Here is a 72,089-nt window from a genome sequence, read left to right as displayed (position 1 = left end):
TTTATGTGTAATCGGTTATACGTAGTTTCGTGGATACGCGTAACTAGTTTCGAAACTGCTTATTTTTCGTAACTAGTTATTTTTGTGTACAGCATCAGTTACTACGTTGTATTACTTTTGTTTGTATTATGGTTATGAAGTAATGAATGCCGTTACGTACGTTAATATTGATGGATAGTATAATCAAATTAACTTCCCTTCATACTTTATCCAGGCTTAGGACTGGCTGCAAAACATGTTATTAACATTACTTTTTTGATTTTTGTATAGACGTAATTCTCGATGCAGGCGTATTTAGAAGTTCATTTGATTTTATGTACAGTTTTTAATTATTTTTCGAGATCTAATATATACATATTTACACAAAATAATTTTATTTACATTATGAATCGGTTTGGATCCAGATTCACATTTAAATAAGTAAACTGAGCCACTTTATAAGACGGGACTTTTTAAGACGGGTGCGATGGTCATTAATTGTGAGGCCGATTTTATTTATTTTATTTATTTATTTATTACTTCTTGCATACATATAATCAAACACTTTTACGTAGTAAAAAAAAAGAATAAAAAAAAAAAACAATAGAACAGAAATAAAATTAAACAAAAGGTAGTTACAATGACAGCATGCAAAGGCGGTCTTATTGCTTTAAGCAATCTCTTCCAGACAACCCCAGGTAAAAGGAGATTATTAGTAACAAAGTGTGGGATTGTGCAAAAGTAGATAAATATAAATAGAATTATAAATACATTAAAAAAAAAATACATACATACACTTACAGAAGAATAAGATCATACAAAATCATGAGAATAAATAAATTTACGTAAACCATACGTAAAAATATAGGTACACATATTAAATACATACAACATACACAAAATACATACATCCATACATACACATATATAAATACATACACACACATACATACATACATACATAAATACATACATAAATACATACACATACAACATAAGTACACAAATGCATATCACAAAATAATAAAAAAAAAAAAAAAAAAACATTTAAAGCGATAGGTAATGTTTGTATAAGCGATTCTTAAAAATTGATAACGAATCAGAATGACGAACATTTCCAGGTAGGCTATTCCATAGTTTCGCAGCCTTAATCGTAAAAGAGTTTCTGTACACTTGCGATTGCGAAACAAACATCTTCAGCCGATTGTCTTTACGTGATCGAAGGTTTAGGTCAGAATTTGAGCCAAATTTTGATTTGAAAAATTGATTTTACTAAATATCCGCTCACAAGGAACGGAAGTAGCCACTATATTCCCGTATTTCTGTACCAAAACTGCTAGGTTGGGATAAATGTGACGATTTAAGCGCCACCATTCCAACGGAGAATTAAATTTCCCGTTTTCGTCAAAGACTGGGAGAGTTTCGTCTTTGGTGTACACGTCAACTTCTCTTATCGCTCGTGATAAGGGTGTGCCAGCCTGTTGTTGCTTGCCTACTATTGCGTCGAGGGTAGACCATGGTGAAAATTTGTCCTTGGTGATGGGAGCTACTGAGGGTTGGTGTGAGTAGAGGCGCTTGTTAATTATCGCAGCAACTAGTTCTTCAACAATTTTTTTGGTTCTGGTAGCTGCAATTGGGTCCGAAAATACTTTAATTTTGTAACGAGGGTCTAAGAATGTGCAAATACTAAAGGTGCCACTTTGCTCTAACCCTTCGAAGCGCGTTTCTAAACCGGAATGGATATTGCAAATAACTGATTTAGTGACGTTGCAAAAGGTTTCTCCCATAAGCTGGTCACAGGATCCTTTTAAGCACCTGGTCATTACTATAATTGTGCTAGCCGTAATATAATTTTCTCCTCTCATCGCTTTAGTGGCCTCATCAAACGGTTTTAACACTCTGCAAAGCTCTGCTAACACTGTCCACTCCTCATTTAATATAATGGGTAGGTCTCTATTTAAAACTGCGGTCGTGGCACGTATGTAGCTTTCGAGTTCTACAAATTTTTCCAGCATGTGAAAAGTTGAATTCCATCTTGTCGGAACATCTTGAATTATGCGCTTCGGTATTTGATCCGGTTTTTCCTGGGTTTGCACCTTCAATAACCTCTCTAAGGCACTGATGCTAGTTTTAAAATGACGAACGATATGTTTTACTTTTTCAAGTATATCTTGTACAATTCCTATGCTATCTTGTATTATTAAATTTAAAGTGTGACCGTAGCAGCCGTAATGTTTCCAGCCCAAGTCCTTTATGGCTTTTTTTACATTTAGTGCATTGTCACTTATTACAAAATTTACTTTGTTACAGATGTTCCACTCTTCGGTAGTTTCTTATAGCGCATTTTGTATATTTGTACTAATGTGTGCACCTTCGAATGCTGCACATTTTAATAAAATCAATTTCATCTCTAGCTGTTCTGTTATGTAATGGCCGGTTATGGCAATGTAAGCATCATTAACTCTGGACGTCCACAGATCCGTAGTTAAACATATGCTCTCTACATCCGTGATTTCTTTCTTATTTTTTTCTAAAATTTTCTCATATAGATTTGGTATTAAAACGCTGGATACTGTTTTTCTTGAGGGCAGTTCATATCCGGGTATCCAACGGGCGAACTTTTTAAAGGCACGTTCCTCAACTAACGAGAAAGGCTGGTAGCTGTCTATAAATAAATCTAAGAAATCACTGTCTATTTTTCTTTTAGTTTCTTGCGAAATTTTTTTCGCCGTGCCATACCTGTCAATCCGCTGCTGAGTATAATGGGTTTTCGACACAGTGACAGAAGGTCCAGGCATAAGGTTGTCGAAGTCGAAATACCTGGCAGTCCTTGCTCCTCAAGTACCTCTCTATTGAGTTGGGACGATTGAATGAAGGTATAATTTGAAATCAGCCCGGTCCCAGTTCATGAATTCAACTAAGTGGTTGAAACTCTTTCATAGGCATCGAGGTGCTTCCGTCTTAAGTGAGTTTTCAAGTTGGCTGTCGATGCTTTGTAACCATAAACATCTCCACACGTATTGCACTTAGCTTTTTTGTCCGTATTGTCTATTTTTTGGAAAAACTCCCACAAAACACTTGAATTAACGCGCGACATTTTCAATATAAATATTTACAGTTAAATATTTACAGTTTTAAAATAATATATAACACAGTTTATGCACACTTTAAAAATTATCAACCTAATAATCTATACCTACTTATATCCTAATAATTATTTACACAAAATGTTTATTTACAGTTCACTATTTATATTAACATACATATAATTAAAAATACAACAAAAGCCACACTTTTTAGTATATACTTCAACGCGAGACAATAACATTAATCGTTAATAATCACTCGTCAACTGTCTTAATAGTTAATACTAAATAGTAAATTCGAAAATATTTTTAAAAAGAAACACGACCGAAATAAAAATTTCTTTAAAAAAACTGTACGTATTAAAATAAACTTAAACTCATAGGAATTGATTACAAAGTCGCATGAGCATATTCGAAAACAAAGATGCACCTGTAGTACTTATAGCCATCTCTTTTTATCCTACGCGTAAGCGTATCTGCGTATTGTAATGATCAGTTATAGTAATCGGTTACGCTTACGACCGCTTACGTTATTATAATAGGTAAAACGCTTATGCGTCGGTCGTTGTGTCAAGTTTTTAATAAAACCGCGTACGTAAAATAATCGTTACATTCGTATCCAGCGTTGCAAAAGCTACCGATTTATCGGTAGATCTACCGATTTTGGCCCTTGTCTACCGATATACCGATTTAGCAGTGCTATCTACCGAATTTTTGAATTTTCAACTAATGTAAAATAATTTTCTAAAAAAAAGGTAAAATAATATTCTTAATATGGTAACACTAAAAGAAAGCGGTAACACAAAATCAATGCACGTTGACTTCCCGAAATTCTTCCCACGACGTCGAATATGACCGTTCAAATCCGCGGTGTGTTAAAACAAATTGTACTTACACGTCATATAGAGAGTTTATTATTGTCTGGTGAATATACAAGGGAAAATCCCTGAAAATAACTTTCTTCGGGTTTGTTTCTTGAATTAGGTATAGGACTAGTGATGGATTATTTTTGGATTATATCGATGGATTAGGATTAGTATTCGGATTCATTATTGACATGAGAAGATTCAATTCGCATTTAACAAATTAAATGTAGTTGCGAAATTTTGTGAAGTGTTAAGCGAATTCATCACTAATTTATACTTCTTTCACGGCAATGTGCTATTCTATTGCACCCACGGGAAGTCGGAAATACTAATAATCTGTTTCATTATTAGCAATTTAGCAGTTGCTGCGAAGAATGAAATTATGCAATTATTATCTTTGATTTGTTTGTAATTATGATGCTTGTATGGACTACTTCTATAATTAATGTTTCTTAGTGATGAAACGTATACGCTTTTGAGTACTTTCTTTTTCTGTAATGTAAAATAATTATAATTATAAACGTGTTGTGTATGCGCTTACCGCGCACTATAAGTATAAGGATCAGCTGTCAATAAATCAGTGTGCAACTAACTAGCTTGTTTGATTGACGTGTACCCGCTCTGTTTAAGTATCTAACATGTGGCGACGAACGAACTTACGTAGGCGTTGAAAATGGCCACTGGAGGAGTATTTGGTGTTCTTTCCACTTTCGATCACCTAACACAAGAGTGGAGAAGCTACAAATGCCGCATAAACCAATGGTTTATAGCGAACGAGATAAATAACGAAAATGACAAATTAACTATCAAGAGACGGGCCATTTTGTTAAGTGCGTTAAGTGAAGCGAGTTTTAACCTAGTTAGTGACCTGGCGCTACCTCGTAAGGTGGAAGAATTGCGTTACGATGAAATAATTACACTCCTCGACGAGCATTTTACACCGAAAAGGTTCGGGTTTGCGGAGAAATCCATTTTCTACTCCGCAACTCAGCGCACAGGTGAAAGCCACACTCAGTGGGCGGCCCGGTTAAGAGGGTTAGCCGCACACTGTGCTTTCAAGAATTTGGAAGAGGCCTTGCTAGATAGGTTTATCATGGGCATGGCAGCGGGACACGAGAGGGACAAGTTGTTTGCCCAGGATCAGCGGGAGCTGACCTTGGCGAAAGCCATAGATTTGGCAGAAAGCGTGTGCTGTGCGCGCCGGGCGTCGTCGTTGGCGGCGCCGAGTGCGTGTGGCAGCGCCGTGATGGTTCCGGATGGCGTGTTCAACATCTCCAAGAAGGAAAAGTGTAGTGTGTGCGGGTTTACTAATCATAAATCTAACCAGTGTCGCTATAAAAGTTACAAGTGTAAAAAGTGTAACAACAAAGGTCATTTGTATAAAATGTGTCCTAACGACGCGAAGGTGAAGTACGTCGGGGAAGGTACTGTGGATGACGGAGACGACGGTGAGTGCTTATACAATATTCGATGTGTGACGGGCAGGCCGATGACAGAAAGCGTTCGGATCGGTGGGCTGGTTTTAGAGTTTGAAATAGATAGTGGATCAGCTGTAAGCGTTATTTCCTACAAAACATATGTGTTGTATTTCAAACGATTACCGTTGTCAGTCACCAATAAAAAATTGTTTAACTATAACGGCGGAAACATTGAAACTGTGGGCGTGGTTTTGTTGCCAATATCGTATAAAGAGCGCACGCGAGTCTTGTCTGTGTTTGTCGTACGATATGACGGTCCATCGCTGCTTGGGCGCGATTTCATACGGGAATTCGACCTCGAGTTAGTGATGACGCACTCGAGCGCACCTGTGCACGCTGTTTACACGCATGCGCTTAAAGGAAGTGATTTTAATGTTGCGGAAGATTTATTTAAAATGTTTCCTAAGGTTTTTTCTGATAGTCTCGGGTCGTTTAATAAATATACAATTAAATTGCATTTGAAGCCAGATGTAAAGCCAATATTTCTTAAAGCTAGACCGGTGCCTTATGCATTAAAAGAAAAAATAGATAAAGAACTAGATCGACTATTAGGGTTAGGTATTTTAAAAACGGTGGAACACTCGGAGTACGCATCGCCTGTGGTACCGGTGTTGAAAAAAGACGGTAGTATCCGTTTATGCGCCGATTACTTGGTTACAATTAACAAACAGTTAATAATAGATCAGTACCCCTTGCCTACTGTAAATGACTTATTATCTAAGCTGTATGGGGGCATTAAGTTTAGTAAAATTGACTTGTCTATGGCATACAATCAGCTTAGGCTATGCGAGGAGTCGCAAAACCTCACATGCATTAATACACATCGCGGTCTTTTTAATTTCACTCGTTTGGTTTTTGGGCTGGCAAGCGCACCAGCCATTTTTCAAAGAGCAATGGAGTGCTTGCTCGCCGGAATAGACGGTATCATTTTCCTATTAGATGACATATTAATAACTGCCAATGATGACGACCAGCACAGACAGCGTTTAATCACCGTGCTTCAGCGATTGGATGACGCTGGGCTGACAGTTCAAAAAAGTAAATGTGATTTTTTTAAAGATGAAATTTCATATCTTGGCCACATAGTAGACAAAAACGGGATTAGGACATCACCTGAAAAAGTAAATGCTATATTACAAGCTACTAAGCCGGAGAGCGTGTCACAATTACAGTCGTTTTTGGGACTTACGAATTATTATAGGAATTTCATACCCGACGCATCATCTGTGTTGAGTCCATTGTATAATTTATTAAATAAAAACACGAAGTGGGAATGGACCACGGCTCACGATAACGCATTTATAAAAGTAAAAAATATTTTATCGTCTGATAGGACTTTGGCGCACTTTAACCCGAACGCTAGGATTATTTTGACCGTTGATGCGTCGCCGACGGGGCTAGGAGCTGTATTATCTCAAATCGATAAGGATATGATAGAAAGGCCGATATCTTACGCTTCTCGAACGCTTTCACCGGCGGAAAAGAATTACGCGCAGATCCAAAAGGAAGCGACAGCTATTATTTTTGGCGTAAGACGGTTCCACCAGTATTTATACGGTAGGTCGCAACCCTTCGTGTTAAGGACAGACCATAAACCCCTGCTGGCCATATTCGGACTTCACAAAGGGATCCCCGAAATATCCGCTAACCGTCTCCAACGATACGCTATGTTTTTGGCCGCTTATAATTATAGTATCGAGTATATAAGTAGCAAGCAGAACATAGCGGATTATTTATCTAGGGCTTGTGAGGTTACCAATACAAGTATGCCACCACGGGAAGGTATGTCAGACGAGCTCGTCAATTGTGACGAGAGGGCGGCTTATGTTAATTTTGTTATCGACGGTGATCTACCGGTGACGCTGAGCGACCTGAGGCGTGAAACCGCTACAGACGATTGCTTGTCGCGAGTCAAGAGTTATGTATTAAACGGGTGGCCACGGAAAATTAACGATGTTAATTTGAAACCTTACTTTAATTGCCGAAATCAACTATCATACGAAAACGGATGTCTGATGCGGGGACATAAGGTAGTTATTCCGATTACGTTGCGAGAGACAGTGTGTAAAGAAATGCACAGCTCACATTTCGGGGTCGTGAAAATGAAAGCGGAAGCTCGCAAGCGGCTGTGGTTCCCGGGTGTGGACAGAGCGCTGGAGCAGCTGGCGGCGGCGTGCAGCGTGTGCGCACAGCTACGCCCCGCACCGAAACATGCGCCGCTTGCACCCTGGCCACTGCCGCCGCTTCCATTTTATAGAATTCATTTAGATTTTCTGGGGCCGGTTAACAACTTTATGTTTTTAGTTATTGTAGACGCTTACAGTAAATGGGTCGAGTGTTACGATATGACTTCTTCTTACAATTCAAAAGCTTTGATTACTAAATTATACGATTTTATGTCGCGGTTCGGAATTCCACACACATTGGTGAGTGATAATGGTACGTCTTTTACCTCTCATGAATTTAAGCACTTTTGTCTGGTTAATGGTATAAAACATATGTTATCACCTGCATATCATCCCGCTAGCAATGGACAAGCTGAGAGCTTTGTGAAAATTATTAAACGGGGGCTCAAAAGTATAATTTTACAGGGTTGTAATAAAAAAAATATTGCAGAAAAGCTGGCTAAATTTCTATTCGACTATCGAAACTCTAAAAACAGTACCACCGAAAAGTCGCCCGCGGAATTAGTGTATGGACGTACGTTGCGTTCACGGCTGGACCTCTTAAACTCGGCAGCATTAGCTTCGTCATCGTCTCCCTCACCCACAGCACTCACTCGAACCGTCGAAGACAACCAGTCCTTACAGGCTAAACATTATAAAGGTACGAAAAGACAGAGCTTTAAAGAGAACGAAATGGTTTGGGTTACTAAAAATATAAGTAATAATAAAAAAAATTGGATTGAAGGAATAGTTAAGAGAAAAGTCGGACAAGTATTATACAAAATATATGTACCACATCTGGACTGTGTGATAACAAGACACATCGACCAAATCATATTACGATTGTGCGACTCGCAGTTAGATAACAGACGTTGGGACCCAGACGTGGTGCCAGACTTAATGCCAGCGGGCGTTTTATACTCCGAATCTATCGCTCATCCAGAATGTGGAGGAGAGCCTCCGGTGGAACCATTTCAAGAGTCGTCAGCATCGGAGGAAGCGACCAACGAGCCGGTAACACCTCTCTGTACCGCCCGTTCCAGGCGTCAGGCAATAAGTCCGGTCTTTTCAACACCGACTTAATAGTTTTAGTTAGATTTAAGTAAACAATATTTTTCTTTATATTATCCTAGCTATAAGAGGGAGAGATGTTGTGTATGCGCTTACCGCACACTATAAGTATAAGGATCAGCTGTCAATAAATCAGTGTGCAACTAACTAGCTTGTTTGATTGACGTGTACCCGCTCTGTTTAAGTATCTAACAAAATGGAATAATTATAATTATAATGGATTTGCACGCCGTTTAAGGTAGATTATATGAGACATTTTAACTAATAACACGTTACGTATTAACTATATTCATGCAAATAAAGAATTTGATTTAATTTAACGAAACAAATTTAAATAAATGAACGCATTATTGACTTAAAATACTTTTGTTTTACTCTGAGTAAAAATCTATCGATTTCTACCGATTATTCGGAGCCAAATATACCGATTTTTTATTTTTCACTTTTGCAACACTGTTCGTATCGGCGAAACTATGTACATGGTTATTAGCTTCGTAACTAGTTACTGAAATCGATTACGTTAAATCACGCCCAACGCTAGTGCGTCTTGTTATTTCCTTGTGTTTTCGATTTTCCGTGCTTTCCGACTGCTTCTGTTTATTGACTCTGAGATTCCACTCCCTGTGTGACTACTGCTTGCCAAAGGACACTGATCATCTGCCTTAACGAAGACTACTTGCTGTGTTTTATATGGACTACGATTCTTTGTGTTACCCACTTTGGATTTTGTTGTGCATCGATTTGTTGTTGTTTGCTATGGGTAGTCGTGTGAAGCCTACGCGCATCATGTGCGTTAATTGCCGCCTATGTGTCAATAAATTGCGTCGATACACTGCATTGGCACTTGACACGAGGGTCACTGCTATTATATGCAGCTGGGTTTATCCTCAAATTGTAAGTATATTTGAGAATTATACACACTTTGCTACAAAAAAAATGTTTTTCGAGGAAACCTGTCTACTTGCTTAAATACTGTGGTAAAATAGAAAATTGAAATGAATTTTTATATTCATCGCCTCTAGATAGATATGATATACAAGGTTATATTTAAAAACTCTATGTTTCATTGAAAAACCATTTTTTTAATGTTTACCTAATCTTAAATACTTATATTTAACAAATTGAAATTAAAAATTATACAATATTGTGTATTTATCATCTTAGATTACTAATTAGACAAGATTTGTGATTTGAATAATAAAAACGATTAACATAAGGAACATCTGATATTAGTTTGTCCCATCTTCTTAACCCTGTATTTATTTAAATTAAAGCTTCATTATGATAATTAATCATGACATTGACCCCTGGTAAAACTAGAGTTTATGTGACATCTTTATACCAATATTATGTCATTGTATTTGTATTCTGTTTTCTAAATAAATAAATAAACAATATTTTGTTAGATCTGACTTAGCCTTTAAGACCGTATATAATAAAGAATTTAAAAAAAAAATTGGTAGCCTATTAAATGTGATCAATCTATTTTTTTTTAGATTCTGGAAGATGACTATGTGTGTGAGCCTTGCAGAGATCTTGCAATAGCTGCAGTAAACAATAATTTACAAAATGAAGTTCCTGGTAATTTAGAAGCCGGCTCAAGTACTAGTAGAGGTCATAGAAATGTATGTCTTCTATGTGGTTGCTCAATTTTGCGAAGACAGAGCGATAAAATATTGAAAGAAAGCCCTAATGAAATGCAGCAAACTATAATTACTATTATAGCAAGCAAATTAGCACCTCGAGAGGTTTGTATAATCCATATCTTTACAATTCAAAATTTATTACTTATACTTGTAACTTATAACTTATTACTTATTTTTAGATAACTCCTTCAGATCGGGTATGCCATGCTTGCTGGCTACGTACAAAAAGAGAGGCGGTTCGAATGAATAATCAAGATGAGAACAGGCAGCCATTGATTGAAATTACTGACAATGAACAACAGAAACAAAGTCGGCCAGCTCCAGCTGAGATACCACAGTCTGAGTTAACATCGACGGTGGAAACACAAAGAATTGTGCTGCCAGATTACAGACGAGCAGCCAATTCTACACATACTTGTGTTTTTCCAAATTGCAGCAGTAACACATTGCATAATATATCAGACAAATTACGAGCCACTATATTGCATAACCATAAGTATTATTTGCCAAAGTTAGCTCGTGTTTGCAGTGAACATTTAAGTATTAATTTATGGCATACTTTATATGACTCTGAAAACAGTATTCAGACATTTACTGTTGACCAAATACAACATGTTTTTTCATTTGTTAATCAATTTAACCCTTCTCTTGATTTTGAAAGTTTACAAGATATGGATGAAAGATTATTCCAGTACTGGATTGGATTAACAAAAATAAAATTCAATAATTTGATTGAGGAAGTACCACATATTTAGCAGCCTAGCAGCCCCACTGATAAAGCTGAGAACAGGTGATTCCGATGAGAGGATCTCATCTTTGGTGCAAATACCACGTCGTACATTGGAGGGTCTAATGGATAATAATGTAAGGGAGATTTTGTGCCAAGACTTTGTATCCAGAAATCTGGGTATTAATGTATTGTCTCGGGCTGAATTATTAGAGCATAATTTAATAATTCCTAATGGTTTATTTGGCAGTGATAATAATGCCATTGTCATATGTGATGGCTCATATATTTATACAATGTGTCCGGTTTCCGATGTCCGATACTTTAAGGGGTTAAAATACAATTAATTTTATCGACAAATCAGGGATTAATGATTTTTTTTTGCCATCAATAAAAAAATGGCAGTACTTTAAAAAAAATTGTCGGCGGAGCATAGATGCTTGTATTAATTTAACAATATCTACACAAGTAGAAGACTTTCAAACACAAAAGTGGTCTCAAATGTTAGTTAATAGTGTAGACAATAAATCTAGATTAAAAATATTATTTTCTAATTTTTCAGTATTAGTAAAAAACATTTTTGAAAAAATAAATTAGACAAAAAATTGATGTAATTATTCAGATTCTTAGCTTTAAAAAAAAAACCATCGTGTTAACCATTTTTTTTTATTTGTTTTTATAATAATACAGGATATTTGCTATAAATGCACATTTAAATCTTAACTCTGAGTTAGATAGTTTCGGAGCTATGATAATTTGAATGTAACTGTTCAAAGTGCATATTAGATAACTGTACAGTTGTACACCTATTCCAGTGAGTAAGATAAATTCTTCAATAATTCAAGGAACCGTAAGCAAGCACAATAAGATCCTTTGTGTGAGCAGGTAAAAACGCTGTGCACAACAGTGCGAGCGAGACAGAATAACGGCTGTCTCCAGGTAAAAAGGGTGCAGTGTGCGCTTGTGCCGTCGAGCAGTCGTCCCTCGCTCTGCGTTGTGATAACATTCCTGTGCTGTTTTAACTAAATCTACTTACTTTACATAATTGTTGTTTGTTGTTAGACTTTGTTACGTTTTTTGTTTTGTTGTTGAACTGTTACTTTTTGTTAATTACAATGAACGAGTACTCAAGCCAGCATATCGCTGACATCCATTTCGTGTATGGATTGTGTGACGGGAGTGCAAATAGAGCTGTTGTAGAGTATGCACGAAGATTTCCTAACAGACGTACGCCGAATGCTCGCACTTTCGTGAGAATTCATTTGAGACTTGCGGAAAATGGAATAAGAAAGCTCGGTAACGAACGTACTCGTGTTTTGTCGCTCCAAGATGAACAGGAAATATTGCAAATGATTACTCAAGACCCTAGCCTGAGCATTAGACGCATAGCTAATCGTCTCAGTCTATCGAAATGGTCGGTGTGGAGAATTTTAAAAAGAGAAGGATTACATCCTTACCATTTTCGAAGGGTGCAAGAAATACTGGAACCGGATTGTGTAAGAAGAGCAATTTTTTGTTCGTGGATATTGAGAGAAACGCGATATGATCCAAACTTTTTAAAAAGAATTATGTGGACAGACGAGGCCACTTTCACGCGATCGGGGTATACGAACTACCGTAACGAACACCTTTGGCTTCAAGAAAATCCACATGCGATCCGCCCAAGTTCTTTTCAACACAAATTTTCTGTTAACGTTTGGGCCGGAATGATTGACGACACTCTAATTGGACCAATCATTTTACCGGAGACAATGAATAGCCCAAGATTTCTAAATTTCCTGGAAACGGATTTTTTGGATGTTCTATTGGAATTACCATTGGCCTACAGGACCAGAATGATTCTGCAATTAGATGGTGCTCCGGCACACTTCGCGCTTCGTGTGCGTAATCATTTAAACGCACACTATTCGTCGTGGATCGGACGCGGAGGAACAATTGCTTGGCCACCGCGGTCGCCAGATTTAACACCTCTTGATTTTTTTTTGTGGGGCACACTCAAACGAAGAGTGTATGTAAATGTGCCAAATACACGAGAGGAGTTAGCAGAAAGAATAATACAAGCAGCAAACGAATTGCGAGAAGACAGGGCAATGATCCAGCGCTCTACGCAACACGTTGCACTAAGAGCAACAGCATGTCTGCAGAGACAAGGAGGTCACTTTGAGCAGTTTTTGTAACTATTTTGCCAAATTAAATGCAATTGATATAAATTATTTTGTTTTATTTCATTTGCTAGTATATCCACGCTTTTCAAGTAAGTATGTTTACACTGTCATAGCTCCTAAACTATCTAACTCAGAGTTAAGATTTAAATGTGCATTTATAGCAAATATCCTGTATTATTATAAAAACAAATAAAAAAAAATGGTTAACACGATGGTTTTTTTTTAAAGCTAAGAATCTGAATAATTACATCAATTTTTTGTCTAATTTATTTTTTCAAAAATGTTTTTTACTAATACTGAAAAATTAGAAAATAATATTTTTAATCTAGATTTATTGTCTACACTATTAACTAACATTTGAGACCACTTTTGTGTTTGAAAGTCTTCTACTTGTGTAGATATTGTTAAATTAATACAAGCATCTATGCTCCGCCGACAATTTTTTTTAAAGTACTGCCATTTTTTCATTGATGGCAAAAAAAAATCATTAATCCCTGATTTGTCGATAAAATTAATTGTATTTTAACCCCTTAAAGTATCGGACATCGGAAACCGGACACATTGTATAAAGGATCCGCTTGCGTTAGCTGTGGTCAACACACGTGTTTTAGTGATCTTGGTGTCTTATTTCTTATTGTTTACAGTGTAAATAGTAGATTATTGTGGGATTAGTGGTTAAACTAACATTTTTACTGTAGGTAAGTGTTTAATTATAATTGTATTGTAAGTTTAGTGTATATATTTAATTTTAAAAATGGATCTCGATCGTCCTCCAGACCCGCCAGATACGGGTGGTTCTACTGACGATCGAAATATAATATCTGAATCCTCTTCCTCTCATCAAAATATACGAAAACGCCCAGCTATTGACTCTTCCAGCGACTCTTCTTATAAAAAAATTATTGTACATCCATCCACGGCTAGCCCATCAATACAATCCCTTTACACACACCCATCCTTTTCCGAAGGCCCTAAGAGTTACTCTGATGATGACAAAGGTCCCTTCATTGTCCATGTTTCCCGTGAAACCCCAGACCCAGCCTCAGGAACTACTATTCGCGCTTTGAAATTCGGCCAATTTTTACACACACACAAAATTGGCTTGGTTGTGAAAGACGGTGTTAGCACATTCAATGCCTATTTAATAATGAGATTTAGGCTGGATTCTCACCTTATCATCAGAGATGTTCGCGTAGGCCCAAATTATTTAAATGTGTCTATAGTTAATAGATGGCACCCTAGGACGGTTTATTAAAAAAATATGTAATTTGGAACAAATTTAAGTAAAAAAAAGGATAATCCACGGCGCCGTGTAGTCGGCCTGGCAGCATGTGTGTGGCTGACTACACGGCGCCGTGGGGAGGAGAGATTATCTTGTATTGATCTTTTTTATGGGTTATTTATAACTTATTATTAGGTTTATGGGTAAAATAAAACAATTAATCAATTGTGTTTAGTTTTAATTATATAAAAAATAAAAGCAAAAGAAAAACATACATAAACCGAAAATCAAAATGAAAAACAGGAAACAAATTATTTATTTCTTACAACTAAGCTTGATAGTCTGAAAACTATGAATGAAAAACACAAAAGCATTGGGTACAAAAACCAGGTGATCCGTCGCATCCTTTACATTCATATAAAGTAGCCACCCTCTTCTTATTTTGTTTGCAACCCTTGCATTCCTTCCTAACAATTTCTCTAATTGTTCTGGTGCCTCTTCCTTCCTTCTTTTCGCGCAACTTCACATTTTCAATTTTTGTCAATTTATGCTCTACTTGTAGTACCTTAAGTTGAACTGGTTTTTTTGGCAATAGCTTTTCCAAAATGGAAAGTCGAAAATCATACAAATTCACCTTTTGATTTGTTGAAAATTTGTTATACAAACAATAAGCATTTGCTACGCTCATTTGTAGTACATGGATGAAGAGTTTTTTATACCACCTCATGGTCTTTCTTTCACATGGGTAGTAAGCCAGCATCTGGTCCTGTAGGTCGACCCCAGACATAAAATTGTTGTAATGAACAATTGCTGAAGGTTTGGCCAGAACTTGGCCTCTTTTGTTGGTAACTTCCATGATTTCATTATCATGCTCTGTCGATATATACAGCACATATCTTTTATCTCTCCACTTACCAATGTGCACGTTATTTAAAAAAAAAGACTTGTTTTCCCCCTTTTTAAGGGTGACTGTGCCAAGGTCAACAGGATTTCCTTTTCTATTTTTTCTTAAGGTGCCAGTGCAGTATGTTTGTCGGTCCAGCAACTTCACAGCCAAATCATAAGAATTATAATAGTTGTCCATATATACACTATGGCCGGAATCCAGATTTTCGTGTAGTAATTTTAGCACAATTTTTTGTGTGTGTCCTTCTCCTGAAGTTTCTTCACCTGCACCACCATATATTTGAAATTTTAATACAATCCCTTCAGGTTCTGCCAGAACATATAACTTAACACCATACTTATGGCGTTTGTTTTTAATATATTGACGGAAGAGAAGCCGTCCCCGCCACAACACCATGGACTCGTCAAGAGAAAGCTGTTTCCCTGGACTATAAATATTTTTCATAGTAGTATTGAAGTTATCCACAATTGGAAGGATTTTAGCCAATCGATCCTCGTCACTTGGATCTGATGAAAAGTGCAGGCATCGTAATATTAGCATGAACCGATTACGTGACATATATTGTCTAAAAGAAGGTATATTAAATAGCCAGTGAGTTTTCCAGTAGTCATTCAGTCTATTTAGCCGAATAGTCCCGGTGTGAAGTAGTAACCCAAGAAAGGTCATGAATTCCTCGCGTGTTAATTCCTTCCAATTGGTAATTCTTGATTTATCAGTTATTCCAGGCTGCTGTAATACTCTTTCAGCATTAAGATTTGTTTCACGTATAATTAAATCGAGAATGTCATCATTTAAAAATAATAGAAACGTTTCAAATGGGTCAGAGGGCACTGGAACTAATAGTTCTTGGGCTTTGGTAAACTCTAAGGTTTTCATCGAACCTGTGGAAGACCATGTTGCTGTAGCTCCCTGGAGTGAAGGCTGGCCATCGATATTTTGTGCGACTTGCCCATTGTTGTCACCAGAACGTGGAAGTGCTGACGTAGATGAATGACCAGCATCATGTGAAGGAAAAATGGAACTTTCTGAAGATAAATGACTTTCCTCAGAGAATGTCGGGGTAATCGCGGAAGACCTCAGTAAAGAAACAGATGGCGTTTCTTGAGTATTGATCAATAAATGGTCGGGAATCTCACCAAAAGGACCATCATCTTGTATCAATGAAGGTGAACCTCGTCCTGTTGACATCTGCTCTGAAATATCTTCCATGTTGCTATGCTCATCATGAAGGGAGCCATCAGGTCGTATCGAAGTAAGAGCTGACTGGCGGCGGCGGGCAGCAATTCGCGAATCCATTATACTTAAATCGCTATCACTCGTATCAGACTCGTCTTCTTCATCATTACACTGAATAAACAGCTTCCTCACTTGAGCAATCACTTTCGTCCGAACTACTGTCTATGATTGTTTTTCGGCGTTTTTTAGCACCAGAAATCGAAGAATTATCGCTAGAAAAGCACTTCGACGAACCCGGCTCTTCACTCATTTTGGCGCGAAAATTAAGTGTGATTTACAATCGTCTATAAAATACAAATATTACGCTATTCAAAATCCATAAACGGTATTTGTAAGATCAACAAATCGAGCGCGTGGCTGCATAAGCGACGTGACCCTGCCTTGGAAGCCGGCGGCGTACTAACTCATCGAAACGAGACGGGTGCGCTCCACGGCGCCGTGTGCTCAGCCCCCCGCTCCCCCACGGCGCCGTGTGAGTGGCCTACTACTGCTCCACGGCGCCGTGTATTAGGCACTGAATGTGTTAAAAATGTAGGCAGAAATAAAATTTCTGTTGAATTTATTTCAGCTCAAACTGCAAATGATTTCTTAAAAAATCCCATATTAGGAATGTGTAAGTTCAATGCTTCTGTACCGACTTACAATATAACTCGAATGGGTCTTGTAAAGGGTATTCCGGTTGACTGGTCAATGGAGGAATTAGTGGAGTCATTAGAGCTCCCCTCTGGCTGTGGTTAAATTATGAAAGCTCGTAGGCTGAATCGCAAAAATATTCAGGAAGGCGTAGTCACTTAGGTCCCAACCCAGTCAGTGGTTCTAACTTTTAGAGGTCAAATTCTCCCAAGTAGAGTTTTTTCGTTCCATACATCCTTACCAGTTGAGACCTATAATTTACCTACCATACAGTGCCTAAATTGTTGCCGTTTTGGCCACATTAAGACACAATGCAGGTCACAGCCAAGGTGCTACAAGTGTTCACAATCGCACACAGGTGAGTCATGCGACGTAACTAAAGAAAATGCCACTTGCTTACATTGCTCTGGTAGGCATTTTACTACCGAGAAGGACTGTCCTGAATTCCTCCGTCAAATTAAAATTAAAACCGATATGTCCACGGATAACATATCCTATATAGAAGCATCCTCTTGCTATCCTCCTGTTCGTCGTTCATATGCAGAGATGACAAAGGAAATGTTCACTCCCCCAGTATATATTCCCTCCTCCTCAACACAACCTCCTTCTTCACCGAATAGGTCCTATCGCAAAACGGTAACGCATTATCCTCGCCCTGTAGCCGCTCTAGGCAAAGGGTACGATAAACAAGCCCATCAATACATTGTAGGTGACATCCCTTCCTCTCTCCCTAATGGTTGTGCACTAATCAACCCTCAAAGTCCCTTAACCCCTTACAGTAGTAACCTGTTAGAAAACCTCGTCCAAATGATCCTTGGTATTATTACTACATGTAATGATATGTCCTTACCGCCCAACGTTGCCGCATCACTTGCTCAACTCTTTTCGATCCTTAAAAATGGCCCCACTCAGCTTCCTTCAATGGAACTGTAAGAGCATCCGCCCAAAAAAACATGAAATCCTATCCTTAATCAACCTGCATAATCCTTCCATTATTGCCATCTCTGAAACATGGTTAGTTCCAGGTTCTCGTTTTCGGGTTCCGGGTTTCTTCTGTTTGAGAGATGACAGAAGTGATGGGTATGCGGGTAGTGCCATCCTCATTCGGCACAAAATCCCCTTCTCCCAAATCCCTATATCCTCCCCCGGCCAGCACATCAATGCATTTGCTGTTAGATCCTGTGACATTTCCTTTTTATCCCTGTATATTCCTCATCCTAGTCCTTCCCTAATCCCTGAACTCCGTTCTATCTTTTCTTCTCTTCCTAGCCCTGTTCTTGTCATGGGAGATTTAAACTCCCATCACACCTCCTGGGTATCCCACCTTACTGATGGTTTTGCTCTCCTGTTGTTGGACATCTTTGATGAATTCAACTTTTGCATTCTCAATGATGGTTCACCAACTCGAAGAGCTTATCCTAATCAGAACCCCAAATCTGCTGACCTTTCCTTAGCCTCCCCTTCCTTAGCTTCTATGTTGTCCTGGAAAGTCCTCCCATCCACTTTTGGCAGTGATCACTTTCCCATTATCCTTGCTATGCATTTACGACCTTCCCTGCCTTCTAACCCTATCCCTATTCTTAAATTTAAATTGAAGTTTTCTAATTTCTCTGCTTATGCTGAATCTGTTGATAGCATGATTGACATCCTCCCTGGTTCTCAAGATGATGGAAATATTTTAATTTGTTATGATCTTTTTCTTAATGCTATTTTAAATTCTGCTAATACCCATTTTCCTAAAAAGCACCACTCAAAAACACGTTTGCTTTCCACCCCCTGGTGGGATGAGGATTGCAAACGCCTGGCTGAACTAAGATCGGAAGCAGAAAAGGCATACTCTCTGAGCATGTGCCCTGAAAACTTTATCAGGTATCAAAAATTGGATGCCAAGTTTAAACGCTTGGTGTCAAAAAAGAAAAATTTTTGTTGGATTCGCTTCTGTGAATCCCTTACTCCCCGCTCTCCTCCACGTCTAGTTTGGAACCAACTTAAAAAATTTCGCCGCTCCCTAGCCTCTGATAGCCTGTCCTCTAATGATCCTTCTGTATGGCTTAATGATTTTGCAGACAAACTCGCCCCTCCCTTTGTCCCTTGTGAGGACAATATCTTTACTTCAATGCCAGCATCTATCTCGGATGAAATGGATGCCCCCTTTTCTTTTTCTGAGCTTCAGTGTGCTCTGAATGGATTGAAAGATTCAACACCTGGGGAAGATGGCATTCCATACTCTCTTATCCAAAATTTAAATGATAAAGCAAAACATTGCTATCTTAACATAATTAACACCTTGTTTATGACAGGAACCGTCCCGCAATCATGGAAGTCTCAAATTATTATTCCAATATTAAAACAAGGTAAAAATCCCTTAGACAGTAATTCTTATCGTCCTATTGCTTTATCGTCTATTCTGGCAAAAGTTACTGAGCACCTTTTGAAAAATCGCCTGGAATGGATAGTGGAAAGTAGAAACATTCTGTCTCCCTCCCAATTTGGCTTCCGGAAGGGTTTCAGCACAACTGACAGTTTAAGCTTACTCACAACAGACATTCGATTAGATTTTGCTAAGGGAGAATATCTTGTAGGCATTTTTCTGGACGTAGCGTCTGCATACGATAGTGTCCTTCTTCCGATAATCAGGCAGAAAATGCACCAGCTGAGTATTCCGCCAAGAATGGTTCATTTTATATGTAGTATGCTATCTTGCAGAACAATATCTGTGAGACATCCACTATTTGTGCTTCCTCCCAGATTCATCTGGAAGGGTCTTCCTCAAGGCTCTGTTCTCAGTCCCTTGCTCTATAGTATTTATACACATGATCTCGATATGTCTGTTGATAGCTTTTGTAACATTTTGCAGTATGCAGATGACATTGTTTTATATCATAGTTCAAATTCAGTAGAAAATTTATCTTTTCGACTTAACTCTGCTTTGCATTACCTAGGCCAGTGGCTGGGTGACAACGGTCTATCTTTATCGATAAACAAATGCCAGGCTGTCACCTTTACTAGGAAAAGAGTAGCCCCTGTCTTTGATTTGGTTTATCAGGGTGAGCGCATCAACCTGGTGGACAAGGCGAAATTTCTTGGTATAATACTCGACAGCAAACTGAATGGATTTTCCCACATAGAATATATTTCCAAAAAGTGTGAAAAATCACTTAATGTATTAAGAGAAGTATCAGGTGTATGGTGGGGTGCACATCCCTACTGCTTAAAATTAATTTATCATGCCCTTGTCCGTAGTCATATGGATTATTGTCTGTTTGTTTTAGACCCTATTAGTAAGTCACTATCACAAAAGTTAAATAAAATCCAATACAAAAGCCTACGGATTATCCTAGGTGCCATGAAATCGTCGCCTACTAATGCCCTACAGGTTGAGTGTGTTGACCCTCCTTTGCAAATCAGAAGACAATTTTTAAGCGATCGTTTTGTCATAAAATCATTACAGCTGTCTTCCCATCCTCTTTGGCCTAAACTCAACAAGCTCTCCCAACTCTGCAACCCAAACCGGCCACGTTCCTACATTTTAATCAGCTACACCAAATTTTCAAACCTCCCAAATCCTCTCTCAACCTTTTGTATCAATCCCTTATTCTCTACTTCCTTCAAAGCCCTTACCTTCAATGTTCCTATCGTCACAGATTTGGGTCTGAAAAAAGGAGATCCTGGTATAAAGTTAAAATTTCAAGAAATTCTTCATCAAAATTGGTTAAATCATCATCATATATATACCGATGCATCTAAACTTTCCCCGTCCAGCTGTGTTGGTGCTGCCTGCTGGATCCCTAAATTTAAAATCATTCTCCAATTTAAGTGTCCCCCTGAAACATCTGTATTTACCGGTGAAGCTAGGGATTTTCCGATACCACCTAAGTATCGATACTTACTCATTTCGATAATACTCAAATCTTTTTTCGATACTACACAAATAAGTACTCCTCAAGTATCGATACTTACTGATATCGATACTTTTTGGAACTTTTATTTTATTATTTTGAGGGTGCTATCAATGAACGTTGAAGGATAATAATTTAAACAAAATTGAGACGAAAAAAACTATTTATTTATTATAAATGTTTATTAGGCTTATTATAATTTAAACAAAAAACTCTTCAGCATTAAGATTGCCCAAAAACAGTAACTGTTCAAGGTATTTAGAAGACAATCTGTTTCTTGTTTGTGTCATTGTTGCACCGGCTTTGGAAAAAAGGCACTCGCTAGGAACTGATGTTGCAACAACAATTAAATATTGCTGTGCATACTTGTACAGACAAGGAAACACCAACTTCATGTCATCCCATTCTGCAAATGGGTTGCTTTTAAGAGAAACTACTGGATTTGATAAATAAAGAGAAACTTCATCTCCCTGATGAGATTTTTTTTTCTTCTTGTGCCCATGTGCTAAATCTTTATGATGTTTCCAAAAATCGTATTCAGGTGGTGCAGTAAATGAGACATCATCTTCTGACTTACTTGGGCTACTTAGTTGTCCGACAACCATGGTTCTAAGTTTTTGAATAGCTCTTCCGCATGCAGAGGAGTCTTGGAAATGCAGATTTTTAAACCTTGGGTCTAGAATTGTTGCAATGGCTGCATGATCGTTTAATTCAATCACCCCATACCTCCTTTTCAGCTCTCTCAATAAAACATCCTTACATTCTTTAACGATAGCGGAGTTTGGAGTGATACTATTCAGTTCTGTAGTTAAGCAATTAAGCATTGGTATAATTTTGGAGATTGTTACATACTTTTGGCCCGATGATTCTCTTGTTACATATTCAAAAGGCTTTAATACAGTTGTAAGCTCATTCAAGGTTTCCATTTCCACTGCACTTGGCAAATTTGGAGCCACTACACTCTCAATTACAATTTCTGATATTACTATTCTTAACTTTAGAAATCGCTCTAACATAAAAAAAGTTGAGTTCCACCTAGTTCTTACATCTGCAATAAGTTTTAAAACTGATCCTGCCGAAACATTATTACGCATTTGGATTTTTCGTAGCTTATCCGACTGCACAACACTATTTTTTATCCAATTAACAATTTCTCGTACTTTTATAACAGCTGATTTAACACTGGGCAACTTTAGTGCCTCTTCAACTACAAGGTTAATAGTATGGGCAAAACACGGTAAATGTTTTTTTTCGCCTAAAGACATTCGTATGGCAGCCAACATTGAACTGGCATTATCTGATACAGCAGCACGAATTTTGGTAAGTGGAATATTCCATTTTTTCAAAATATCCAGCAGGTTTTCCGATATGTATTCAGCTGTATGTCGCTCTCTTAATGCACGAGTTGCAAGATAATACATACACATTTGACCATTTTCTACAAAATGTATGGTGACGCCCATGAATCCTACTTCATTCATTGTCTCTGTCCATATGTCCAGCGTTAAACAGAAATTGTCTATCTTGGATAATTTGGACTTACAAATAGTTATACAAGCTTCGTACTTTTCGGTAGTCATTTTCTTTAAATACTTTGCGCCAGGAACTTTAAAAGTAGGCTCCAGTTCTTTTACAAGTCGTAAAAAGCCTTCACCTTCAACTATATTAAATGGACGCATATCTTGACAGATAAAAAATATCAATGCTTGAACAATTCTGTTATACTTCGTACCACCAGCTAAAAATAAAACTCAATTTTAATACATGTAATATTAAATTAAATATTTATATTTTTTTCTTTAACACTAATACTATATGTATTAATATTATTTTGCTAATATTTAATTAAATATCTATTTATTTACCTTTATTAGATGAAATTCGTTCAAACGCATTCTTTATTGAATTGCTCAGACATAGCTCCCTTGCAGTCTCCGAGTCCATACTTGTTAATGTGGTTACACTAGAGCAATCATCACGATCTTCTGAAATTTTCGATGTTGATGCTTGGGGTTGATCATCTTCCATTAAATACCTGGAGTTGGCCAACACTATTGTATTTTTTGAACTGAAACATAATAACAAAAATTAACACTTGATAGATCGATAATCTTCAAAGTATCGATAATACCAACTCCAACACTACCGCCATTTAACAACACTATTACACTAACAAAAACAAACACATAACCTTAAATTGTTTAAATCGTATTTATACAAAGGAAATATCTCATCACCGGTCATCAATTACTATTCATATATTATTAATATATAGACAAGACAATCACAGTACCACTGCTGCAAAACTATTTTTTATACAAATAAAATAGGTAGGAGTAGGTAGGATTTTTTATTTAACATCTTAGGAAAGCAATCGCAAAAAAAAAGAAAAGTTTAGAATCCTACCTTTCGTTGGACTTATTATTTTCTTTTTTCTGTAATTTGCCTTTGTCCACAGAAATTCCATGAGTTTTAGAATGCTTGAATAAATTCGACGTATTCCCACAATACTTCACAGACTTAAAACACTGTTTACATTTTGCAATTGTTTCGTTTGTTTTGGTAAAATGTGTCCATATTATAGATTTTGGTGGTGCCATGATAACATTGGAATAAACCGATGAATTTGATGATTACAATTAATAAAATTACTTGTAAACAATCACTTAACACTTTCACAATGGTGGAATGGCGAGATGATTTGCGACTCGCAAATCATCTCGCCATTCTCGCAATTTCTCGCAATTTCTCGCAAATTGCGAGCGGGTGCGGGTGTTTTCTTCTCTCGCTTTCGGCTCGGGCGGGCTCGGCTGAAGTCGGACGAATTCGGCTAGCCCAGCGCGAGACAACGCGTCACTCACGCCGCCACGCGACGAATACCGGTAACTCGGTAACCTGATTAGCTGACTGTTTTTGCCTCGTTTTTGCTCTCTTAGTTCTGTATGATGCGTTCTCGGTTTTTTTTATTGTATTCGGTTGTTTTGCTGATTCGATTCGATACCAAGTATTTTTGTTTCGATACCGATTATGTATCGCAAAATTGATTCGATACAATAAATACTTGGTATCGAATCAAAAGTATCGAGTACCTACTCGTATTTATTAGTATCGGAATATCCCTAGGTGAAGCTATTGCTATACTGGAAGCCATCCTCTTTGCCCTCTCCCATGACTTAGGACCGACAGTAATTTTCACTGACTCACTAAGTTGTCTCTTAGCCATTAAGGAAAATCCCTTTCGTAGCAAATTGAAAATTTCTACTGTTTTTAAGATTAGAGAGGCTTTGCTCTCTTGCAGTCAAAAGGGTCTGCATATTCTGCTCGTCTGGATTCCAGGCCATTCAGGCATTGCAGGCAATGAGACAGCAGATTCATGTGCTAAAGCCGCAATCCAAACTGGTATCCTTGATCACTACAAAAACTCCTGCCAAGACCTTCGTTCCCTAGCCAAAATCCATATGGACAAGTCCTGGAATTTATCGTGGAGTTCATCAAAATTGGTAAAGGGTAAATTTTACTCAAATATACAACCAGACATCCCAAGACGCCCTTGGTTTTCTCTTCATAGACATGCTCGTCGTTGGGTAACATCTAGCATATGTCGCTTACGTCTTGGCCATGCGTGTACACCTGTTCATCTGGCCAAAATCAGAGTTCGTGACCACTCATTGTGTGAATGTGGCCTTGACGAAGGCACGGTTTCCCACATCCTTTTTTCCTGTCCCAAACTCATCCGTCCTATATACGACATCCTTCCCCATGATATTCCCCGCCCTATAAATGTTCAATGTTTGTTAATGTTGGTGTTTAGTCCCTATTGTAGATTTTAGTGTAAATATTTTGAAATAAATAAAATTAAGTTGTAAATAAATCATGTGTCTGTCCTAGTGTAATTATTTTGTAATAGTTTAGTTACTAACAGCTGTAGTCTTAGTTTAACATTAAATGTTTGTGTTGTTTTAGGTTATGGTGTAACAATGAAAGTCTGACTATTTTGCCTGTTTTCAAAATTAAATAGAGACTGTTATCTCTACTGCACCGACCAATTAATCTCCTTCGTGTGTTCTCCACTCTACGTGACATTGGCGGAATCAACCGTGCTACTTTGGCACAACTGAAAGCCATTAAACCAATCAATCAATCAATCAATTTATATAAATAAAAGCTCAAACTATTCATTCCAAAAAGTCACATATTCACTGCATAAATACAGAAATCTGTGAAACCCTTTTTGACAGTTGCTAGTGATGGATATATTGTTGATTGTTTTGGCCCTTATAAAGCAACTACATCGGACTCTGTTATAATAAACAATTTATTTAGTAGTCCTGATTCTGCCCTAAGATTATATTTTAGAAATAATGATGTTTTCATACTAGATAGGGGTTTTAGGGACAGCATTAGTTTATTACAAGGGTGCGGCTATAAACCCTACATGCCAGAATCTTTAATAGAAGGCGAGCACCAGTTAACTACAGCTCAAGCCAACCGTAGCCGCTGTGTTACCATTTGCAGATGGGTGGTGGAAGTGATCAATGGCTACTTTAAAAGAGATTTTAAATTACTGCGACAAGAATATTTTCATAGATCACTTCCTCACATGATGCAAAACTTTCGAATAGCAGCGGCTTTTTTAAACAAGTTTGGTGCTCGGCTTTAAGACAATGAATATGCAAATGACATATTAGCAATAATTAGACAAAATATTACTTTACCAAATAATCTGGCTGAGATGGTTGAAGCGGTCAACATGAATAGACGATCCAGTCATTTTCAAAGCATAACAGTGGATCAGGAAAATATTTACTTTCCTGTACTTGAATCAAGCGACTTGATTTTATTCGCCTTGGGAACATACCAAATACGACAAGCCCGTTCCTATTACGGCGAGCATATGCGTTTCCACGGCGGCTGTAGAATTGAAGTTTGTAATGAATTAAATATAAATGTTTCTGAATACAATCTTAGAGGTAGGTAGTGATGACACAATTTTAATTAGAGGAAATATAAAGTGACGCCATGTGTCTAGAAAACAATATTATATATACAGGGTGTGTCGTAAATAGTGGATAATCCGTTAACTGGAGGTAGCCCTGATGTCGATCTTCAAGAAAATGTACTTTTTATGTCAGGGTTGCCAACACTGTGAAAATTATGAATATTTTGTGTTTAATCAAAAAATTCTTACCACGACTGGTAATTTGGTCATAATTTTTACAAATTAAGGTATTTTAGTGTACTCGGGAATACTTGTACTATCTAACGGAATTACTATTTCTGGCATAATGTTTTCTAAACTTATAAAAATTAGCGTTAGAAGTTATTTTTATTTTTCTTCGTTACTTTTTGTCAAAATTTAATCATTGATTGTGAAAAAAATTTTACTGCCCAGTATTTAACCCTAGATCACTAAACATATTTCGTTGCTACTTTGTCACTAAACATTCGACTGACAGACTGACAAATAAAACTAAAAATATTTGTTTTATTTATTATATTTATAAAAAAAAAACAATATGCCACAGATGAGTTATTACTATACTATTAAGTTTTAACAAATAAACATATATTTTACCTAGTTCTTACAGTCATTACAGGTCGGAACCGTGTGCTCCCCGCAAATGGCTTTCTTACACAGGTAGCACGAGTATTTGGTCATCCTGCGTTTATGATATGGGCAAAATACACAAATTTTTCGCTTTTTTGTTTCTTCTTGAGTTGAACTGGATGCAGCTTCATCAATTTTTAAGATATCTTTTATGGTTGCTTTTATATCCCTTCTTAAAGTTGGTGTAACATAGCGTTCGTGCAGCCAAGGTTCAGTAAGGCCATCAGCAAGTCGTTGGATGAGAGCTCTACGCTTCAAGGGCTTTTGACCTAGTCTGACCATATTAGACACATAAATGACATATATGTTGACCATGGTCAAATTTAAAATGTTATAAAATATTGCTTGAGGCCACCGATTAGTCTTACGACTAGCACATATACCCAAACACATTTGGTCGATGGCATCGACGGCGCCTTTGGTACTATTATAGAAATGAATTATTTCTGGTTTGCTTGTCGTGCCATTAATATTGGGTTGATCGTGAGCAGTGGACAGAAGATATACCATCTTGTTAGACTTAGGTTTGAATGACACTAGAGTTTTCTCAGCATCAAAACCAAACATAGATGTGCCAACATGTCTATCTTTTGAGTTTTTCATTTCTGATGGAATCTCTTTCTTATTACTGCGAATAGTACCAACAATAGTCAACTTATAGGGATCACCCAGCAGTTCTGAAGCTAAAGGAACAGAAGTAAACCAATTATCCATGGTAATGTTTCTATTACTTCCATACAAAGGTTCACACAAACACAAATGCTTCACAAAGTACATTCCAAGAGACAAATTTCCTGTGTCAGTGCCTTTACCAAGATAAGGTGTAGCATTATAGGCATACCTGGAGTTAGAGTCTGCTACCATTACAATTTTTATACCATACTTATTGGGCTTGTTTGGTATGTACATACGAAAGGGGCAAAGACCTCTAAACCCGACCAATTGCTCGTCGATTGTAACATAAGAGCTTGGTTTATACCAATTCTTGCAGTTGGCAATAAAATCTTCCCAAATTTTTCGTATAGGGGCAAATCTGTCTAATGCTTTTCTCTCTTGTCGTGTAGTTTTATCATCAAAACGACAGCATCTTAATAAAAAGTCGAATCTCTGCACTCATGCATGCCTTGAATACAGTGCTGCTTTTTTGGGGATCGAACAAAACTCTAGTGGGTAAATGATTACTTTTCATAGCTGCTGCTTGAATTAAAAGTCCCAATAAAGCCTTAATTTCGTTAGGTGATGTATGAGATATTGTGTAACTATCTTTCTTGTGCTTCTTCCTTTTCAAGTCGATTTCGACATTAGTATGAAGAACAATTTCGTTTACCATATCTTTGGGAAAAAACAAATGAAACAGAGGTAACGGATCAACTAAATTTCGCGCTTCACCTACAGGTCCTGGTATGAAATGGACGATATTACGGCTTGATGTACGACAGCTTGAACTACGCGGCTTGGTTGCCCATTTATGTTTATTTTTTCCATACATATAAATCTTACTTGACTGAAGAATCACATCTTGATTTAGAGCTTGAGATCGAGGAGATTGTTCTGGTGGGGTAATATCATCATAAGAATCTATTATCCTTCTTCTAGTGCGATTTTTTCTACTGACGATAAGGTCTTGGTCGGAATCATCCGATTCTTGTTCGCTTTGATCAGTGTTGATCACAAAATCATTCTCTAAATTGTCTTCAGTTTCAGAATCTGAACTATGAAAATTACTTACGTCTTGAGGTACTTCCTCTTCATCCTCACTATCGCATTTCTCAAGAATACTCAATATTTTATCATGATCTTTTTCTATATTCATCTAAAACAGAAAAACAAATACATTTAAAAACACAATTCTACAATTAATACACACACATACCTAATAAGAAACCTTCATATTATTTACAAAAACGGTAGTAGGTATACTAACAACAAATAATATTGTATTACATTATTTTATAGAAGCATTACTAAACAATAAAAATAAAAAAGTAAAAACGCACCTTGGATTTTTATTCACACGTTGTCACTAAACATTCGTCTGTGGGTCGAATAATTCGCAATTTCTCCGGAACTGTTATGCGTGCGTCCGAGTCGCTTACGCATGTGACACTAATTAACCAATCAGGAAGGTACTCAAGCGGGCGGCGCGGTGATGCGTCGGGAACATACCTAAACACCGAATGCGGAGGGGGTCTGTCGACTGTGAGACGAATGATTAGTGATCTAGGGTTAAAAAAAATACTTAGTTTGTGTAGTTTCTAAAAAGGTATAACAATTAGTACTTGACAAGCAAAATTACTTTGTATGAGCGAAAGAGCTTATGACGATCAGAAAGTTGATTTTTCACGTAATGCGCCTATGTCCGAATTTAGGCACCTTAACTTATAAATATCATTTATTCAATAAAAATGCTATTGTGTAACGTAATCTAGCTCATAGAATTGTTCAAAATTATAAAATTAATTTTAATTAAAGACTTGCGACTAACTTCATACCAGTTATTTTAAGATTAAAACACACGTGAAAGAAGGACAAATAAAGCAATACACACTCGCCCCACGTGCGCAAGGGACTATTTGACTATTGTTCACCTAATAAAATGCTCCATCCCTTTCACACTCACCAATTGTGAAAAAGACAGCCGCGGTCTTTGTTTTATACGACGCTCATATTGCTCTTTGTCAGTGTGATTTTATACGTCGCATGCGCTCTTGTTTACTGTGTATTTTCAACGCCTACAACTTTTTGATATTGGACTCTGTTTTGCTTTGTGATTTGGACGAATTGGATTCGGTGATCTTGACAACTTGGCTTTTCTTACGGACTTGTCTTGTGAATTGTGCTGGAAACTTTTTTCTGTAATTTAACTGAAACATGTCTCGGTACACACCGAGTGAATATGCAAACATGCATTTCATTTACGGCTTATGCAACGGCAACGCCAGTGGAGCTGCTGCACTCTACCGGGAAAGATATCCTAATGCTCGGCATCCTGATTACCGTGTCTTTATTCGAGTGCACAATTCACTTTGTGAAGGAAGATTTCCCGGGACTGGCTTAAGCAGAGCTAGCGAAGGACGGCCTCAACGACACAGTGAAGTCGAAGTGCTAGAATTGGTTGAAGAAGACCCTTCTACATCCTTAAGTCAAATAGCAAGACGTACCTGTATACCGAAAAAATCTGAATTATGTTCGTTTGTTTAATGTTTTTTTATCTCAACTCTAAATCTGTATGGTACTTTTCGTGTTTTAATATTTGGTCACGTTGACAAGAGTGTTCTCCAATTTAAGAGGGACCTTGCCACTATATTACATTATCTTTTGATTGGGATGCATATAGTCTCCGACTAGCTGCGTCTGCCGGGTTTTCATTAGATCTTACGCAATGCCAACAATTTCTTGGAATGACGTTGGTAATTTTTATAACGCGCTTTGATACAAAGAGCTTACAGCGGCTGGGTTCTCCCTGAATCCATTCCAGCACCGCCATCGAATCGGTCCAGCAGCAGAGTTCAATGTTATGGGGATATAAAGAAGTTGTAACTTGATCTATTAGTTTTGATAGTAACAAGGCACCGCAAAGTTCTAGTTTTGGCAGAGACAATGCTTTTTTGTGTGGTACCAGCTTTCCTTTCGCTGCAACTAAAATTGTTTTTTATTTTCCTGGAATTCGAGCATAAACAACACAGGCGTACGCTTTCTCTGATGCGTCGCAAAACCCATGTAGTTGTACTATGTCCGTTGAATCGCACAATAACCATCGAGGTATTTCGAAAGTGTTAATCAACTGTAGATCTGTTTTTGCTTTTGACCACTCTCTGTAAATATCATCTGTAACTTGATCATCTCACTTGAGGTCAAGTCTCCATAATTGTTGAAATAATAATTTTAGTTTTGTCGAAAGAGGGGACAACCCTAGTGGGTCATAGTGTTTCGAGATTTCTGATAGTAAAATTCATTTTGTAGGTCTCAAATTTTTCTTTATCGGGTTGATATTTGAATTACTTTCACACATCTAAAGATGAATTTCAGCACAACCGCAATGCTTTTGACGTACTGTCTGTTTTTAAATAAAAATCGATGCATTCCTGATCCTCGACTGAAAGGTTTGTTGACGATTTATTTATTTCTTTAAATTCCCAAAACCGTTCAGTGTTTTGTACGTTGTTTAATATAACAACACTGATATGTTCTCGTATTACCGCATAACACCCAGCCCAGCTGAGTTTGTTGCGCAATAGGCAAATCGTCGTCGTCGTTTTTAATAATCCCACTTAAAATAATTTTCGAATACATATCGGCTCCAAATAATAAGTCGACGGAGCGACTTGCATAAAATTCTGGGTCCGCTAACTGAACGTTTAATAAGAATTCCTGTGCGTGCAGGGGGTTTTAAAATTTAGGAATCCAAGGAAATTTAAAATAAAAGACTGAGATCTTACTATAAGCAGTGCTAGCAGTATATTAATTAAATAATTTTTGTTCACCGTCACTTCCGATTAGCTGACGCCTTACAAAATAAAAAAGCAATTACGCCTTGAAGCGAAGATGAGCCTGATGCTTCAACAATTCCCAATTTGGTTTTTTGAAAGTATTGTTAGGCAAATTTTTATTGAGTTGTTCATAATAAGTACTTCTGCGTTAAATGTAAAATTATTATAGATTGAATTACACTCGATGTTTAAAACTCCTTTACAAGAGTCTTCTTTTTGTCCTACTTCAAAGATCTCCTACTAGACTCTCTAAAGACCCTTGCATTTTTGTCGCTTGAGACGCAATAGTTGAGCTGCATTGTCTGTTATTTGTGATATTTGGGACCCTTGATCGATTAAGACCCATAATTGATGCTGGGTTCCGTCCGCTTCTTTAACTTTCAATATCGCTGTGGCTAGCAAAATTTCAGAATAATTATTTTGTGACACATATGAGTTTGACGAAGCATTTTCTGTTTTCATGTTTCCAGTCAATGACCTAGCTGACCCTTGATCATGCACCGCAGACTCATATGCGTCGTGCAAAATAGTATTATGTTGACTAAGACATTTGCGACATGTTTTTGTTGAAATACATGGATTGCCGTTATGTTGAAATAAACAATTGTTACATACTTTTAATTTATTTACTATTTTTAATTTTTGTTCATTCGACATTTCCAAGAATTTTTTGCAGTTGTAAAGCCCGTGGCTTTGCTTACAGAGAGGACATTTGAAGTTGGATGAAAAGTGAAATGTCTCCATAAAAGGTTTCGTGTTTTCATATGAAAATTATTATTATTTTTTGTTTGAACAAATAAAGGCTGTTTAGGAAATGAATGTTGGTTTGATGATTTTGCAATGTTTTTGTAGTATGTCTTTGTTAAAGTAGCTTGTTTTTTGAATGTTATCGAATTTTCGTCGTGACGATTCCAAGGCAGAGAACTTTCTTTCTAGAAAATCTAAAAATTCTTGTAGTACAGGCAGTTCTTGAGGTTTTCTTAGAGATCCGATATACTCAGCGTGGGTTTCTGAATCCAATTTTTGAGACAAATGGACCAATATTGGATCCCACATTGATATATCGATCCGTAAATTCTTGATAGCATTTAAGGTTTCAATGGTGACGTCATGCATTTTCTTTAGTTGTCCCGCTGACCGTTGTTGTATGTTAGGAAGGCTTAATAGGGAAAATAAAATAAAGTTGAAATGTAAGTAAAATATTAATTTTATGTATTATAGCGATTGTTTAGTATATCCCAACAAGTGTGGTAGTTTTTAGAGCTTATTTGGAGATGTTAAATAAGTCTTTCTGCGTCTCCGTGCATTTTGCTTTTAAGAAACTGCATTTTTGGGCATTGGAGAGAGTGGGGTTGCTATGTAAAGCCTCCGTTAAAAGATCTTTAAACAACACCCACTGGTTATGATTGCCTTTGAAAACCGGAATTTCTAGTTGAGGGGTTGATTTCTCGCGATGCGTGACCGACCACATCTTGGAGTTAATATCCCCTTTAATTTTGATAAATTGTTTTCGTAGGAATCAAAACGCGTTTCGTATAAAATATTTTCTTCACCCATTTCACAAACTATCTCCCAGTGTAAGTTATCCACGGCCTACCATCTGCTTTTGATTTTTGATCTGCTGCTAATGATTTAAGCTCCCACTTTTCGGATATGCAATCAACATCTATAAACCTAATAGTCCTATCAAATGCTTTAAAGTTAGCCTCCTGCTTTCGTAAAAGATTACTCAAGTTTAAGCTCGAAGTAGACCCTGAATTCTCCTCGGCAGTAGCCTTCGTATACTCCTTAAAATACGACTTCTTAGACATGCCTACTTCCTGTTTTCCTTGTTGTGTAAACTTATCCAAATAATTTTTTATTTCAGTATAAAACAGTAATGTTTGTTGATAATAATTCTCTATAAAATATGGATAGTTCGTTTTTTTCCGGTATTTCTTCTAATTTGTTATGATTTTCTAGAAATTCTTTCCAATATGCCTCGAGAGTTTCTAGACGACGCACAGAGGGGTATTTGGCCCAAAAAGTCGATCAAAATTATTTATCTGTAGTTTCTTTTTATTTTAATTCTCTTTGAACAAATAACTATAAAAATAAGCATTGGAGTTAAAAATAGTAAAATAAAGGTATATTAATAGGTTTAAAAATTAAACAGTCATTCATAATGTTATTTATGTTTAATTTTCCAAAAAGAAATTAATAAGAATTTGAAGAAGCATCCCATCTTTCTTCATCTGAAGTTTCATCGTCTGTGTCTGCTTCTTCATCTTCCTCAGACTGAGCATTCGCGTCCCACGGAAGCAACATTTCCATTGTTTTTGGTTTAACAGGTTTTGATTTTTTTGGAGGTTTGGGTCTGATGCAACTTAGAAATGGATCTGATTTTAATAAAAGTCTATTAATGACATCCATGTTGCACTGAATCCGGCTAAATTTCCTTGAAAACCTTTCCCTGTACTGTCTGAAATGTTTATTTCGTGCTTCTGCTGCTTCTTCCGACAGAGTTCATATGGGTAAAAGGGCATGTTGGATAACTATTGGGCCGTGTATCAATATTTTATGTAGGGTAGGCGACATCGGATGCCATGAATACAACTGGACGTAAAGCTTGGCTGTATCTCGGCAGTAGACATCAAATTTGTTTATGTCGATCTTGTGTCCACTAGATATTACCTCCAGGACAGTAGCAAATCTCTCTATTAAAGTTTTATCTATTCCTGTAATGCTTGCGGACGTTTCAGCATTAGCGAAGAACCTTCTGCTGGTGTTGCCATCGTTGCTGTTGCCATAATTAGCCTTAGGTACGTCTACTATTAGTCCAAGCTCACTTCTGAATTTTTCTTGGATATGTTGCTTTCTTTCTTTTATAATATTCTTTTCAGCTTCTGTTCGGACTTGCCACTTTTTTATTGGTAACTTATATGAAATATGCAGTATTGATTCAAAAACTCTGATTTTTGCATGCAAAATGGATAAACCAAATTCCAAATCTTTCGGGTCTATATGTATTCCTTCAAATTTTGATAAATTATTGAATTCTTTGGAGGTAGCTTCGCAAATATAGCATCGCATGGTCGAGGTTGTATTTGTAGCTGCATTGCAGACTTTACCGTCTACCATAGTAAATAGCAATTTGTGGTTGACAACCACTTCTCCAGACCCCACAGTTATTTTGGTTCCTGATAAATGTTCGATTTGTTCTTTGTGATAGATTATTTCTTCATTTGTTATATCCTTTGATTCTTGAATGAATCTAATTCGCATTAGTCTGCAGAAGCGTGGTGAAGAGGGCGATGGGTTATGCCAAATTACTTTGTTATTGGTCTTACATACGAGCTGAAGGGGTACCAGTGAAGACTGAAAAATGTTGGCGTCAGAGTCACTACTACTGGAAAACCTTTGTTTAAATTGAGTTTGCTGGGAGCCATCACAACCCCATTTATAAGTGAGCTCCAAGTGAGCTGATTCTTCTTGTGTTAGTGATGTCAACACTTCTTCCAAATACAAAATAAATCGTTTGGCTGTGTGATCCAGTAATGCCTGTAATTTTATTTCCGCACATGTTTCAGTGACACGGTAAGCGTCAGTATCTGGGTAGCAATCTGATTTTGCTTTTTGAAGGATGGAGTAGCACGGATATAGTTTCTTTGAACTTTCTCTTACGATTTTATATTGCTTTCTTGTTAAAGATGTTTCAACAAACATAGATAAGGCTTGCGTTGGCGTTAATTGGGTAACTTTCCACTCAGGGGTATTCCTTTTTCTGAGTACATCTCGATATTTATTAGCACGTGATGGTGATGAAATTATATCTTTTATAACCTGTGCTCCACTAACATTCCCAGATTCTCTAAGTGCCATTTGACCAGCATAAAGAAGACTTTGTGCCTGATTTTGCGTTCTCAAATGTACTGCTTTGCGACGTTTACTGCAATCGGTTAATTCTTCAAAGGCTTTCTTCGGACGGCCTACAATATTTGATGCACATTTCAATGGTATTTCGAGAGTGACTTGCAACCAATCATGGTATTTTTGTAAAAATACTTTCTCAGTTCTCTTAGAAGCCTGCCATTTTGCTTTCATTTCCGATTTAAGTCGCGAAAATTTTCGAAGAAACTTTTGCGTTTGCTCGGTCGGGATAGTAGGTCGATTTATAATTTGCTTCTCGAATAAATCCAATTTTTTTGCAAAATCTTTTACTTCGTATTCTTTTGTCATGCGATAGATGTATTCCCGTGTCACAATCTTCAAACCAGACGGGCCTATAACAAGGAAAAGCTTAGATAAATAGAGATAACCGCAAAAACAAGTTTGTCCTGGCAAACCACAACTAAATTTTGTAAAGATAACGGAATATTGTTCCTTAGATCCTTACCGCCGGCCAGATAGCAATGGCTACCTGAAATTTGTTAGTTTATTATTTCCGACTTTTGATCGACTTTTTGGGTCAAATACCCCTCTGTGCGACGTAATACGATCGATGTAAGACGGAGTTTTACGCTCCGATGAATCTTTTTTAAAATTAGTAAGTAACTTTTCCATTGCACCCATGATGTCGTTTTGAGATTCTACAATGCTGACGTAGTCCATTATGAGAAAATAAAATTAAACGATCCTACTTGTTTTCTGCAGCAGCTGACGTTACTCAACCAGAACGCCGAGTATATCACCACCTTTGTTTTCGGGTTACAACGAATGGTCTGACACTGCGACTTTGTTAATGTTTATTCACTAAGTTCAAGCACTGACTGTTCTCCAAAGTTCTCTGTTCACCTCAAACCACGAATATTTTAACACGCGCGAGGTTTTTGCTCGAAGGGCCACATTGTAGGGTGCCTGAGCCTTAGCGAAATGTTTTATGTTTAAATGTTAAAATTAGAAAGAACTATAGGTTCAAGATGTTTATTAGATTAAATGTTATTAATGTTAATGAATGTTAATGAGCGCATCCGATTATAGACACGGTGAAATATGCACTGAAGCAACATGCAGGCGTTGGCCTAAGTTATTTAGTGCGGCCCCATGCATGTGCGATGTTGTTTTGGTGAGCCACGCCTAAATGCTCGGTAATTGACCGAACACTTGTTAAGTAGTAGAAAATTAAATTATCTTTGTTTACTGTATTTTTTCATTCAGTTTTACTTTCTACGCGTGTACAATAATAACATGCCGAACTTTAAGTTAAATCTGGCTAAAATTTCCTTATACATTCTGAAAACTTGGTACATACAAATATAAAAGAGGCCTCCTTAAGGAGAAATGCGGAAATGGTCTCTACGAAATGGTTTAAATTGGATGGAAGTACGTGTGGCTCATTTGGAGGCCTGCTCCAAGAAGGTTTTAATCTCAAACATAAATTGTAATCTGTCCCCTACTACCATCCTATGCATAATAACTGCCCACTGTAAAAGGCATCATTCGTACTGTCATCAGCATAGCTACAAAAATTGCTGTTTAGCAACATCTCGTAACGTCGCAGAATAATCAGTGTGGGTAAGAACACTGAACAATGAGGCACTTCTGCGTGAGCGGGCATGGTTTTAGATCACACTGTCGACAGCAACATTGATGCTACGCTCTTACTTTCAATGGTGGTTGTTCTGCGATAGCTGAACAGTCAAGTCTGTGCTAGCCTGTACCATCTCACTGCTGAACATAGACTTTATTCTTTACATAAATATGTTTTTTCTCTATGTAAGTAATCTTAACACTCTCTTAGGCACAGTGGGATAATCAACGAAGATTAGACAACTTGACCGAAAATATTCAAACAGATAAGTACAAATATCAGTGGAAATCAAACCCAACAAACACTACATCACAAGCATAGTTGATTATTAGAATATAAGTAATTAACAAATATAAATCTTATCAGTTGTATTATGATTCCATATCCATCATTATAAAATAAAATAAAACGTTCACCAAATATTCGCATCGTTTCGCGCTAATACAAATGCAAATATTCATAAATCGATTAAATATTACTATATATTTTAAGCTTATATGTATACAAGTATGAATACATTTCGCCTGATACATGGGAAACGAGTGTTTATATCCGATTTTTTTTTCTTACGTATTTTTTCGTTCATTCATTCCGTTTAATACAATATTAACTATAAATAAATTGATATAGTACCTTTACTGCGGTTTATTCAATTTTTTAGATGCCCGAAGATTTCGATATTTTATAGCCACCATGGTCCCGGAAGGTCCTCCCGGGACAATGTTTAAAATCCGAATAGATTACATGCGAAAAAGTTGTTTTGACATCAAGTAAACAGTAGAAAACAATAATACCTTTACTGTTATACTCCATAGACGCTTTAGGAAAAGACCTTGCAAGTTGTGAGGATTTAGACGCTATCAGAAACAAGTTAATCTATGCGTATTACACACAAACACAAATGGTATTTCGATTTTAACACGTTTAGTATATTTAGTATTTTTGTTAATTCTTTGCTGTGTGAGATTTGGTTTCGATAAATTACGACATACTGATAGGATTTTTTCCGATGAGAATTTCTGTGAAAATAACAATGTAGATATGTGTGAAATAAAAGCAAAAAGGTCTCAATTAAATAATAATGTTATAAACATAATAAATTTCAAGTTAACGGGTATAATTTGTGTTGTCCTTACTGTTTAGTACTTCAAGCTTACAGTTGACATCGTAACTTCTACTTCTTTTTTGACTTTCCAATTGTAAAAAGAATTATGAATAAAGAAGAAAAACGTAATAAAAATTCTACGTATCATGATAAAAATTATGAAACAAAAAAGTACTACAAAAGATACATTAAGATGCAGAAGTAACAGAGAAACAGACAGAAGTTGCAAGTGACCATGTGGTTAAAACATTTGAGAAAGGTTAAAAGGCGTCTGTAGCAGGTCAGGCATCTATTACTCGTAAGCAGCAGCAGCTAGAAAGCGGTTTTAAAATATATATTTGCAATAAAGGTAAGAAGCAAATGTAGGTATTAGCATAAAAGCAAGGTAAAGCAGTGACAACATGTTCAAGCAACAAAAAGCGTTAGCTCTCGCATAGGACGCGAAAAAAGCATGAAAGTTCTTAAGCGAGGCACTGAACTTGAATGCAGTCAGCGTTCGAAGGGAAGCTGTGGTTTGCGAGGAATGGAAGACTGTGTTCATGACACCTCGGTTCGTGATGACGTAACTGACATAGATCACCTGTAATCATATAAGTTACCGTATTTATTAAAAAGTGTACATATATCACAAAAACTTTAATTAGTTTAAAAAAGTAAAAGAAAATTCAAAGAAAATTCAGTTAAATAAAAAAATGAAAGGAATCTCATTCCTTAAAATATATAAGCATACAAACGTATATTCATTATTGTAGCAATTACAACCATTTTATCTGGAGAAGCACCACCACTGGACGTCCATCTACTTCAGGCACGAATTCCTACCCATATTCGCCACTAGGTGATCTACGCTCCAGAACCCACAATTTCGTTTCGCCTTCAAATGGAGTTAGAGAGCCTAAATCTCAATCTGCCTCTTACGATATAGCGCCTACCGGTCGGTCGTCAGCCGCAGCCAGCAATAACTTGAAAGGGGTTATTCCTGACTACGTTGCCCAGGGTGCACCACGGGGAGGTCACCGACATAGCACCCCAAAAATGATCGAACATGTCGCTTTCGATAAATATTAAGTAGTAGAAACGTTGATAAAAATTCTTAATATCATAATTATATAAATAAGGGCTGTATTTAGAATAACACCAATTTCCCCATCAAAAAACATCATAATGTAATAAATAAACTATAAGCGTGTTTGATTGTTATTTTAAATTAATAAAGCTAATAATATTAAAATAAAAATATAAAGCTATGTCAAAAACATTGTTACGAAATGTTGTGAATGCATGCAATGCAACGGAGAAATCGTTGCGTAGCTAAAATACATGCGTAAGCTACAAAAGTCAACGATATGACCGTGGTAAATAAGCGTTGACCATTACTAGGACAGCTGAAGCAAACTACTTCTTACTACAGCCCAAGCATCAAAATACGTAACTTGAGATTCGATCGGTCATCAACCATAGCCAGCAAGTAGTCGAAGATATTGCGGAAGATACCAGAAGCGCGCTAGGATGAACGAAGAGGTGATCACCAACAGGGCATCCCAAAAAATATTAACGTCTGTACAAAAGAACAAGAAATTATCGTAAACGACATTTAACATAAAACAAAAAGAAACGATCGCATAAAAACTAGTAGTATCATATAAAGTTTAACTTACGTTATTGAAAAAAATGTATAAAGGAAAAAGAATAGCTTACTTTCAAGCTTAGAAAGAACAAAATAATTTAACAATCAGGCAAATGAAAATTGCACAACTAAGCAAACAAAAATAAACTTACGAAATAAACATGAAGTCATGTTAAATAAAAAAAGATAACTCACCGTCTCAAAAAAGTCTGCGGAAAGGAACTAAAAAATTTCACATTCAAAAAAAAAAAACCGAAACGAAAGTAAACTCATGAAATAAACCTGAAATACACACACAAAATATAATAGTTTAAATTTAACTAACTCTCCAATTTCGACAGAAATTCTTGTGTATCCTAGCCGGCAGATAAGTCAGCAGAAAGGAGCCAAGAAATTTCACATTCAAGCAATCGAAATAAAACCACAAAATAAAAACTTTAATGCACATTACATCAATAAGTTAAAATTAACTATTCGTTTAATTTGGACAGAAATTTTTGAACATCCTTAGCGGAACGTAAAGAAGTCAAAATAAAGCAAATGGAAATAAACACACGAAAAAACGCGGAGAACGTAAATAACAACAAACAAACGTAGTTTTGTTTTCAACAGAAATTTTCGTACATCCATGGCGTTAGAAAAGTCTGCATACTGGAATTAAGAAATTTAACAATCTTGTCATTTAAAACTAAATACCCAAAAGCACCCAAAAAAACATATAATTATGTATACGATGAAAAATTTAAATAAACATACAGAACGTATAAATGTTACAGTCAAGCAATAGATAATAAACACACAGGAAAAAAAATATAAAATAATCATACTTTAATAAAATATATCGAATAAACGTACCTTTCGGTTTAAATTGAGCATTTTGAACATCCGTGACGGCAGAAAAGTCTGTTGACAGTAACGTAGAAATTTCACAATCACGCAAACGATAATAAACACACGGAAAAAAAACTTGAAATAGGCATATTAATTTAAATACTTTTGAATAAGCTTATCTTTCGGCTTAAAATAAATTTTTTAAACTTCCCTAATGGCAGAAACGACTGCTGACAGGTGCGTAGAAATTTAACAATCAATAAATCGATAATAAACACACGGAAGAAATGTGAAATAAGCATAGTTATATAAAGTATGTTGAATAAATGTACCTTTCGGATAAATTGAAAATTTTGAACATCCCTAACTGCAGAAAAGTCTGCTGACAGGAACATAGAAATTTCAGAAATCAAGCAATCGAAAATAAACACACGTTCAATAAAAAAGTGAAATAAGCATAGTTATTTAAATGTTATTTATTAAAGTACCTTTCGTTTTCGAAAATTTTGAATATCCTTGACGGCAAAAAAATTTGCTGACAGGAACGTAGAAATTTCACACTCAAGAAATCGATAATAATCCTACGAAAAAATAAAAAGGAAATAAGCATTATTTTATAAAGTAAGTTGACTAAACGTACCTTTCGTTTAAAATAGGCATTTTTGATCATCCCTGACGGCAGAAAAGTCTACTGAGAGGAACGTAGAAATTTCACAATCAAACAATCGATAATAAAAAGCGAAAAAAAAAAACTTGAAATAGGCGCAGTAATTTAAATACTTTTGAATAAGCGTACCTTTCGGTTTAAATTTGATTATTTTGAACCACCTTGACGGCAGAAAAGTCTGCTGACAGGAACGTAGAAATCGATAATAAACAACGGAAAAGAACGTGAAATAAGTATAGTAAAATAAAAGTTATTTGATAAACGAACATTTCGTTTTCAATAGAAAGTTTTGAACATCCTGGACGGCAGGAAAGCCTGCTGACCGGAACATGGAAATTTCACAAGTAAGCAAGCGATAACAAACACACGGAAAAAACGTAAAATAAGCATTGTTTTATAAAGTATGTTGATTAAACGTACCTTTCAGTTTAAATTGAAAGGTTTAAATATCCTTGACTGCAGAAAAGTCTGCTGACAGGAACGTAGAAATCGATAGTAAACATAAGGAAAAAACGTGTAATAAACATAGTTATTTACATGTTGTTGAATAAAGGTACCTTTTCGTTTAAATTGAATATTTTGAACATCCTTGACGGCAGAAAAGTCTGCTAACTAGACCGTAGAAATTTTACAATCAAGCAATCGAAAATAAACACACGTTCAACAAAAACGTGAAATAAGCATAGTTATTTAAATGTTATTGATTAAACGTACCTTTGGTTTTCAAAAGAAATTTTTGAATATCCTTGACGGCAGAAAAGTCTGCTGACAGGAACGTAAAAATTTCACAATCAAGCAATCGGATAATAGACACACGGAAAAACGTGAAATAAGTACATTTATATAAAGTATGTTGATTGAACATCTCTTTCGGTTTCAATAGAGAATTTTGAACATTCTTGACGGCAGAAAAGTCGTCTGACAGGAACGTAGAAATTTCACAATCCAGCAATCGATAATAAACACACGAAAAAAAAAAAAAAACGTAAAATAAGCACAGTTATATAAAGCGTGTTGAATAAACGTACCTTTCGTTTAAAAAAGAAATTATTGATTATCCCTGACGGCAGAAAAGTCTGCTGACAGAAACGTAGAAAATTCACAATCAAGTAATCGATAGTAAACACTCAAAAGAAAAGGTGAAACATTGTGTGTTGAATAAACGTACTTTTTGGTTTAAATAGAATTTTTTGAACATCCTTGATGGCAGAAGTCTGATGACAGGAACGAAGAAATCAATAATAGCCACAAAAAAATAAAATAAAAAAAAGATTTCAGTAGCAAGTTTTGATCATCCCTGACGGCAGAAAATTCTCCTGACAGCAACGTAGAAATTTCCCAACCAAGAAATCGATAATAAACCCACGAAAACAAGATGAAATAAGCATTGTCTTATAAAGTATATTGAATGAACGTACCTTTCAGATGAATTGAATATTTCGAATATCCTTGACGGCAGAAAAGCCTGCTGACAGGAACGTAGAAATTTCACGCTCAAGAAATCGACAATAATCCCACGAAAAAATAAAAAGGAAATAAGAATTATTTTATAGTATGTGGTCTTAACCTACCTTTCGGTTAAAATAGAAATTTTCGATCATCCCTGACGCCAGAAAAGTCTGCTGACAGGAACGTAGAAATTTAATAATCAAGCAATCGATAATAAACACACGGAAAAAATTAATATAAGCATAGTGATATAAAGTATGGTGAATAACCGCACCCTCCAGTTTAAATTGAATATTTTGAACATCCTTGACGACAGAAAAAACTGCTGACAGGAACGTAGAAATTCCACAATCAAGGAATCAAAAATAAACACACGTTCAAAAAAAGTTGAAATAACCATAGTTATTTAAATCTTGTTGATTAAACGTACCTTTCGTTTTCGATAGAGATTTTTGAACGTCCTTGACGGCAGAAAAGTCTGCTGAAAGGCACGTAGAAATTGCACAATCAAGAAATCGATAATAAGCACTCAAAAAAAAAAAAAAAAAAACATATGAAATAAGAATTGTTATATAAAGTATTTTGAATAAACGAACCTTTTGGTTTAAACTGAATATTTTGAACATCTTTGATGGCAGAAAAGTCTGCTGACAGGAAGGCAGAAATTTCACAATCAAGGAATCGATAATAAACCCACGCAAAAGACGTGAATTAAGCACAGTTATATAAAGTAGTTCGAATAAACGTACCTTTCGATTTTAATAGAAATTTTCGATCATCCCTGATGGCAGAAAAGTCTGCTGACAGGAACGTAGAAATTGACAATCAAAAAATGTATAATAAATACACGGAAAATAAGCGAACTAAGCAAAGATATAAAAATTATGTTTAATAAACGTACGTTTCGTTTTAATTTGAAGTTGTTGAATCTCCTCGACGGCATAAAAGTCTGCTGACTAGAGCGTAGAAATTTCACAATCAAGAAATCGAAAATAATCACATGTTCAAAAAAAAAAAAAACGTGAAATAATCATAGTTAAATGTTGTTGATTAAATGTACTTTTCGTTTTCAATAGAAATTTTTGAACATCCCTGATGGCAGAAAAGTCTGCTGACAGGAACGTAGAAATTTCACAATCTAGTAATCGATAATAAAACACACGGAATAAAACGTAAGATAAGCACAGTTTTTCAAAGAATGTTGAATAAACGTACCTTTCTGTTTCAATAGAAATATTTGATCATCACTGACGGCAGAAAAGTCTGCTGACAGGACCGTAGAAATTTCATAATCCAGAAATCGATAATAAACACACGGAAAAAACACGAAATAAACATTGTTATATAAAGTATGTTAAATAAATGAACCTGTCGGTTTATATTGAAAATTTTGAAAATCCTTGACGGCAGAAAAGTCTTCTGAGAGGAACGTAGGAATTTCACAACCAAGAAATCGACAATAAACCCACGAAAAAAAGATGAAATAAGAATTGTTTTATAAAGTATCTTGAATCAACGTACCTTTTGGGTAAATTTAATATTTTGAACATCCTTGACTGCAGAAATGTCTGCTGACAGAAACGTAGAAATATGACAATCGAGCAACCGATAATAAAATTATTTCAAATTTTTTAAAATTAATATGTGGTAGCTTGTTATTAGCTTTTTTTTTTATTCATATTCAGTATTAGTTATAGTTATAGTAAGCTGTAAGCTATCCAAATAAAATAAAATAAAAATAAACACACGAAATAAAACATGAAATAAGGATAGTTATATCAATGTTGTTGAATAAACGTACCTTTGCGTTTAAATTAAAACTTTTGAAAAAATCCATAATTAACACACGGAAAATACGTGAATTAAGGAAAGATATATAAATTATGTTGAATAAACGTACCTTTTGGTTTAAATTGAAATTGTTGAATTTCCTTGAGGGTAAAAAGTCTGCTGACAGGAACGTAGGAATCGATAATAAACACACGGAAAAGAACGTGAAATAAGCATAGTTATTTAAGTGTTGTGTAATAAAAGTATCTTTCGGTTTAAATCGAATATTTTGAACATCTCTGACAGCAGAAAAGTCTGCTGACAGAAACGTAGAAATATGACAATCGAGTAATCGATAATAAACACACGGAATAAAACTTGAAATAAGCATAGTTATATACATGTTGTTGAATAAACGTACCTTTGCGTTTAAATTAAAAATTTCACTATCCCTGATGGCAAAAAGTCTGCTGACAGGAACGTAGAAATTTCACAATCTAGCAATCGATAACAACCACACTCAAAGACGTGAATTAAGCACAGCTATATAAAGCACGTTGAATAAACCTCCCTCTCGGTTTCAGTAGAAATTTTTGATCATCCCTGACGGCAGAAAAGTCTGCTGACAGGAAAGTAAAAATTTCACAATCAAGCAATCGAAAATAAACACACAGAAAAAACATTGAATTACCATTGTTATATAAAGTATGTTGAATAAAGGTATCTTTCGGTTTAAATTGATATTGTTGAATTTACTTGATGGCAGAAAAGTCTGCTGACAAAAACGTTGAAATTTCACAATCAAAAAATCGATAATAAAGCCACGAAAAAAGATGAAATAAGCATTGTTTTATAAAGTATCTTGAATTAACGTACCTTTCGGATAAATTGAACATTTTGAACATCCTTGACGGCAGAAAAGTCTGCTGACAGAACTTCAAAATTTCACCATCAAAAAATCGAAAATAAACACACGAAAAAACGTAAAACAAGCATAGTTATATAAAGTATGTTGAATGAACGTACCTTTCGGTTTAAATTGAAAAGTTTGAATATCCTTGACTGCAGAAAAGTGTGCTGACAGGAACATAGAAATCGATAATGAACACACGGAAAAGAACGTAAAATAAGTATTGTTATTTAAATGTTGTTGAATAAAGGTACCTTTCGGGTTAAATTGTATATTTTGAACGTCCTTGACGGCAGAAAAGTCTGCCGACTAGAGCGTAGAAATTTCACAATCAAGTAATCGAAAATAATCACATGTGCAAAAAAAGTGAAATAACCATAGTTACGAGTAGTTAATGTTGTTGAATAAACGTACCTTTCGGTTTCAATAGAAATTTTTGATCATCCCTGACGGCAGAAAAGTCTACTGACAGGAACGCAGAAATTTCACAATCCAAAAAATCGATAATAAACACACGGAAAATAAGCAAAGTTATATAAATTATGCTGATTAAACGTACCTTTCAGATAAATTGAACATTTTGAAAATCCTTGACGGCAAAAAAGTCTACTGACAGGAACGTAGAAATTTTACAATCGAAACATCGATTATAAACACACGGAAAATACGCGAACTAAGCAAAGATATAAAAATTGTGTTGAATAACGAACCTTTAGGTTTAAATTGAAATTGTTGAATTTCCTTGATAGCAGAAAAGTCTGCTGACAGGAACGTAGGAATCGATAATAAAGACACGGAAAAGGACGTGAAATAAGCATAGTTATTTCAATGTTGTGTAATAAAGGTACCTTTCCGTTTTAATTGAATATTTTGAACATCTCTGACTGCAGAAAAGTCTGTTGACAGAAACGTAGAAATATTGTAATCGAGCAATCGATAATATACACACGAAATAAAACATGAAATTAGCATTGATATATATATTATGTTGAATAAACGTAACTTTCGGTTTGAATTGAAATTTTAAACATCCTGAACGGCAGAAAAGTCTGCTGACAGGAACGTAGTAATTTGACAATCAAGCAATCGATAATAAACACACACAAAAAAATATGAAATTAGCATTGATAAATAGAGTATCTTGAATAAACGTACCTTTCAGTTAAAATAGAAATTTTTGATCATCCCTGACGGCAGAAAAGTCTGCTGATAGGGACGAGAAATTTCACAATCACGAAATTGATAATAAACCCACAAAAAAAGATGAAATAAGCATTGTTTTATAAAGTATGTTGAACAAACGTACCTTTCGGTTTAAATTGAAGTTGTTGAATTTCCTTGACGGCAGAAAAGTCTGCTGACTAGAACGTAGAAATTTTACAATCAAGTAATCGAAAATAATCACACGTTCAAAAAAAAAAGTGAAATAACCATACTTAGTTAAATGTTTCACACGCGGAAAAAATGTGAAATAACCATAGTTATACAAAGTGTTTTGAATAAACGTACCTTTCGGTTTAAATTGAATATTTTGAACATCCTTGACGGCAGAAAAGTCTGCTGACAGGAATGTAGAAATTTCACAACTAAGCGATCGATAACAAACACACGGAAAAATTGTGAAACAAGCATAATTATATAAAGTATGTTGAATAAACGTACGTTTCGGATAAATTGAACATTTTGAATATCCTTGACGGCAGGAAAGCCTGCTGACAGGAACGTAGAAATCGATAATAACCAAACAAAAAAAAAATAGCCTGAAATAAGCACAGTTATAAAATATATGTTAAATTAATGTACCTTTCGGTTTTAATATAAACATTATTGTACATTATTGATGGCAGAGTAGTCTGCAGACAGGAACGTAGAAAATTCACAAACAATAAATTGATAATAAACCCACGAAAAAGATGAACTAAGCATTGTTTTATAAAATATGTTGAATAAACGTACCTTTCAGATAAATTGAAAATTTTGAATAACCTCGATGGCAATAAAGTTTGCTGACGGGAACGTAGAAATTTCATAATCAAAAAATAAATAATAAACACACGGAAAATACGTGAATTAAGTAAAGTTATATAAATTATGTTGAATAAACATACCTTTCGGATTAAATTGAAGTTGTTGAATTTCCTTGACGGCAGGAAAGTCAGCTGACAGGAACGTAGGAATCGGTAGTAAACACACGGAAAGGAACGTGAAATAAGCACAGTTATTTAAATGTTGTTGTATAAGGGTACCTTTCGTTTTAAATTGAATATTTTGAACATCCCCGACTGCAGATAAATCTGCTGACAGAAAGTTAGAAATATGAAAATCGAGCAATTGATAATAAACACACAAAAAAAACATGAAATAAGTATTATTTTATAAAGTATTTTGACTACACGTACCTTTCGTTAAAATAGACATTTTTAATGATCCCTGACGGTAGAAAAGTCTGCTGACAGGAACGTAGAAATTTCACAATCAAACAATCGATAATAAAAAGCGAAAAAAAAAAAACTGAAAATAGGCGCAGTAATTTAAATACTTTTGAATAAGAGTACCTCTCGGTTTAAATTTGATTATTTTGAACCACCACCAACCACAATCAAGCAATCGAAGATAAACACACGTTCGAAAAAAAGTGAAATAAGCATAGTTATTTAAATGTTGATGATTAAACGTATCTTTCAGTTAAAATAGAAATTTTTGATCATCCCTGACGGCAGTAAAGTCTGTTGACAGGAACGTAGAAATTTCACAATCACGAAATCGATAATAAATCCACAAAAAAAAGATGAAATAAGCATTGTTTTATAAAGTATGTTGATTAAACGTACCTTTCGGCTTAAATTGAAATTGTTGAATTTCCTTGACGGCAGAAAAGTCTGCTGACTAGAGTGTAGAAATTTCAAAATCAAGTAATTGAAAATAATCACATGTTCAAAAAAAAGTGAAAAAAGCATAGTTATTTATATGTTGTTAAATAAACGTACTTTTCGGTTTAAATTGAAGATTTTGAACATCATTGACGGCCAAAAAGTCTGCTGAGAGGAACGCAGAAATTTTATACTCGAAAATCGAATATTATCCCACGAAGAAATATAAAGGAAATAAGCATTATTTTATAGTATGTTGTCTTGACGTACCTTTCGGTTTAAATAGAAATTGTCCATCATCCCTGATAGCAGAAAAGTCTGCTGACAGGAACGCAGAAATATGACAATCGAGTAATCGATAATAAACACACGAAATAATACTTGAAATAAGCATAGTTATATACATGTTGTTGAATAAACGTACCTTTCGGTTTAAATTAAAAATTTCACTATCCCTGATGGCAAAAAGTCTGCTGACAGGAACGTAGAAATTTCACAATCCAAAAAATCGATAATAAACACACAGAAAATAAGTAAAGTTATATAAATTATGTTGAATAAACGTATCTTTCAGATAAATTGAACATTTTGAGCATCCTTGACGGCAAAAAAGTCTACTGACAGGAACGTAGAAATTTCACAATCGAAACATCGATTATAAACACACGGAAAATATTCGGACTAAGCAAAGATATAAATATTGTGCTGAATAACGTACCTTTAGGTTTAAATAGAAGTTGTTGAATTTCCTTGATAGCAGAAAATTCTGCTGACAGGAACGTAGGAATCGATAATAAACACACGGAAAAGAACGTGAAATAAGCATAGTTACTTCAATGTTGTGTAATTAAGGTATCTTTCCGTTTTAATTGAACATTTTGAACATCTCTGACTGCAGAAAAGTCTGTTGACAGAAACGTAGAAATATGGCAATCGAGCAATCTATAATACACACACGAAATAAAACATGAAATTAGCATTGATACATAGAGTATGTTGAATAAACGTACCTTTAGGTTTGAATTGAAATTTTGAACATCCTGAGCGGCAGAAAAGTCTTCCGACTTGACCGTAGAAGTTTCACAATCAAGCAATCGAAAATAAACACACGTTTAATAAAAAAGTGAAATAAGCATAGTTATTTAAATGTTATTGATTAAACGCACCTTTCGTTTTCAAAAGAAATTTTTGAATATCCTTGACGGCAGAAAAATCTGCAGACAGGAACGTCGAAATTTCACAATCAAGCAATCGATAATAAACACACGAAAGAAACATGAAATAAGCATAAATATGTAAATGTTGTTGAATAAGCGTACCTTTCGGCTTAAATTAAATATTTTTAACATCCTTGACGGCAAAAAAGTCTGCTGATAGCAACGTAGAAACTTCATAATCGAGCAATCGATAATATACATACGTTCAAAAAAAGAACCTGAAAAAAGCATAGTTATTTAAATGTTGTTGAATAAACGTACCTTTCGGCTTAAATTGAATATTTTGAACATTCCTAACGGCAGAAAAGACTGCTGACAGGAACGTAGAAATTTCACAATCAATCAATGGATAAAATAAAAAAAATACACGCTCCCTAAAAAGCAATCGATAATAATCACACGAAAAAATCGTGAAATACGCACAGTTATATAAAGTATGTTGAAAAAACGTACCTTTAGGATTAAATTAAATATTTTGAACATCCTTGTCGACAGAAGCCTGCTGACAGGAACGTCGAAATTTCAAAATCAAGCAATCGATAATAAATACACGAAATAAACATTAAACAAACACAGGTATTTTAATGTTGTTGAATTTATCTATTTTTCAGTTTAAATTGAATATTTTGAATATTCCTGACTGCAGAAAAGTCTGCTAACAGAAACGTAAAAATATAACAATCGAGCAATCGATAATAAACACACGAAATAAAACTTGAAATAAGCATCGTTATTTGAATGTTGTTGAATTAACATATTTTTCGGTTTAAATTGACTATTTTAAAAATCCCTGACTGCAGAAAAGTCTGCTGACAGGAACGTAGAAATTTCACAATCAAGCAATCGATAATAAACAGACGAAAGAAATTTTGAATAAGTATAGTTATATAAATGTTGCTGAATGAACGTACCTTTCGGTTCAAATTGAATATTTAAAACATCCTTGATGGCAGAAAAGCCTGTTGACAGTAACACAATATTGCAAACGATAATAAACACACAGAAAAACGTGAAATAAATATAGTTATATAATCGTTGTTGAATTAACATATTTTTCGGTTTAAATTGAATATTTTGAAAATTCCTGACTGCAAAAAAGTCTGCTGACAGGAACGTAGAAATTAAGCAATCCAGTAATCAATAATACGGATACGGAAAAAAACGTGAAACAAGCATAGTCATATAAAATAATAATTAATTACCTTGGTGTTTTTATTTTATTTTATTTATCTTAACGGCAGAAGAGTTTGCTGACAGGTACGTGGAAATTTCACAATCAAGTAATCGATAATAAACACACGGAAAAAACGTAAAATAAGCACAGTTATATAAAGCGTGTTGAATAAACGTATCTTTCGGTTTCAATAGAAATTTTTGATCATTCTTGACAACAGAAAAGTCTGTTGACAGGACCGTAAAAATTTCACAATCGTGCAATCGATAAAAAACATACGAAATAAAACTTGTAATAAGCATAGTTATATAAAATTTGTTGAATAAACGTACCTTTCGGATAAATTGACCTTTTTGAACATCCTTGACGGCAGAAAAGTCTGCTGGCAGGAGCGCAGAAATTTCAAAATAAAGAATTCGATAATAAACACACGAAATAAAACTTGAAATAGGAACGAAGTTCCTTCGAGTAGTATAGAAGCAAAGCAATTAAAAAAAAAAAAAAAAAAAACATTTTTAATTTTATATATATTTCTAGTTCTTGAATTTTTTAATTTTGTTGATTTGTTTTCAATTAAGTACATAAAAGTATTTTGGAAATTTAGTATTTTAGAAAATAACAAATACCGTAAAATGGAAAATCATATGTCTTTATTTATTTTTGTCAACACGACAGTATAGAATTACATAAATAATTTTAAAAAAGTTTACTAGTAATATTTTAGTTTTACAAACGTCATATTATACAGTCATCTGACTGATATTACGTCACTTCCGTTATATTATATATATTTCTTTCGGTTTTAGTATCACATTTTTTCCAGTTCGCTTGCCCAGCCAAATGTCGAGCCTGCCGTAAGGAACTTCGTTCCAATAAGCATAGTTATGTGTATATAGTAAATGTTGTTGACTAAACGTACCTTCCGGAAAAATTGAATATTTTGAACATCCTTGACGGCAGGAAAAAAACGTAAAATAAGCATAGTTATATAAATTATGTTGAATGAACGTACCTTTCGGTTTAAATTGAAAAGTTTGAACATCATTGACTGCAGAAAAGTCAGCTTACAGGAACGTAGAAATCGATAATAAACATACTGCAAAAACGTGAAATAAACATAGTTATTTACATGTTGTTGAATAAAGGTACCTTTCCGTTTAAATTGAATATTTTGAACATCCTTGACGGCAGGAAGGTCTGCTGACAGGAACGTAGAAATTTCACAATCAAGCAATCGAAAATAAACGCTCGTGCAAAAACAGTGAAATAAGCAAAGTTATTTCAATGTTGTTGATCAAACGAACCTTTCGGTTTGAATAGAAATTTTTGATCTTCTGTGACGGCAGAACAGTCGCTGACAGGAACGTAAAAATTTCACAATTAAGTAATCGATAATAAACACACGAAAAAAACATAAAATTAACGTTGTTTTATAAAGTATGTTGAATAAACGTACCTTTCGGTTTAAATTAAAGTTGTTGAATTTCCTTGACGGCAGAAAAGTCTGCTGACTAGAGCGTAGAAATTTCATAATCAAGTAATCGAAAATAATCATATGTTCGAAAAAAAGGAAAATAATTTTAGTTAGTTAAATGTTGTTTATTAAATGTATCTTTCGTTTTCAATAGAAATTTTTAAACATCCTTGACGGCAGGAAAGTCTGCTGACAGGAACGTAACAATTTCATAATCAAGCAATCGATAATAAACATTCGGAAAAAACGTGATATAACCATAGTAATGTAAAGTGTGTTGAATAAACGTACCTTTTGGTTTAAATAGAATTTTTTGAACATCCTTGACGGCAGAAAAGTCTGCTGACAGGAACGAAGAAATCAATAATAACCACACAAAAAATAAAATCATAAAAAAACAACCTCAAATAAGCATTGTTATATTAAGTATGTTGGATACACGTACCTTTCGATTTCATTAGAAAGTTTTGATCATCCCTGACGGCAGAAAAGTCTCCTGAGAGCAACGTAGAAATTTCACAACCAAGAAATCAATAATAAACCCACGAAATAAGATAAAATAAGCATTGTTTTATAAATTATGTTGAATAAACGTACCTTTCAGATATATTAACATTTCGAATATCCTTGACGGCAGAAAAGTCTGCTGACAGGAACATAGAAATTTTACGCTCAAGAAATCGACAATAGTCCTACGAAAAAATAAAAAGGACATAAGAATTATTTTAGTGTATGTAGTCTTAACCTACCTTTCGGTTAAATTGAAATTTTCGATCATCCCTGACGGCAGAAAAGTCTGCTGACAGGAACGTAGGAAATTCACAATCAAGTAATTGATTATAAACACACGGCAGAAACGTGAAATAAGCACAGTTATATAAAGAATGTTGAATAAACGTACCTTTCGGTTTCTATAGAAATTTCTGGTCATCCCTGACGACAGAAAAGTCTGCTGACAAGAACGCAGAAATTTCACAATCCAAAAAATCGATAATAAACACACAGAAAATAAGCAATGTTATATAAATAATGTTGAATAAACGTACCTTTCAAATTTTTGATCATCCCTGACGACAGAAAAGTCTGCTGACAAGAACGCAGAATTTCACAATTCAAAAAATCGATAATAAACACACAGAAAATAAGCAATGTTATATAAATTATGTTGAATAAACGTACCTTTCAGATAAATTGAACATTTTGAACATGCTTGATGGCAAAAAAGTCTACTGACAGGAACGTAGAAATTTCACAATCGAAACATCGATTATAAACACACGGAAAATACGCGAATTAAGCAAAGATATAAAAATTGTGTTGAATAACGTACCTTTAGGTTTAAATTGAAATTGTTGAATTTCCTTGATAGCAGAAAATTCTGCTGACAGGAACGTAGGAATCGATAATAAACACACGGAAAAGAACGTGAAATAAAGGTACCTTTCGGTTTTAATTGAATATTGTGAACATCTCTGACTGCAGAAAAGTCTGTTGACAGAAACGTAGAAATATGGCAATCGAGCAATCGATAATATACGACACACGAAATAAAACATGAAATTAGCATTGATATATAGAGTATGTTGAATAAACGTACCTTTCGGTTTCAACAGATATTTTTGATCATCCCTGACGTCAGAAAAGTCTGCTGACAGGCACGTAAAAATTTCACAATCGAGCAATCGAAAATAAACGTACGGAAAAAAACATGAAATGAGCATTTTTGTATAAAGTATGTTTTATATACGTACCTCTCAGTTTAAATTGAAATGGTTGAATTTACTTGATGGCAGAAAAGTCTGCTGACAGGAGCGTAGAAATTTCACAATCAAAAAATCGATAATAAACACACGGAAAATACGTGAATTAAGCAAAGTTATATAAAGTATGTTGAATAAACGTACCTTTCGGTTTAAATTGAAATTGTTAAATTTCCTTGACGGCAGAAAAGTCTGCTGACTAGAGCGTAGAAACTTCACAATTAAGTAATCGAAAATAAACATATGTTAAAAAAAAAAAAATAACCATAGTAATTTAAATATTGTTGATTAAACGTTCCTTTCGGTTTAAATTGAATATTTTGAACATCCTTGACGGCAGAAAAGTCTGTTGTCAGGATCGTAGAAATTTCATAATCGAGTAATCGATAATAAACACACGAAATAAAACTTGAAATAAGCTTAGTTATATAAATGTTGTTGAATAAACGTACCTTTCTTACCTTGACTTAAATTGAAAATTTTGTACATCCTTGACGGCAGACAAGTCTGCTGACAGGAACTTAGAAAATTCACACTCAAGAAATAGATAATAAACACACGTTCAAAAAAAAAAAAAAAAAACGTGAAAAGAGCATAGTTATTTAAATGTTGGTGAATAAACGTAGATTTCGGCTTAAATTGAATATTTTGAACATCCTAAACGGTAGAAAAGTCTGCTGACAGGAACGTAGAAATTTCACAATCAATCAATGGATAATAAATACATGAAAAGACATAAAATAAGCATAGTTATTTCAATGTTGTTTGATGAACGTACCTTCGGCTAAATTGAATATTTTGATCATCCCTGACGGCAGAACAGACTGCTGACAGGAACGTAGAAATTTCACAATCAAGCAATTTGGGGAGTGTGCGGATCACGTCGGGGTCATCAGTTTGGAGAACAGGGTGTAAAGTTCTTCATGCCCCATTTAAAAGGTAGGATCCTCCGACCAGACGGAATTGCGTCTGGCGGGCCAACGCCCCGACGGTTGTTGTCGGATTCTTGTATTATATACTCAATCACTTTGATAACTTTGAGAGCGCGATGTAGCATACGTCAGTTTTCTCTAATTACGTAGTTAGTATATTGCGCAATACATGTCGCCACACAATCAATAAAAAACACACGAAAAAAAAAAAACATGAAATAAGCATATTTATTTGAATGCTATTGAATAAACGTAACTTTCGGTATGAATCGAAAATTTTTAACATCCTTGACGGCAGAAATTCTGCTGATAGTAACGTAGAAATTTCACAATCAAGCAATCGATAATAATCACACGAAAAAATCGTGAAATAAGCACAGTTATATAAAGTATGTTGAAAAAACGTACCTTTAGGATTAAATTAAATATTTTGAACATCCTTAATGACAGAAGTCTGCTGACAGGAACGTCGAAATTTCAAAATTAAGCAATCGATAATAAATACACGAAAAAAACACTAAACAAACATAAGTATTTTAATGTTCTTGAATTTATCTATTTTTCACTTAAATTGAGTATTTTGAATACTCCTGACTGCAGAAAAGTCTGCTAACAGAAACGTAAAAATATAACAATCGAGCAATCGATAATAAACACACGAAATAAAACTTGAAATAGGCATAATTATTTGAATGTTGTAGAATTAACATATTTTTCGGTTTAAATTGAATATTTTAAAAATTCCTGACTGCAGAAAAGTCTGCTGACAGGAACGTAGAAATTTCACAATCAAGCAATCGATACTAAACAGACGAAAGAAATTTTAAATAAGTATAGTTATATAAATGTTGCTGAATAAACGTACCTTTCGGTTCAAATTGAATATTTCAAACATCCTTGACGGCAGAAAAGCCTGTTGACAGTAACGTAGAAATTTCACAATATTGCAAACGATAATAAACACACGGAAAAAACGTGAAATAAGTGTTGTTAAATAAAAGTTATTTGATAAACGTAAATTTCTTTTTGAATAGAAATTTTTGAACAGCCTTGACGGCAGGAAAGCCTGCTGACAGGACAGTAAATATTTCATAATCAAGCGATCGGTAATAAATACACAGAAAAAACGTAAAATAAGCATAGTGATATAAAAGATGGTGAATAAACGTACCTTTTGGTTTAAATTGAAAGGTTTACACATTTCACAATCAAGCAATCGATAATAAACATACGTAGAAAAACTCGAAATAGGCATATTAATTTAAATTTTTGAATAAGCTAACCTTTCGGCTACTATTAAAAATTTTAAACATCCTTAATAGAAGGAAAAACGAAACGACTGCTAACAGGTACGTAGAAATTTCACAATTAAGCGATCGATAATAAACACACGAAAGAGACATGAAATAAGCACAGTTATATAAATAAATGTTGTTGAATAAACTTGTCTTTCGGATAAATTCAAAATATTGAACATCCCCAACTGCAGAAAAGTCTGCTGACAGGAACATAAAAATGTCACAATCAAGCAATCGATAATAAACACACGGAAAAAACGTGAATAAGCATATTTATTTAAATGTTGTTTAATGAACTTACCTTCGGCTTAAATTATATATTTTGAACATCCTTGACAGCAGAAAAGTCTGCTGACAGGAACGTAGAAATTTCACAGTCAAAAAATCCGTAACAAACACACGGAAAATATGTGAATTAAGCAAAGTTACATGAATTATGTTGATTTATTGTACCTTCCGGTTTAAATTGAAACTGTTGAATTTCCTCGACAGGAGAAAAGTCTGCTGACAGAAACGTAGAAATTTCACAATCTAGTAATCGATAATAAACACACGGAATAAAACATAAGATGAGCACAGTTTTTTAAAGAATGTTGAATAAACGTACCTTTCGGATGAATTGAAAAATTTGATCATCACTGACGTCAGAAAAGTCTGCTGACAGGACCGTAGAAATTTCATAATCAAGAAATCGATAATGAACACACGGAAAAAAACATGAAATAAACATTGTTATATAAAGTATGCTAAATAAATGTACCTGTCGGTTTATATTGAAAATTTTGAAAATCCTTGACGGCAGAAAAGTCTTCTGAGAGGAACGTAGGAATTTCATAACCAAGAAATCGACAATAAACCCCCGAAAAAAAGATGAAATAAGAATTGTTTTATAAAGTATCTTGAATCAACGTACCTTTTGGATAAATTTTATATTTCGAACATCCTTGACTGCAGAAATGTCTGCTGACAGAAACGTAGAAATATGACAATCGAGCAATCGATAATAAAATTATTTAAAAAATTTTAAAATTGATATGTGGTAGCTTCTTATTAGCTTTTTTTTATTCATATTCTGTATTAGTTATAGTTATAATAAGCTGTAACCTATCCAAATAAAATAAACACACGAAATAAAACATGAAATAAGGATAGTTATATGAATGATGTTGAATAAACGTACCTTTGCGTTTAAATTGAAAATTTTGAACATCTTTAGCGGCAAAAAAGTCTGCTGACAGAAACGTAGAAATTTCACAATCAAAAAATCCATAATTAACACACGGAAAATACGTGAATAAAGGAAAGATATATAAATTATGTTGAATAAACGTACCTTTTGGTTTAAATTGAAATTGTTAAATTTCCTTGAGGGTAAAAAGTCTGCTGACAGGAACGTAGGAATCGATAATAAACACACGGAAAAGAAAGTGAAATAAGCATAGTTATTTAAGTGTTGTGTAATAAAAGTATCTTTCGGTTTTAATTGAATATTTTGAACATCTCTGACTGCAGAAAAGTCTGTTGAAAGAAACGTAGAAATATGGCAATCGAGCAATCGATAATATACGACACACGAAATAAAACATGAAATTAGCATTGATATATAGAGTATGTTGAATAAACGTACCTTTCGGTTTCAACAGATATTTTTGATCATCCCTGACGTCAGAAAAGTCTGCTGACAGGCACGTAAAAATTTCACAATCGAGCAATCGAAAATAAACGTACGGAAAAAAACATGAAATGAGCATTTTTGTATAAAGTATGTTTTATATACGTACCTCTCAGTTTAAATTGAAATGGTTGAATTTACTTGATGGCAGAAAAGTCTGCTGACAGGAGCGTAGAAATTTCACAATCAAAAAATCGATAATAAACACACGGAAAATACGTGAATTAAGCAAAGTTATATAAATTATGTTGAATAAACGTACCTTTCGGTTTTAATTGAACCTGTTGAATTTACATGCAGGCAGAATTGCACAATCAAGCAATCGATATTTATCGCACGAAAAATAAAGGGAAAATAAACATTGTTTATAGCGTACGTTGAAGAAGCGTACCTTTCGGATAAATTGAGCATTTTGAACATCCTTGACGGTGGAAAAGTCTGCTGACAGGAACGTAGAAATTTCACAATCGATAATAAACACGCGGAAAAAACGTAAAATAACCATAGTCATATAAAGTGTGTTGAATAAACGTACCTTCCGGTTTAAATTGAAACTGTTGAATTTACTTGACGGCAGAAAAGTCTGCTGACAGGAACGTGGAAATTTCACAATCAAGTAATCGATAATAAACACACGAGAAAAACATGAAATAAGTACAGTTATATAAAGTAACTGGAATGAACGCACTTTTCTTTAATAATTGAAAATTTTGAACATCTTTGACGGCAGAAAAGTCTGCTAAGAGGAACGAAGAAATCAACAATAAAAACACGGAAAAAAACGTGTAACAAGCATAGTTATATAAAGTATATTGAAGAAACTTACCCTTCGGATGAATTGAACATTTTGAATTTCCTTAACGGCAGAAAAGTCTGGTGACAGTAACGTAGAATTTTTACAATCAAGCAATCGATTGTAAATACACGGAAAGACGTGAATTAAGCACAGTTATATTAAGTATGTTGAATAAACGTACCTTTTGGTTTCAATAGGAATTTTTGAACATCCTTTACGGCAGAAAAGTCAGCTGACAGGAACGTAGAAATTTCACAATCAAGCAATCGATAATTAACACACGCAAGGGCGTGAATTAAGCACAGCTATATAAAGTAGGTTGAATAAACATAGCTTTCGGTTTAAATAGAAATTTTTGATTATCCCTGACGGCAGAAAAGTCTGCTGACAGTAAAGTAAAAATTTCACAATCAAGCAATCGAAAATAAACATACAGAAAAAAAACATGTAATTAGCATTGCTATATAAAGTATGTTGAATAAATGTACTTGTCGGTTTAAATATTGTTGAATTTACTTGATGGCAGAAAAGTCTGCTGAAAAAAACGTAGAAATTTCACGCTCAAGAAATCGACAATAATCCCACGAAAAAATAAAGAGGAAATAAGAATTATTTTACAGTATGTGGTCTTAACCTACCTTTCGGTTAAAATAGAAATTTTCGATCATCCCTGACGGCAGAAAAGTCTGCTGACAGGAACGTAGGAAATTCACACTTAAGTAATTGATTATAAACACACGGCAGAAACGTGAAATAAGCACAGCTATATAAAGAATGTTGAATAAACGTACCTTTCGGTTTCAATAGAAATTTTCGATCATCCCTGACGGCAGAAAAGTCTGCTGACAGGAACGTTGAAATTTCACAATCACGAAATCGATAATAAATCCACAAAAAAAGATGAAATAAGCATTGTTTTATAAAGTATGTTGATTAAACGTACCTTTCGGTTTGAATTGAAATTGTTGAATTTCCTTGACGGCAGAAAAGTCTGCTGACTAGAGTGTAGAAATTTCACAATCAAGTAATTGAAAATAATCACATGTTCAAAAAAAAGTGAAAAAAGCATAGTTATTTATATGTTGTTAAATAAACGTACTTTTCGGTTTAAATTGAAGATTTTGAACATCATTGACGGCCAAAAAGTTTGCTGAGAGGAACGCAGAAATTTCACACTCAAAAAATCGACAATTATCCCACGAAGAAATAAAAAGGAAACAAGCATTATTTTATAGTATGTTGTCTTGACGTACCTTTCGGTTTAAATAGAAATTGTCCATCATCCCTGATGGCAGAAAAGTCTGCTGACAGGAATGTAGAAATTTCACAATCACGAAATCGATAATTAACCCACAAAAAAGATGAAATAAGCATTGTTTTATAAAGTATGTTGAATAAACGTACCTTTCGGTTTAAATTGAAATTGTTGAATTTCCTTGACGGCAGAAAAGTCTACTGACTAGAGCGTTGAAATTTCACAATTAAGTAATCGAAAATAATCATACGTTCAAAAAAAATTGAAATAACCATAGTAATTTAAATAGTGTTGATTAAATGTAACTTTCGTATACAATAGAAATTTTTGAACATACCTTACAGCAGGAAAGCCTGCTGACATTAAGCTAGAAATTTCACAATCAAGCAATCGATAATAAACACACGGAAAAAAAACTTGAAATAAGCATAATAATTTAAATACTTTTGAATGAGCGTACCTTTCGACTTAAATTAAAAATTTTAAACATCCTTGATGGCAGAAACGACTGCTGACAGGAACATAGAAATTTCACAATCAAGTGATCGATAATAAACACACGAAAGAAACATGAAATAAGCATAAATATGTAAATGTTGTTGAATAAGCGTACCTATCGGTTTAAATTAAATATTTTTAACATCCTTGACGGCAGAAAAGTCTGCTGATAGGAACGTAGAATCTTCACAATCAAGCAATCGACAATAAACACACGTTCAAAAAAAGAACGGAAAAAGCATAGATATTTAAATGTTGTTGAATAAACGTACCTTTCGGCTAAAATTGAATATTTTGAACATCCTTAACGGCAGAAAAGACTGCTGACAGGAACGTAGAAATTTCACAATCAAGCAATATTGGGGAGCGTGCGGATCACGTCGGGGTCATCACTTTGGAGAAATGGGTGTAAAGTTCCTCATCCCCCATTGAAAAGGTAGGATCCTCCGACCAGACGGAATTGTGTCTGGCGGGCTAACGCCCCGACGGTTGTGGTCGAATTCTTGTATATATACTCAATCACTTTGATAACTTTGATAACTTTGATAGCGCGATGTAGCATACGTCAGTTTTCTCTAATTACGTAGGTAGTATGTTGCGCGATAGATATCGCCACACAATCAATAATAAACACAAAAAAAAACATGAAATAAGCATATTTATTTAAATGCTGTTGAATACATGTAACTTTCGGTATGAATCGAAAATTTTTAACATCCTTGACGGCAGAAATTCTGTCGATAGTAACGTAGAAATTTCACAATGAAGCAATCGATAATAATCACACGAAAAAATCGTGAAATACGCACAGTTATATAAAGTATGTTGAAAAAACGTACCTTTAGGATTAAATTAAATATTTTGAACATCCTTGACGACAGAAGTCTGCTGACAGGAACGTCGAAATTTCAAAATCAAGCAATCGATAATAAGCACACGGAAAATACCTAACTTAAGCAAAGTTATATAAATTATGTTGAATAAACGTGCCTTTCGGTTTAAATTGAACCTGTTGAATTTACATGCAAGCAGACAAGTCTGCTGACAGGAACGCAGAAATCGATAATAAACCCACGAAAAAAAAAAGATGAAATAAGCATTGTTTTATAAAGTATTTTGAATCAACGTACCTTTCGGATAAATTTAATATTTTGAACATCCTTGACTGCAGAAATGTCTGCTGACAGAAACGTAGAAATATGACAATCGAGCAACCGATAATAAACACACAAAATAAAACATGAAACAAAGATAGTTATATGAATGTTGTTGTATAAACGTACCTTTGCGCTTAAATTGAAAATTTTGAACATCTTTAGCGGCAGAAAAGTCTGCTGACAGGCACGTAGAAATATTACAATCAAGCAATCGATATTAATCCCACGAAAAATAAAAGGAGAATAAACGTTATTCATAAAGTATGTTGAATTAACGTACCTTTCGGATAAATTGAGCATTTTGAACATCTTTGACGGCAGAAAAGTCTGCTGATAGTAACGTCGAAATTTCACAATCAAAAAATCCATAATTAACACAAGGAAAATACGTGAATTAAGCAAAGTTACATGAATTGTGTTGATTTAACGTACCTTCCGGTTTAAATTGGAACTGTTGGATTTACTTGACGGCAGAAAAATCTGCTAACAGGAACGAGGAAATTTCACAATTAATTGATAATAAACACACAAGAAAAACATGAAATAAGAACAGTTATATAAAGTAACTGGAATGAACGCACTTTTCTTTAATAATTAAAAAATTTGAACATCTTTGACGGCAGAAAAGTCTGCTAACAGGAATGAAGAAATCAATAATAAACACATGGAAAAAAACGTGTAACAAGCATAGTTATATAAAGTATGTTGAATAAACTTACTTTTCGGATAAATTGAACATTTGAATATCCTTGACGGCAGGAAAGTCTGCTGACAGGAACGAAGGAATCAATAATAACCAAACAAAAAAAAAAAATAACCTGAAATAAGCACAGTTATAAAGAATATGTTAAATTAATGTACCTTTCGGTTTTAATATAAATGTTTGTACATTATTGACGGCAGAAAAGTCTGCTGACGGGAACGTAGAAAATTCACAGACAATAAATTGATAATAAACCCACGAAAAAGATGAACTAAGCATTGTTTTATAAAGTATGTTGAATAAACGTACCTTTCAGATAAATTGAAAATTTTGAACATTCCTGACTGCAGATAAATCTGCTGACAGAAACTTAATAATATGAAAATCGAGCAATCGATAATAAACATACAAAAAAAAAAACATGAAATAAGTATTATTTTATAAAGTGTGTTGACTAAACGTACCTTTCGTTAAAATAGACATTTTTGATCATCCCTGACGGCAGAAAAGTCTGCTGACAGGAACGTAGAAAGGTCACAATCAAACAATCTATAATAAAAAGCGAAAAAAAAAACTTGAAATAGGCGCAGTAATTTAAATACTTTTATATAAGCGTACCTTTCGGTTTAAATTTCATTATTTTGAACCACTTCCAACCACAATCAAGCAATCGAAGAAAAACACACGTTCAAAAAAAAAGTGAAATAAGCATAGTTATTTAAATGTTGCTGATTAAACGGACCTTTCAGTTAAAATAGAAATTTTTGATCATCCCTGACGGCAAAAAAGTCTGTTGACAGGAACGTTGAAATTTCACAAACACGAAATCGATAATAAACCCACAAAAAAAGATGAAATAAGCATTGTTTTATAAAGTATGTTGAATTAACGTACCTTTCGGTTTAAATTGAAATTGTTTAATTTCCTTGACGGCAGAAAAGTCTGCTAGACCGTAGAAATTTCACAATCAAGCAATCGAAAATAAACACACGTTCAATAAAAAAAATGAAATAAGCATAGTTATTTAAATGTTGTTGATTAAACTTACCTTACGTTTTCAAAGAAATTTTTGAATATCCTTGACGGCAGAAAAGTCTGCTGACAGGAATGTAAAAATTTCACAATCAAGCAATCGATAATTATTAATCCGAGTGTTTACTCGGAAAAAAAAATCTTGAAATAGGCATATTAATTTAAATACTTTTGAATGAGCGTACCTTTCGGCTTAAATTAAAAATTGTAATCATCCTTGATGGCAGAAACGACTGCTGACAGGAACATAGAAATTTCACAATCAAGCGATCGATAATAAACACACGAAAGAAACATGAAATAAGCATAATTATGTAAATGTTGTTGAATAAGCGTACCTATCGGTTTAAATTAAATATTTTTAACATCCTTGATGGCAGAAAAGACTGCTGACAGGAACGTAGAAATTTCACAATCAATTAATGGATAATAAATACACGAAAAGACATAAAGTAAGCATAGTTATTTAAATGTTGTTTAATGAACGTACTTTCGGCTAAATTGAATATTTTGATCATCCATGATTGCAGAAAAGTCTGCTGAAAGGAACGTAGAAATCCATAATAAACTCGCGAAATAAACACGAAATAAGCATAGTTATTTATATGTTGTTGAATAAACGTACTTTTTGGTTTAAATTGAAGATTTTGAACATCCTTGACGGCCGAAAAGTCTGCTGAGAGGAACGCAGAAATTTCACACTCAAAAAATCGACAATTATCCCACAAAAAATAAAAAGGAAATAAGCATTATTTTATAGTATGTTGTCTTAACGTACCTTTGGGTTTAAATAGAAATTGTCCATCATCCCTGACGGCAGAAAAGTCTGTTGACAGGAACGTAGAAATTTCACAATCAAATAATCGATAATTTACACACGGAGCATACGCGAACTAAGCAAAGATATAAAAAATATTTTGAATAAACGTACCTTTCGGCTTAAATTAAAGTTGTTGAATCTCCTTGACGGCAGAAAAGTCTGCTGATTAGAGCGTAGTAATTTCACAATCAAGTAATCGAAAATAATCACATGTTCAAAAAAACAAAAATAGTAATAACCATAATTAGTTAAATGTTGTTGATTAAATGTATCTTTCGTTTTCAATAAAAAATTTTGAACATCCTTGATGGCAGGAAAGCCTGCTGACAGGAATGTAGAAATTTCACAATTAAGCGATTGATAACAAACACACGGAAAAATTGTGAAACAAGCATAATTATATAAAGTATTTTTTTTTTAAATATCATATCAAAAATTGACCGCTCCAGCGGGATTCGAACCCGCGTCTCCGACTGACCGTGTCGGCGCTCTAGCCAATTAAGCTATGGAACGATGTACCCGCTAGAGCGAAATTCTTGATATGTAAATATATATATAAAGTATGTTGAATAAACGTACGTTTCGGATAAATTGAACATTTTGAATATCCTTGATGGCAGAAAAGCCTGCTGATAGGAACGTAAAAATTTCATAATCAAGCGATCGATAATATCAGACGGAAAAAATTAATATAAGCATAGTAATATAAAGTATGGTGAATAACCGTAACGTACCTTTCTTTAAAAATTGAAATTTTTCAACATCCTTCACGGCAGAGGAGCGTAGAAATTTCACCAAAAAATCGATAATAAACATACGGACAAACGTAAAACAAGCATAGTTATATAAAGTATGTTGAATGAACGTATCTATCGGTTTAAATTGAATATTTCAACATCCTTGACGGCAGGAAAGTCTGCTGACCGGAACGTTGAAATATGACAATCAAGCAATCAAAGATAAACACACGTTCAAAAAAAAAGTGAAATAAGCATAGTTAATTAACTGTTGCTGATTAAACGTACCTTTCAGTTAAAATAGAAATTTTTGATCATCCCTGACGGCGGAAAAGCCTGCTGACAGGAACGTAGAAATATCACAATCAAGCAATCGATTATAAACACACGGAGAAAACGTGAAATAAGCACATTTTAATAATGTATGTTGAATCAACGTACCCTAAGGTTAAAATTGAAATTGTTGAACATTCTTGATGGCAGAAAAGTCTGCTAACAGGAACGTACACATTTCACAATCAAGCAATCGATAATAAACATACGTAGAAAAACTCGAAATAGACATATTAATTTAAACTTTTGAATAAGCTAACCTTTCGGCTACTATTAAAAATTTTAAACATACTTAATAGAAGGAAAAAAGAAACGACTGCTGACAGGTACGTAGAAAATTCACAATCAAGCGATCGAAACACACGAAAGAGACATGAAATAAGCACAGTTATATAAATAAATGTTGTTGAATAAACTTATCTTTCGGATAAATTCAAAATATTGAACATCCCCAACTGCAGAAAAGTCTGCTGACAGGAACATAAAAATGTCACAATCAAGCAATCGATAATAAACACACGGAAAAAACGTGAATAAGCATAGTTATTTAAATGTTGTTTAATGAACTTACCTTCGGCTTAAATTATATATTTTGAACATCCTTGACAGCAGAAAAGTCTGCTGACATGAACGTAGAAATTTCACAATCAAAAAATCCGTAATAAACACACGGAAAATACGTGAATTAAGCAAAGTTACATGGATTATGTTGATTTAACGTACCTTCCGGTTTAAATTGAAACTGTTGAATTTCCTCGACAGCAGAAAAGTCTGCTGACAGAAACGTAGAAATTTCACAATCTAGTAATCGATAATAAACACACGGAATAAAACGTAAGATAAGCACACTTTTTTAAAGAATGTTGAATAAACGTTGAATAAAGGAACGTAGGAATCGATAATAAACACACGGAAAAGAACGTGAAATAAGCATACTCGTAGTTATTTAAGTGTTGTGTAATAAAAGTATCTTTCGGTTTAAATCGAATATTTTGAACATCTCTGACTGCCGAAAAGTCTGTTGACAGAAACGTCGAAATATGACAATCGAGTAATCGATAATAAACACACGAAATCAAACTTGAAATAAGCATAGTTATATGTTGTTGAATAAACGTACCTTTCGGTTTAAATTAAAAAATTCATTATCTCTGATGGCAAAAAGTCTGCTGACAGGAACGTAGAAAATTCACAAATAAGAAATTGATAATAAACCTACGAAAAAGATGAAATAAGTATTGTTTTATAAATGATGTTGAATAAACGTACCTTTCAGATAAATTGGAAATTTTGAACTTCCTTGATGGCAGTAAAGTTTGCTGACCGGAATGTAGAAATTTCACAATCAAAAAATAGATAAGAAACACGCGGAAAATACGCGAACTAAGCAAAGTTATATAAATTATGTTGAATACACATACCTTTCGGATTAAATTGAAGTTGTTGAATTTCCTTGACGGCAGGAAAGTCAGCTGACAGGAACGTAGGAATCGATAGTAAACACACGGAAAGGAACGTGAAATAAGCATAGTTATTTAAATGTTGTTATATAAAGGTACCTTTCGTTTTAAATTGAATATTTTGAAAATCTCTGACTGCAGATAGATCTGCTGACAGAAACTTAGAAATATGACAATCGAGCAATCGATAATAAATACACACAAAAAAAAAAAAACATGAAATAAGCACTGTTATATAAAGTGTTTTGAATAAACGTACCTTTAAGATTAACTGAACATTATGAACATCCTTGAGAAAAGTGTGCCTGAAAAGTCCTCCAGAAAAGTCTGCTGACAAGAGCGTAAAAATTTTACAATCAAGTAATCGAAAATAATCACACGTTAAAAAAAAAGAAGTGAAATAAGCATCGTTAGTTAAATGTTATTGATTAAACGTACCTTTCGTTTTCAATAGAAATTTTTGAACGTCCATGACGGTAGAAAAATTTGCTGACAGGAACATAGAAATTTCACACTACAGAAATCGATAATAATCCTACGAAAAAATAAAAAGGAAATAAGCATTATTTAATAAAGTATGTTGAATAAACGTACCTTTCGGTTTAAATTGAAATTGTTGAATTTCCTTAACGGCAGAAAAGTCTGCTGACTAGAGCGTAGAAATTTCACAATCAAGCAATCGATAATAAACACACGGAAAAATTAATATAAGCATAGTGATATAAAGTGTGGTGAATAACCGTACCCTCCGGTTTAAATTGAATATTTTGAACATCCTTGACGACAGAAAAAACTGCTGACAGGTACGTAAAAATTCCACAATCAAGGAATCAAAAATAAACACACGTTCAAAAAAGGTAAAATAAGCATAGTTATTTAAATCTTGTTGATTAAACGTACCTTTCGTTTTTGATAGAGATTTTTGAACGTCCTTGGCGGCAGAAAAGTCTGCTGAAAGGCACGTAGAAATTTCACAATCCAGAAATCGATAATAAATAAACGGAAAATAAGCGAACTAAGCAAAGATATAAAAATTATGTTTAATAAATGTACCTTTCATTTTAAATTGAAGTTATTGAATCTCCTTGACGGCATAAAAGTCTGCTGACTAGAGCGTAGAAATTTCACAATCAAGAAATCGAAAATAATCACATGTTCAAAAAAAACGTGAAATAATCATAGTTAAATGTTGTTGATTAAATGTACTTTTCGTTTTCAATAGAAATTTTTGAACATCCTTGATGGCAGGAAAGCCTGCTGACAGGAACGTAGAAATTTCACAATCAAGCAATTGATAATAATCACGCGGAAAAGACGTGACATAACCATAGTCATACAAAGTGTGTTGAATAAACGTACCTTTCGGTTTAAATTGAATATTTTGAACATCCTTGACGGCAGAAAATTCTGCTGACAGGAACATTTAATCAGTTTATTTGTACGTACAATTATATTAAATCAAAAATCAAATCGTGTTACAGTGTCGTACTAACATTATTCATTAAGTTATAAAATGTTCCTAACACTTGTATGGATGTAAATCTGAAATAAATTATTATTATTATTATAGAACTTACTAGACATAACTACCAGCTGCCTAGACAGACTTCCTTCTGTCAAAAGTCGGTAGTATTTTTTTTTTTGTAGTATCAAAAGCAAGCAACCGAATAACAAATTTCGCTATTTTGGGAATAAATTTAACTTGTCTAAGGTTTATAACATCGTAGTATGTAAAAAAATAACATTATATTGCCAACACTAAATGACGATTTACTTTAAAATAACGAAATAATAATCTACAACATACCTGGATTTTCTTCTGCTCCAATCGCTATATAAACTCGGCTCGCGTAGTATTCTGGTTTGAATATAAAACTCCTATTGTGTCTTGCAATGAATTCGCCAACATTGCGTTAGAATCACATAACAACTTTCAATTATCTACTCGTCTCAAAAACAACAAATCGCCGCCTACTTATGTAGCCTACGCGACTTGCACTTAGGTTAAAAACACTGTTCCGTGTAGCGCACGTGGTCGAACTGCAAGATCGAGTCCCAAACTGAGTCGTCGTTCGTTCAATGTCTCGCCTTAATGTACCTGAGAGGGGAAAGGCGCGCGGGGTGGACGAGACTTCCTCACAACTACCTGCAGTCCACTAAACAAACATCCGATAGGCCGAAACTACAAAGTTATTTGTGAACAAAAAAAATAAAATACCACATTTTATACAGAAAACAAACTACGTTCGAAGAACAGAATAGCGGACCATTATTACTTGTATACGAATATCTTAATAATTTTTAACAATACAACAAAATGGCTATGTAAAGGACTTTAAAACAATTTAAGAATTAATTTAGTACGAGATTCAAAGTAAAGACGATGGTCACTCATCTGTTCAATTGCTAAAAATTATTTTACATTTAATTTACTGCATTAAAAAATAGCTCGTAAGCGGTGTGTCTGAAAAATTCGTGGACAGCCTATAATTAATGGATAATTAAATAATTACTTATTGTTCTTTTTTTGTTGCAAAACGAATTGAGGATTTAACTAGATAACCTCTTGAATCTAGATAAATTAAAACATAGTTGAGTCAACTGTTACCTGCCCAAACAAAATTTTTAAGTATGACAGATGGGAAGTTATTAAATAGAACGTTTTGCGCATGTGTGTTACGTTTAAATTTTTTTGTCTCATAAAGACAGTGCTCACTGACAATGAGGTAGAGTTATTATACTTACACGAGATGTAAGTTAGTTTACAGCGATAGAAAACCTTGAGTGATTGAGAAGGCTTTAGACAGAAATAAAGAAATTTCGTAAGCAAAAAACAAACATAAAGGAACAAACAGCGTTTTAATACAATCATATTACAAAAGAAAGACATAAATGCTAACGCAAACAAAAGAAAGTAGTCAACACAAATAGTCAATATCACGATAATTGTCAAATAATCATCGTCATCGATCCAATCGAAATGTAAATAAATAAGACACTTGACAGGCACGATAGCGACAGTCCTCATTGTACACTTGCCATAAGGTATTTTCTTCTGAAACAAGAAAATTGACGTTGATTTTTTAAAAATTCGCTGTGGACCGGCCTTTGGAATATCTTATGTCGCAGACTGCTAATTTTATAATCAGTATATTCTAAACATCAAACAAAGCTACACAAGTAGTTTTATTTATTAAATTTAATTATATTTTATATCTATTACACAAATTATTTTATTAAAAATAAAAACAGAACATACTAGAGCCTAAAGTAATCGGATTTGAACGATAAACACGAAAAGACCTCCATCGAAATAAATTACAACAATCGTTCTCATGGAATGTTGGAATTTTGTAACTAGATACATGATTTAACAAAAATTATAAATCATTAAAAACAGCTTTTAAAGAAGTACGGGACAAATGTCACGATTTTGGATGCCATTTTTGCAAACACGATAAATTCAGATTTACTTAAATAATTTATTATATTATGATTGAATTTAATTTAATTTATTTACGACATACCTGGTCTTTTCATTGCTCCAATCGCTTTGACAACTCTCCTCGCGTAGTACTCGTCACGTAGTTCGATACAACGAAGATGTCGACATTATTTATACACCGTTTGAACTGTCTATCAACTCTTCTCATATACTAAAATCACTTAAGCAACAAGCACTTAGCTTTAGTTACTGTCTACCAGTTACGAACACTGTTCCACGTAGCGCACGTGTCGGCACGGCAAGATCGAGTCTCCAACTGATTCCACGAGTCGTTCTTCGTTGGCTGTCTCGCCTTCGTTTACATGAGAGGGGAAGAGTGCGCGGCGGCGGCGGGCTCGCAGAGCGGGTGTGAATACGTCACAACTACCTGCAGTCCGGTAAACAAATATCCGCCGGTCGGCTGTAGTTACAGACAAAAGCAGGTTTAGAATAAATAATAAGAAGCTATTTGTTAATGAACACAATGCAAAAACTGAAAAAAAAAGACAGTAAAACATATTGTATACTGGAAATAAGATGTTTTGTAGGAATATTCCAATATAAATAGCATAAAGCATTTTATATGACGACATTGAATTACGAGTACATCCCTAAAGAACAAAAGATCTTTATGCGTTTTACAAAAGTAACAAAGTAAGCCAGACGACCCAACGGCTACCTACCAAAGCAACAGTAAAGCAGTAAGAGCATAAGCAAGTATTTTCAAATTACATACAGTTACCTGCGTTCAGCTAAACAAAAGACTGCCAAGTTAAAGTCGAACAACAAACAAACAAACATGAACTTAATCGAAGACAAGAAGTTGTTTATAATGAATTTTAGAAACTCTGGTGACATAAAAGTAACAATAGTACATTTAAATAATGCGGTGTGAATAAAAAAATATTTGAAAGTTTTGTCGAATAACTTACTCATAAACGAAGAGATTATATTTATTTTTTTATTTTGGAATATTCTGCAACGCTAATAACGATAGGTTTAGCTATCTTTAATCCTTTATTAGGGTCGTTTAACAAAAGATAAAGAATTAGTTACACTAATGTTAAGAGAATTCAAACAATTGTTCTTAGGATTGTTAAATGTGTGTATGAAAAAAAAAATTTTTAATGATTTCTCTCAACTAAAACTTTACCTGGTGTCAGTTTATATTGTTACGTGTAAGGGTTCGAAGAATTTGGAGAGAAAGACCTGCTGACTCTTTTCAAGACTTTATTCACAAGCACTAGGTTCAACACAAAGCACTAGGTTCAAACACTAAGCACTAACAATGTCCTAAGTCGTAGCCAATGTCGTAGGTTTCACTGGTACCACTCTTGATCACTAGTTTTCACTCTTGAAGTCGCCTCGAAGATCGCTCAAACTGAACTGTACTCGCTCGCCTACCTGCGGCTATTTATATCGGCCGACACGAGGCCCAGACCATTCTGGAAAGTTCGCGCATGTACCCGGTTTTCGAGACTATACTTCTATATAGTTCCACAGTAGTTCCTCTAGCGCCATCTAGTATTGAGTAGAGAGTTTCACGCGGTCTCTTTCTTTATGTGGTTTCCGCTAGGTGGCGCTAGTTTCTTTGTGTGTTCGTAACAATATGCTAAGTAAAAATTAACACAACTGAAGCTACCGTTACTCCAATCTCAATATTTTTGCCATTTCATTTCGCTTATTGCACATATTGAAAATATTCAAAATGAAAGAACAAAATATGGGAACACAAAACAGTAACCGGCGGCCGTTTTGCTATGAAACGACCTCTTTCAGACACCAGCAGACAATTCGTAAAAAAAAACAATACTATAAAAATAATTTTAGAAAAGAAGTACAAGGATAACATAATTTAACATTGCAAGTTCATTTAAATGTGAAAAAATAACATAATGCGTTTATTGTTACCGTATCAAATTACAACCCTAAAGAAACTAATGACAATCTAGTTGATTCAACTGTTACCTGCCCAAACAAAAGATCTAAAAAAGACAAACGGGAAGCTATAAAATAGAAAGTTTTGTACATTCGTGCTACGTTTATGGATTTTTTGTCTCGTAAAGACAATGTTCACTAACAATGAGGTGCAGATATTATATTTACACGAGACGTGAGTTAATTTATAGTCGACAAAAAACCTTAGAGGCCTAAAAAACCTAGAAGGCTTTAGATAGAATTTCGTAAGCAAAAAAAAATCATAAAGGAACAAGCACAGCGTCTTAATACAAACATATTCCAAAAAAAACAACATAAAAACTGCAGTCACGATAAAAAAAAAATGTTTAAAACTAAAACTTTCACATTACCATTAATACTATTACTTTCCACAATAAATGCAACATTTTGTAGTAATATTACGAAAATTTTG

General features: G+C 34.5%; 3 protein-coding genes and 2 long non-coding RNA genes across 5 annotated transcripts; 4 read left to right on the top strand and 1 right to left on the bottom strand.

Moving 5' to 3' along the window:
* Nucleotides 1–4,602: 4,602 nt before the first annotated feature.
* On the top strand, nucleotides 4,603–8,657 carry LOC123666069 (uncharacterized protein K02A2.6-like). Its single transcript, XM_045600277.1, has one exon. It carries the CDS (start codon nucleotides 4,605–4,607, stop codon nucleotides 8,655–8,657), a length of 4,053 nt encoding a protein of 1,350 aa, XP_045456233.1. The 5' UTR covers nucleotides 4,603–4,604.
* Nucleotides 8,658–9,135: 478 nt separating this feature from the next.
* On the top strand, nucleotides 9,136–11,315 carry LOC123665925. The gene is made up of 3 exons (XM_045600154.1): nucleotides 9,136–9,539; nucleotides 10,142–10,393; nucleotides 10,471–11,315. Exons 1-3 carry the CDS (start codon nucleotides 9,336–9,338, stop codon nucleotides 11,044–11,046), a joined length of 1,032 nt encoding a protein of 343 aa, XP_045456110.1. The 5' UTR covers nucleotides 9,136–9,335; the 3' UTR covers nucleotides 11,047–11,315.
* Nucleotides 11,316–21,280: 9,965 nt separating this feature from the next.
* Nucleotides 21,281–24,303, bottom strand: LOC123666068 (E3 SUMO-protein ligase ZBED1-like). Its single transcript, XM_045600275.1, has 3 exons — nucleotides 24,170–24,303; nucleotides 22,946–23,148; nucleotides 21,281–22,818 (listed from the first exon to the last, which is right to left on the bottom strand). The coding sequence occupies exons 1-3, from the start codon at nucleotides 24,301–24,303 to the stop codon at nucleotides 21,281–21,283; spliced, it is 1,875 nt and encodes a 624-aa protein (XP_045456231.1).
* A 14,245-nt stretch (nucleotides 24,304–38,548) lies between these two features.
* LOC123665936 lies at nucleotides 38,549–60,340 on the top strand. Its single transcript, XR_006745126.1, has 6 exons — nucleotides 38,549–40,567; nucleotides 40,817–41,141; nucleotides 46,310–47,923; nucleotides 51,503–52,043; nucleotides 52,655–54,941; nucleotides 59,862–60,340. It is a non-coding gene; the product is annotated as an uncharacterized LOC123665936 (long non-coding RNA).
* Nucleotides 60,341–62,188: 1,848 nt separating this feature from the next.
* LOC123665937 lies at nucleotides 62,189–67,535 on the top strand. The gene is made up of 2 exons (XR_006745127.1): nucleotides 62,189–62,767; nucleotides 66,215–67,535. It is a non-coding gene; the product is annotated as an uncharacterized LOC123665937 (long non-coding RNA).
* The last annotated feature ends 4,554 nt before the right edge of the window (nucleotides 67,536–72,089 follow it).

Source organism: Melitaea cinxia, chromosome 25 (genome assembly GCF_905220565.1).
Source record: "Melitaea cinxia chromosome 25, ilMelCinx1.1, whole genome shotgun sequence".
Classification (NCBI taxonomy): Eukaryota; Metazoa; Arthropoda; class Insecta; order Lepidoptera; family Nymphalidae; genus Melitaea; species Melitaea cinxia.
Note: the sequence above shows the minus strand (reverse complement) of the source record. Positions and strands in the feature narration are given on the sequence as shown.

What these genes read in the sequence shown, in the direction of transcription:
- LOC123666069 (XM_045600277.1), top strand. Translation starts at nt 4,605, where the DNA reads ATGGCCACTGGAGGAGTATTTGGTGTTCTTTCCACTTTCGATCACCTA.
- LOC123666068 (XM_045600275.1), bottom strand. Translation starts at nt 24,303, where the DNA reads ATGGCTAAGAGACAACTTAGTGAGTCAGTGAAAATTACTGTCGGTCCT. An exon ending in ATACTAATAAATACGAGTAG is followed by an intron (nt 23,149 to 24,169) that starts GTACTCGATACT and finishes ATTATGTTTCAG; the next exon opens with TTCAAAAAATACAATAGTGT. An exon ending in ACGAATTTCATCTAATAAAG is followed by an intron (nt 22,819 to 22,945) that starts GTAAATAAATAG and finishes TTTTATTTTTAG; the next exon opens with CTGGTGGTACGAAGTATAAC.
- LOC123665925 (XM_045600154.1), top strand. Translation starts at nt 9,336, where the DNA reads ATGGACTACGATTCTTTGTGTTACCCACTTTGGATTTTGTTGTGCATC. An exon ending in GCTGGGTTTATCCTCAAATT is followed by an intron (nt 9,540 to 10,141) that starts GTAAGTATATTT and finishes ATTTTTTTTTAG; the next exon opens with ATTCTGGAAGATGACTATGT. An exon ending in GCAAATTAGCACCTCGAGAG is followed by an intron (nt 10,394 to 10,470) that starts GTTTGTATAATC and finishes ACTTATTTTTAG; the next exon opens with ATAACTCCTTCAGATCGGGT.